General features: G+C 47.0%; 1 protein-coding gene across 1 annotated transcript; it reads right to left on the bottom strand.

The window, feature by feature from the left end:
- Positions 1-23,814: 23,814 nt before the first annotated feature.
- Positions 23,815-41,193, bottom strand: LOC124682052 (UPF0613 protein PB24D3.06c). The gene is made up of 9 exons (XM_047216809.1): positions 40,867-41,193; positions 37,217-37,293; positions 35,922-36,027; positions 27,204-27,296; positions 27,054-27,119; positions 26,697-26,842; positions 24,990-25,098; positions 24,163-24,227; positions 23,815-24,093 (listed from the first exon to the last, which is right to left on the bottom strand). The coding sequence occupies exons 1-9, from the start codon at positions 41,104-41,106 to the stop codon at positions 23,946-23,948; spliced, it is 1,050 nt and encodes a 349-aa protein (XP_047072765.1). The 5' UTR covers positions 41,107-41,193; the 3' UTR covers positions 23,815-23,945.
- Between the last annotated feature and the right edge of the window lie 22,450 nt (positions 41,194-63,643).

Here is a 63,643-nt window from a genome sequence, read left to right as displayed (position 1 = left end):
GATAATTATATAATTAATTAATGAATCTCGGGGATATGTTATACAACATGATCGATATAGGCCATGTATATTTTAATTGGTGTTAATCTACGGTTTGCTAGCTAGTTGTTATATATAGAGCATGTTTTTATTAGATCGGGTTATATCTAGTATAGTTTAGGGTTATGTGTTTTAATTAAGTAGGGTTGATTAGCTAGGGTTAGTTACACATATATGGTTTAGGGTTAATGCATGGCGCATTTAATTAATTTAATTAGAGGACCGCGAGGCACCCCTGAGCTGCTCGATGCACAATTAAGTGTCGTTGGCCTATACATAGGGTTTAATTAGGGTTTAGGGTTAGCTAGGGCAGAGGGTTAGGGTTAGGGTTAGGGTTTATGGTATAGGGTATAGGGTTTAGTGTTTAGGGTGTTTAGGGTTTAGGGTTTAGGGATTAGGGATTTAGGGTTTTAGGGTTGTTTAAGGTTTTAGGGATCATCGATCGAGTGCGCACACACATTATTAGATCGAGGCACCCGCGCCTTTACGCATAAAGTGCATGCGTATATATGTGTGTTTTTTGGGCCACCAACGATATATAGATGATCGAGAGAGAGATTGAAATCCCCAAGAATATGTTCAAATATACAATAAAATATATGCACGAATGCATTGTAGGCCATGCATGCACACTAATTATATATATATTATGAGGCAACTTAATCAAATGCATGTGTTTTCATTCGAGAGAACTTGTCAAAATTCAAGTTAATTAATTTATCACGATAATTATATAATTAATTAATGAATCTCGGGGATATGTTATACAACATGATCGATATAGGCCATGTATATTTTAATTGGTGTTAATCTACGGTTTGCTAGCTAGTTGCTACATATAGAGCATGTTTTTATTAGATCGGGTTATAGCTAGCTAGTATAGTTTAGGGTTATGTGTTTTAATTAAGTAGGGTTGATTAGCTAGCTAGGGTTAGTTACATATATATGGTTTAGGGTTAATGCATGGCACATTTAATTTAATTAGAGGACCGCGAGGCACCCTGGCTCTGCTCGATGCACAATTAAGTGTCGTTGGCCTATACATAGGGTTTAATTAGGGTTTTAGGGTTAGCTAGGGTTTAGGGTTAGGGTTAGGGTTAGGGTTAGGGTTTAGGGTCTAGGGTTTAGGGTCTAGGGTTTAGGGTTTAGGGTTAGCTAGGGTTTAGGGTTAGGGTTAGGGTTAGGGGTAGGGTTAGGGTTAGGGTTAGGGTTAGGGTTAGGGTTGGGGTTTTAGGGTTAGGGTTAGGGTTTAGGGTTTAGGGTTTAGCATTTAGGGTGTTTAGGGTTTAGGGATTAGGGATTAGGGACTATTAATTAGGGATTAGGGATTTAAGGTTTAATTTAGGGGTTGTTTAAGGTTAATTTAGGGATCATCGATCGAGTGCGCACACACATTATTAGAGGCACTCGCGCGCGCCTTTACGCATAAAGTGCATGCGTATATATGTGTGTTTTTTGGGCCACCAACGATATATAGATGATCGAGAGAGAGAGAGAGATTGAAATCCCCAAGAATATATATGTTCATATATACATTAAAATATATGCACGAATGCATTGTAGGCCATGCATGCACACTAATTATATATATATTATGAGGCAACTTAATCAAATGCATGTGTTTTCATTCGAGAGAACTTGTCAAAATTCAAGTTAATTAATTTATCACGATAATTATATAATTAATTAATGAATCTCAGGGATATGTTATACAACATGATCGATATAGGCCATGTATATTTTAATTGGTGTTAATCTACGGTTTGCTAGCTAGTTGCAATATATAGAGCATGTTTTTATTAGATCGGGTTATAGCTAGCTAGTATAGTTTAGGGTTATGTGTTTTAATTAAGTAGGGTTGATTAGCTAGGGTTAGTTACATATATATGGTTTAGGGTTAATGCATGGCACATTTAATTTAATTAGAGGACCGCGAGAGGCACCCCTGGCCTGCTCGATGCACAATTAAGTGTCGTTGGCCTATACATAGGGTTTAATTAGGGTTTAGGGTTAGCTAGGGTTTAGGGTTAGGGTTAGGGTTAGGGTCTAGGCCGGGTTTAGGGTTTAGTGTTTAGGGTGTTTAGGTTTAGGGATTAGGGATTATATATTTACGGTTTTAGGGTTGTTTAAGGTTTAGGGATCATCGATCGAGTGCGCACACACATTATTAGAGGCACCCGCGCCTTTACGCATAAATTGCATGCATATATATGTGTGTTTTTTGGCCACCAACGATATATAGATGATCGAGAGAGAGAGATTGAAATCCCCAAGAATATGTTCAAATATACATTAAAACATATGCACGAATGCATGGTAGGACATGCATGCACACTAATTATATATATATATATTATGAGGCAACTTAATCAAATGTGTTTTCATTCGAGAGAACTTGTCAAAATTAGAGTTAATTAATTTATCACGATAATTATATAATTAATTAATGAATCTCAGGGATATGTTATACAACATGATCGATATAGGCCATGTATATATTAATTGGTGTTAATCTAAGGTTTGCTAGCTAGTTGCTATATATAGAGCATGTTTTTATTAGATCGGGTTATAGCTAGTATACTTTAGGGTTATGTGTTTTCATTAAGTAGGGTTGATTAGCTATGGTTAGTTACATATATATGGTTTAGGGTTAATGCATGGCACATTTAATTTAATTAGAGGACCGCGAGGCACCCATGGCCTGCTTGATGCACAATTAAGTGTCGTTGGCCTATATATAGGGTTTAATTAGGGTTTAGGGTTAGGGTTAGGGTTTAGGGTATAGGGTTTAGTGTTTAGGGTGTTTAGGGTTTAGGGATTAGGGATTAGGGTTTCGGGGTTGTATAAGGTTTAGGGATCATCGATCGAGTGCGCACACACATTATTAGAGGCACCGCGCCTTTGCGCATAAAGTGCATGCGTATAGTTTAGGGTTATTTGTTTTAATTAAGTAGGGTTTGATCAGCTAGGGTTAGTTACATATATATGGTTTAGGGTTAATGCATGGCACATTACATATAGTTTAAATCTCAAGAATGTTTATACATGATAGGCCATACGTGCAAAGGAATTTTTTCCCTGTGAACTTGTCAAAATTCAAGTTTATCAGTGCCAATGGAAACTAGTCCAAAAAATTACATAGAGGACCAAAAGTACTAGACAATAACTAATAGAACCTGCAACTTTACAAAAAGGACCCCAAAACATATAGAAGAAAATCAATCGAGTCCTTCTCGACCGCACATCGGATCTCGCTCCGCATCCTTTCCGGCAACTCCGTCGCCGGGGACGCACCACTTGGGACGGTGTCGCCGGTAGTCGCCGGGACGAAGGAGAAGAAGGGCCTCGGCAACGGCATATTGGCTGCGAGAAGGGCCGGCGAAAGGCCAAGATGTGCACGGGCAAGACGGATGACGCCGTCGTATGCCCGAGCTTGTGAACTTTAGCGGCTTGACTTCCCCATTGGCCGGATCTGAAGCACGCGACCAAAGCAAGCCTCACCGTTAGCGCCATCACATTGATGGCACCGGATCGGGGTTTGGCCGGCAAGATCCGCCGGATTCACCACGGGCCGGATCCGAAGCCGATGACGAGATCCCCGACTCCATTGCGCCATTACTGCTCATGGGAAACAACTTGGATCTAAGCTTACAACAACACTAACTCCCTCGGATCCAAATTAGGCGACTCAACTTTGCTTATCTAAATATGGATGTATCCACACATGTTTTTACTCTAGATACATACACGTCTAAGGAAAGTTGAATCAATTAATTTAGTTCGGAGGGTGTACAATATACGAGAGAGAAGTCGGCCTCGTCTCCGCCGGCGAGGCCGCCGGAGAGAAGGGGAGAGGAGCCGGGGGAGTGGGAAAGACTCGAGGGAGAAAGAGAAGAGGAAGAAATGAGAGCTCCACGGGGAAGAACATTATTTTTGTCGTTACGCTCGTAGCTTGAAGCTGAAAATTTCGGCCGCGCGCCAAATCATCCCGCCGCATCCATTCGAAAATCCCGTGACCGGTTTTACCCTTTTAACCCCGGTCCGGAAGCTACAACCCACCGACCATGGAGGGCTCATTCGGTAACAATGAAATATCTTGCCTAGATCCCGAACCCTCCCCACGAGGCCCACACCCACCCACCAACCATTCGCCCCATTAGCTCAAAAATACTCTCACACGCCAAAGCTCGACTCTCTACGGTACTAGATCCGCTTCGCCGCCGGCATACTCCTCCACGGCGTAGCCTTGATCGTGTTGGCTGTCCACCCACCGATCCGCTCCCCGCCGCCCTCGTCACCGACGGATCCGCTTCACCGCCGACCTCGCCACCGACGGATGCTGCTTCACCGCCGACTTCGCCACCGACGGATGCTGCTTCACCGCCGACCTCGCCACCGACTACCTCGGCGCGGCGGCCTGTATCAACTTCACCGAATACCTTGCCGGCCAACCGGATCTGCTTCACTAACGCCCGCTTCTGCTGAAACAGGGTCGATTCATCGTCTCCCGCGTTCGCCGCCGCTGGAATGCAAGTTGCCGCCCCCGTCCACCCCGCCGCAGCTTGGTTAGTACGCTGGCCCGTTAGATCGCGGTGTTTCTTTAGCCATGTTTTGTGTAGTTATTTGCGGATCTCATATGCCGTTAACTTTCTTGATGTGTTGCTTCGCATGAAGTTTGTTTAAATATTGTACGAGTACAAAAGCATTATCCGGTCGCTACCATCCTGTTCATTCTCATCGACACATGTGTGCATCCACATATTTATAGCCTTATACCCATTCATTTGCTGCCAATCTGTTTTTGTGCTTGCATGCTATTGTCGCACTTGCTTTTATAGTCATGCTATGGGCATTTCCAATCTGCTTGTTCTTATACCACGTCATTAGCTCACCGCTAGTTGCTAGTTGTTTTCTCGTGTACCGCTATTCTCACACTTGCTTTTATAATCATGCTATGTGCATTTCCAATCTGCTTTCTATTATACCTCGTCTTTAGCTTATATAGTTATTGCTTGCGTGCATGTACTGGTCTTTGTATTATCATAGGCTGACTTGTCAATGTTAATTTTCCTAGGGATTGATCATGCGAACCACTTATTAGAACATCCAACATTAACGACGGGGACGTTAGGGAAGGTTGGAATCTGAGTTCTTGGTTGGTAATTTTGGCGGTTTACTTCCGTTATTATCTATAACCTATATGCATTGTTCCTTATGCAAGAGATTAACACTTGGAACCCTGCCATAGCAATGCCATTCATGCTTTACTATGTTTACGCCTATTTGATATGCTTGTCTTGGAGAAAGCTGCGAAGGTGATTTGAACTCGACATTTGGTCATTCTTAATGCCGAGTTTACTTTATGTGGAAAACCTTGGCATTACCCTACTCTAAATACGAATGTCCGAAATTCGTATCTCATGCAAAGCAACATCTAGTTGGTTTTAATCGATATCCGGTAAATATTGGCTTATTCATTTGGCAGCTCAAGTTTTTTGTTATTTGAAACCAGGTGACTTGGTCTTAAATGTGATATCTAAACACGGATTAAGGACAATGGAGCGGGAGGATTAGCATTTCACTTGATGGCTGAACCTAAAATGACGGGCATGTTGACCACGACTAGTGCACGCAAGAGAAGGACTGCAGCGAGCCAATATGTGCTTAGTACATGCATCTTATCTTATCTTGTGCTTATTTACGCTACATGTTCGTTATCGATCTCTACATTGCGTAATACATGTTTGAATAGTTAATTGTTGTAACTATGTTTGCAATGTTACCGAATGCGGTTTTAATGAAGCGAGTCATCATTAGAAGATAGTCGCCAAAATGCACTGTGCAACATTATGATGTAAGTTTGTGCTTAGTACAAGTTCCATACATTGTCTTATTTATGCAACTTGTTATTATCTTATATCTACATTGCATAATAAATGTTTGCATAGTTCATCGTTTAACTCTTTTTGCATTATTATCGGAATGCGGTTTTGATGAAGCAATCTTCATTAGAAGTGAGGCCCACAAAAACTTCGATATTTCTTCGATGCATCTTCTCATAGCCAGTCAACCTAGACCATTGCTTTCATCAAACGAGTAAATATCTCAAGGTCTGTACTTTATAAAAGACATGGTATTGCTTGCTTTAAGATCACGTAGGCGATATGTTGACAAAGAGTACACAAGATTCAATCAAGGCGATTGCCAAATGTCAACGTGTTATTGATGATGCTAATAGAAGTCCTCAATGATTCTATGTAATTTTTTTATTTGGGCACATGAATTGCCTTGTAATTTTCCTACTTTTTTTATTTGTGTATGTAATTGTGTGTATCATTGATATCGGATTTTAGGCTCATGAAATTTAATGGATGTTGACTAGTCAAACAAGTAGGGCACTACAACGGATTGGGCCGGCCCACTTACGGTAGTGTGGGACCCACTTTCATTTTGGGCCGGCCCACTTCTTTAGTAGGCCGGCCCGGTTACACGATAGTGGGATCCACATGCTTATTGGGCCGGCCCACTATCTTGTTGGGCCGGCCCATTTGGTATATGGTGGTCCCACATGGTAAATGGGCCGGCCCTTTAACGAGGAAGGTGGGACCCACATGTGCTTTTGGCCCGGCCCACTATCTTGTTGGGCCGGCCCACTTGCTATATGGTGGACCCCACATACTAAATGGGCCGGCCCTTTAACAGGAAGGTGGGACCCGCATGGGTTTTTGGCCCGGCCCAATATCTTGTTGGGCCGGCCCACTTGCTATATGGTGGACCCCACATACTAAATGGGCCGGCCTTTTAACAGGAAGGTGGGACCCACCTGTGCTTTTGGCCCGGCCCACTATCTTGTTGGGCCGGCCCACTTGCTATATGGTGGACCCCACACACCAAATGGGCCGGCCCTTTAACAGAGGAAATGACAAAAAACCACGACAATTGGGGCGGCGGTGTCACATGACCACGGACTGGAGGCTAAGCGACACATAACCACAACCTCAGGGGCCGGTGCTCGACACAAAGCACTGATTCCACATTTTGTTGGGTTTAATCGGGTTTATGATAGATGGGGCCTCGCTGTCGGGTGCCGGGTGGCGATGTCTTCACAAAAATAAATATATTTGTGTATCTACTTCTCTATTCTCATCCGTGTTGACCAGTGCCGGAGCCGTCGGAGCCTTTGTGCCGCCGCCACAAGCCACCGCTCGCTCCGGCCATGGAGCGGCGCTGGCGAGATCCGCCAGGGCGAGGCCGGCACGGGCGCGCTCCCTGCACCTCCACCCCACCACCGGCGTACTCCGGCGACGAAGGCCGCCGCCGCCCGGCGACGCACGCCACCGCCCTGCAGCGAGCGCTGCCTCCCCTTCCGTCCCCGCTCTGCTGCGTCGCACGCAGTGGCCGCCGCCGCCCCCGCTCTGCTCCGCCACACGCGGTCGTCGCCGCCGCCCGGTCCCTGTCCTCCCCAACCTCTCGTCCGGACCGACGGCGCGGGTGGTGCACGGGCCCGGCAGTGGTACGGCCCGGCTGGAGGTGGGGTCCCTTTCCTCGGCGGCGAGCAGGGGGTACGGAGCGGCGCACGTCTACGAGCAGGGGGCGGCGCGGCTGTCGTCCTGGGCCACGACCGTGGTCTCCGGCGAGGGGCAGAGCAACGGCCCCGTGGTCTCCGGCGAGGGGCAGGGCAGGGAGTCATCGACCCCATGGTCTCCGGCTAGGCGATGCGGCCAGGCGCTGCGGCGGGCACGCCCATGGCGTGACGGCGGCCAGCGGGGAAGAGGCTAGGTGCGGGTGCGGGAGGAACCTGCCGGTTCCTTTTCCTTTTAGATTTGCACTTTTTCTTTTTTAATTTTATTTATTTCACAACCTATCAGAAACGATGGGGAAAACATTGCCACCTGGCACCTGACAGCGGGCCCATCTATCGAAACTTGATTAAGCCCGAGCAAACCATGTAATCGGTGCTTTACGTCGAGCATCCGCCCCTGAGTTGGTGGTTATGTGTCGCTTAGCCTCCAGTCCGTGGTCATGTGACACCGCCGCCCTAATTGTCGTGGTTTTTTGTCATTTTCTCCCTTTAACAGGAAAGTGGGACCCACCTGTGTTTTTGGCCCGGCCCACTATCTTGTTGGGCCGGCCCACTTGCTATATGGTGGACCCCACATACTAAATGGGCCGACCCTTTAACTGGAAAGTGGGACCCACCTGTGTTTTTGGGCCGGCCCACTTGCTACACGGTGGACCCCACACACTAAATGGGCCGGCCCTTTAACCGGAAAGTGGGACCCACCTGTGTTTCGGCCCGGCCCACTTGCTTCTTGGGCCGGCCCGGTAGGCCGTAAGGTGGACCCCACATGTTAAATGGGCCGGCCCATTTAAGTTTTGACCGATCAACCTTAGAGGTTAGGCCCGGCCCACGTAACTAATGGGCCAGCCCGGCTATATAGTTGACCGGTCAAACTATGTCGGCCTGGCCCGGCCCGCTTAAGACGTGGCGGGCCTCGTGTGGGCCTACCATCTACCACGGGGTTTCGGCCGGTTAACGCCGTTAGCCGCGGTTAACGGCGTCCGCCACGTGTCGGTTGCATGACGTCGGCGAGTCAACGGGCTCCCGGAAACACTTGCGCAACGGTCCGATTTTCCGTGGCGGAAGGGCGCCCAAGCGCGACGGACCGAAAAAAACGTCGTTGGACTTTGCCTGACGCAGTTTCCACAACAGAACCCATATCGTCGGGTTAGGCCCATGGGCGACGAAAAATACCCCTTAGCGGACGATTTTGAGACGTTGTCTATCAGAACTTTTCTTGTAGTGTATCTTCAAAATCTTCAGCTGTACTAACATGAGTGAAAAAATATTCTATATTATCTCTTTCAATTATAGACCCTCGTCCCACCGGTATGTCTTTTAGAGTGTACTTAGGAGGAAACATGATGAAATAAACAAAAGGTAAATAAAGTAAATGCAAGTAACTCATTTTTTTGTGTTTTTAATATGGAGAACAAGACAGTGAATAAAGTAAAACTAGCAACTAATTTTTTTGTGTTTTTGATATAAGGAGCAAACAAAGCAGTAAATAAAATAAAGTAAAGCAAGACAAAAAAAAGTAAAGAGATTGGATGTGGGAGACTCCCCTTGCAGCGTGTCTTGATCTCCCCGGCAACGGCGCCAGAAAAAGAGCTTGATGCGTGCAGTTGACACACGTCCGTTGGGAACCCCAAGAGGAAGGTGTGATGCGTACGAGTAGCAAGTTTTCCCTCGAAAGAAACCAAGGTTTATCGAACCGGTAGGAGCCAAGAAGCACGTTGAAGGTTGATGGCGGCGGAGTGTAGTGCGGCGCAACACCAGGGATTCCGGCGCCAACGTGGAACCTGCACAACACAATCAATGTACTTTGCCCCAACGTAACAGTGAGGTTGTCAATCTCACCGGCTTGCTGTAAACAAAGGATTAAACATATTGTGTGGAAGATGATGATTGTTTGCGAAGAACAGTAAAAACAATTGCAGTAGATTGTATTTCAGATGTAAAGAATTAGACCGGGGTCCACAGTTCACTAGTGGTGTCTCTCCCATAAGATAAACAGATGTTGGGTGAACAAATTACAGTTGGGCAATTGACAAATAAAGAAGGCATAACAATGCACATACATATATCATGATGAGTACTATGAGATTTAATCGGGGCATTACGACAAAGTACATAGACCACTATCCGAGCATGCATCTATGCCTAAAAAGTCCACCTTCGAGGTTATCATCCGAACCCCTTCCATTATTAAGTTGCAAACAACGAGACAATTGCATTAAGTATGGTGCGTAATGTAATCAACACAAATATCCTTAGACAAAGCATCGATGTTTTATCCCTAGTGGCAACAGCACATCCACAACCTTAGAACTTTCCGTCACTTGTCCCGGATTTAATGGAGGCATGAACCCACTATCGAGCATAAATACTCCCTCTTGGAGTCACAAGTATCAACTTGGCCAAGCCTCTACTAGCAACGGAGAGCATGCAAGAACATAAACAACATATATGATAGATTGATAATCAACTTGACATAGTATTCAATATTCATCGGATCCCAACAAACACAACATGTAGGATTACAGATAGATGATCTTGATCATGATAGGTAGCTCACAAGATCTAACATGATAGCACAATGAGGAGAAGACAACCATCTAGCTACTGCTATGGACCCATAGTCCAGGGGTGGACTACTCACACATCAATCCGGAGGCGATCATGGCGATGAAGAGACCTCCGGGAGATGATTCCCCTCTCCGGCAGGGTGCCGGAGGCGATCTCCTGAATCCCCCGAGATGGGATTGGCGGCGGCGGCGTCTCTGGAAGGTTTTCCGTATCGTGGCTCTCGGTACTGGGGGGTTTCGCGACGAAGGCTTTAAGTAGGCGGAAGGGCAGAGTCGGGGGCGTCACGGGGGACCCACACAGTAGGGCCGCGCGGCCAGGGCCTGGGCCGCGCCGCCCTAGTGTGGCGTCGCCTCGTGGCCCCACTTCGTATCTCCTCCGGTCTTCTGGAAGCTTCGTGTAAAAATAGGCCCCTGGGCGTTGATTTCGTCCAATTCCGAGAATATTTCCTTACTAGGATTTCTGAAACCAAAAACAGCAGAAAACAGCAACTAGCTCTTCGGCATCTCATCAATTTGTTAGTGCCGGAAAATGCATAATAATGACATATAATGTGTATAAAACATGTGAGTATCATCATAAAAGTAGCATGGAACATAAGAAATTATAGATACGTTTGAGACGTATCAGTTGTCTTCCTATTTGCTAGGTTGCTCGGACATCGACGACGTCATTGCCATGGAGATGAGGGACTCCACTATATGTGAGATGAGCGACTCCACTATATGTGAGATGAGCGACTCCACTATATGTGAGATGAGTGAATCCACTATACATGAGCTTGAGTGCCTCCACCTTGAGGATATGAGTGATACACCGAGTGATACGAGATTGGTAGTTGATAGGTCATGTGAGGCCATTTCGAATTCTAACAACTTACCCTCTACCTCTAGTGTGTTTCCTTGTGTCTCATTAGGTCCCATGGATGACGAGACGCCGATCATGGAGAAGATGTACATGGTGCATGAAGATGATGATATCACACCATGCTTCATTGAAGATGAACATGGAGGCCACATGGAGCCTACCTCTTCCACAACACCCACTTCAAATGAGTCGGACTACAAAGGTACCTATATGGGTGTTGATGATGCCATGATCCCACTAGTGTACATGATGAATTATGAGTGTCTGCATGATGATGATGATGATACACTTGCTATGTCATATGCTTCGCTTATTTCCCCATGTGATGCCATGATATGAGAGTTTCACTTTCTCTCCTATTACTTGCAATATGTCGAACAATTGTTTTTTCCCATGTATTGCTTGCAATGAAAATGATGATGCTAATGCTTGTGTTGTGACAACCTTGATGAACAATTGTTCTTTCCCTAGGTTTGTCGACAACCATGATAAAATGTTGAACATGTTTTGTGCTAGATGCTTGCAATACTCTCATATTAGTGCAACCAAAATGTTGAATACTTGCTCTTTCCAATGCTTGGTTTGCAATGATGTTAATATGCTTGTAAATGAGATTGCCCCCATAGCTCTCTCAAATTTTGGAGACTTTTCCTATATCCATGATGAGCATGTTCATGTGTTTACCCCGCATATTCACCATATCTATTATGATGCTTTGTTTAACGCTAATGGTGATGTGCAAAAGAAACGGACTATCATGATGGATGATGTGTTCATATACCATGCACACACGTTCTTTGCTTTGCCTATTGTGTGTGTAGGTACAAGAATGCCAATGTCAACCTCGATTGAGCACGAGTTGACAAAGAGAGCTCTTGAGAGCATAATACAAGTGAGTACAAGATCGAACCCGGCTCTAATACCTTTTCCATGCTTTGCATTGAACATGCCGAACAATTTCTCTTTCTTGCGGTTCTTTTGCAAGCATGATGATATGATTCTTACCGTTGGTGTTGCCTCAAACAAGTTGACCAATTTCTCTTTCATTTGGTTTGTTGGCACGCACGGTTGCGCAAATGTTTTCTTGATGAACTTTTTGGATGATATGTTTTGTGTTGCAACAAACATGAGGACCAATTTCTCCTTTCAATGGTTTGTGTGCACACATGTTGATGCTATTTTGAACACTCTACCTCATGCGTTTTGGCCAAATTCTCCACTTGTTGCTTCAAGGATTTTGAAAAATTTCTCTTTCCGATGCCTTGAGTGCAACAATGAAAATGAATTTCTACATGAGATGGACACCATGGTCGTCTCACAATTTGGAGTTTTTGTGTTTCCGGAATTGGAAGATGTTCATTTGGAGTTCTTACACATTGACCTTGCACATGCATTATTCTTGATAAATTTGTGTTGTGCTAACGGTGTTGTGAACATGAATGGACATGTCGTTGATGATATGCTCCTCTATCACGCACACATATACTTTGCTTGGTCTTTGTTGTGTGAAGGTACACGTGACTTGTGGATGAGCGTCAATGAGTGGTTCCGCCCACATACTTCGACGACCCAAGATCTATCGATGAGAGCACACCGGCATCTTGCTAAGGTGACCTCCTTCTACTTGCGCTCTCTTGCTAAACCCATGGAACATTGGCTATGCTTTGATGTTGCTTGGCGTTTCTTGTGCTATTGATAGGGCCCTTGACAAGTGAAGCGACATTCAAGCGTTGGTGTCATCTACCTCCTCTATACATTCATGAAGATTTATCGTCGAGGACGACTCTTTTTCAAGTGGGGGGAGATGATGCAGCCCGATCTTCGGTCTTCACCGCATCATATGCTTCATCTTTATGCGTGGGGGGAACGACGGGCAAAGGTGAATCTTCTCCTTTATGCGTGTCTACAATCGCCTATGTGGAACGATATACTACTTCATACTGAGTCATATCTTGATGATAGGAACTCGACGACAAGTACGGAGGGAAGAGAGGATGCCATGGAGACCCGAGGACGCAAGGCCGATGTCACGGAAGCATGGAAGAGAAGGAGGAAGAAGCGTTGGACGCTCCAGGCCGGAACTTCCGGCCGCCACCGCTGCAACTTCCGTCTAGATACCATCCAAGAATGAAGCTGCTCACGCTGAAGGAATCCAGCCGGAACTTCCGCCCCTTAGGACCGGAACTTCCGCCCAGATATTCACGCTGAAGGAATCCAGCCGAAACTTCCGCCCCCAGGAGCCGGAACTTCCGCACAGTCGAACCTCAGCCAGATCTCAGCTCCTTTTAGCTTGTAACTTACCCCTTCGCCCCCTGCCTATAAATAGGCACCTCCCCCCACCTTCATGAGGAAGAGATGATGTTTAGATGAATTGGCTTATGCCTCTATTATCCCTCCTTATCCGAATCTTTTCCATTCTAGTAATTCTATCCATTGAGAATCTCTTGCTTTGCAACTCTATTCTTAATTGGTATTTTACTCTTTGGACTTCCATTTGGACTTGTCGATCTTTTGCAAGAAATTCTACCTTTGGTCTTTCTCTCGCACTTCTATCGAGTTGGTGGTTCGGGCCAACGAGGATAACCGATTGTGTGTGTGCGTGTGTTTGTATCGTGTTCTTCGCGTTCATCCACTTCCCCGTGAATCCCCCTCCGCATCACACTCACCCGGGTCTATTCGTGAGATCGGGCAACCCACACGGGCTCAGCCCGTATCACTTGTATCCCTTGTTTCTGGTATGCACGTATATGTTTGCGGCCTGAGTGTTTATCGCATGCTGAGGCGGGTCATTCACCCCTATGTGTGTTTTGACCCTTGGAAGCCATGCACGCAATAGCTAGGTTCGCTTCGGAGATTCGGCCGGACTTCGATACAGGTTCAACTTGGTTAGGTGGCTTCTTGGACATTGTTGTCGTGAAGGAGAGTGCGAGTCGTGATATCCACCTGTCGCAAGTGGGCACATTTGGGCACCCCTGCAGGGTTATAATATTATCGATAAGCCGCGTCCGCGGTTATGGACGACTTGGAGCTGTATGACTCGACCATAGACAACTTACACATGTTGTTTCAATACTAATAACTTGCGTAGTAAGATAGAACAACTTATAACTGGTTAAAACTTGTCAACAGTGTGAGTGCCTTTGCCAGTACTTCTTTGCGAAGGGGGATCGCATAGGCTGTGTTATGTTTGTAGATTATAGAACTGCTAGCTTATGCGCTCTCTCATCTTCTCGGATTAGACGACTGTTGTAGAGTGTCTCTGATGAGGTCTAAGACCCCGTTTGTGGCCCGATCTTGCGGTTGACCCGAAATCAAAGGGGAAACGGAGGGAGAGCGCGAAGAACACGAAGAACACGAGGAACTCACGCACACCAACCCGATACAATCGATACTTACCCCCGTGGCTCGATGGACCACGCCAATAGAATCAACCCGGGAGAGACGCGAGGTAGAATCCCGGAGCGGAGAGATCGGTGAGGGAGATGAATCAAGGAGTGGGAGAGAGAGTGGGTAACACTAGAATCTCACACTCACAAATCCATACATCCATCAAGGGTTGCCTTGGATACAAAGGGGATGAAACCCTAGGGAGACAAAGCTCAAAGTCATCTCTAAGCCTAAATCATGTCTAAAGAGGTAAGGGGGCGACCGGGGTGCTTATATAGGCATACAAGGTGACTTGGGTCGAAGAGGTACGAGTTGGTGGGTCAAACCCGTGAAATCCGGTCACAGGGCCGGTTGGACCGGGCCTGGGACCGGCCCATCCGGTCCACAACCGGATCCTGGACCGGACGGTGACCGGGCGGGGCTTCGGGAGCCCCGGGATTGCTTCCGGATGGCACCGGTCGACGTTCCGGTCGAAAACCGGCCGGGCCGGTCGAGAGCCCGGTCAGACCGGGCCTGTGACCGGGTGGTCCGGTCAGGAGCCCGGTCAGACCGGGCCTGTGACCGGCCGGCCTTCCTCCTCTCGCCTCTTCTTCCTCTTCCCTCCTTCTTCCTTCATCCTTCTTCTTCTCTCTTCCTTGCACCATGGGAGTTCCTTCTCTCCGGTTCCTCGATGACTCTTGTACCTAATGACATGTAACACACCGACATGAGGTAGCATTCCATCCAAGGTATTGACGAGGTCGAGTGTTGAGAGGAAAGAGTTCACCTTGACGTATATGGCGGGGGTTTATGTTGTTGGTCCACTTGGAGGACTCCTTGGCCATGGTGTACCATCGATGATAGGCGGGGTTGCGCTTGTTGGTCCACTTGGGGGACTCCTTGGCCATGGTGTGGTGTCGACGATAGGCGGGGCTACATCATCTCCCCCCATTGGGGAAGAGTCGTCCTCGACTCTTGTTCCTCCTCACCGACGGTGTAGTCCATGACGCTTGTCCCATGTTGTGGTAGAGGGATAAAGTCGCGGTCGAAGAAGAGCTTGGAAAAAAAACTTGCAAATGGAAAGCTTGTGCATGCCAAATTGGTGACCGGCGAACAAGAGGCTCTCAATCAAATACGAAGCATCAAGTCGTTTCTCCAAGAGGCATGTGGTAAAAATGGGAACCAAAAGAGTGTCGATGTATCCAAAATTTGGTGGGGCAAAAGTTTATGCAAGTAAAGGTTTGCTTTGTAAAGTGTCAAAAATGTGATGTGTAGCATTGTCCCACACAAATGGAACAATCAAAAGGCAAGTATCGGCGGCAAAATTTGGGGCAAAATTGTTATGTGCAATGGCAAAGCTATGGAGACCTCTAGCTTGGGAAAGTATGGTTGGCGTGAGCCGATTATGGGTATCCTCAAGTGTCAAAGAATCCATTGCAAATGCCAAAGATGAAATCAGAAATCCAAAGGAGAGCAACTTTTTGTGTGACATGTGGCACAAGATGCATAAGGTGTCTCTCACATGCATAACATGGTCCTTGATATTCTCGGAGTGTATGGTGATAACATCAAGACATACAACAACCATTGTGCCAACAAGATGTTTCAAGATATGTTGCATAAGAGGCAAAAGGGGTGACGAGGAGTTGGACCAAACCGGAAACTCGACAAGGCAAGTCGGAAACACATGAGGGCGAAGGCTTGTGGGAACATACTCTTTGGTGTGATTCCCGCGGGTTAGGTCCTTGTTGGGGTAGCTCTCAATTGCGCGTTTCGTGAGCTCATGCTCCGTGGCGGTGGAAGTTGTCGTGCGGGTACCTATACACACAATAGAGAGAACAAAAAGTGTGTGTGCATGGTAGAGGAACACATCATCCATCATGATGTTCCATGACTTGTGCACATCACCATTAGTGTCAATCAAGATAGTATGAAATGCATGGCGATGGTGCATATGGCAAGAAGGTGCATTCATGGCATGTGGTAACTCATGATCATCAAAAATGGAGAAGGCCATGGGGGCCATCTCGTGGACAATGAAATAAGCATTCTTGCATACCAAGCATAAGAAAGAGCAATTGTTCACAATCTTGGATGCAAGGATCATGGAATGGTGTAAGCATTTTGGGCAAAGCATGCGGAAGCTAATGTCATCCTTGTCATTATCATTGCAAGCAATACATGGTAAAGAGCAAGTGGTCGACATATTGCAAGCAATGGTGGAAAAATTGAAGCTCTCATAGCATGGCATGGTCATGGTATCACAAGCAATCAATTCCACATGATCAACAATGTTATCAAGCAAAGTATCACATGGGAAAATGAAAGTAGCATGTGACGTAGCAAATGTATCATCAAGATCATGCATGCACTCATAAGTCATCATGTCCACTAGTGGGATCATGGCATCATCAACACCTATGTTGTTACCTTTGGAGGCCGACTCATTTGAAGTAGGTGTTGTGGAAGTAGGAGGATACATGTGGTCGACATGTCCATCTTGGAGAAAGCATGGTGAGATATCATCATCTTCATGCACCATGTACATCGTCTCCATGAGCGGGAACTCGTCCTCCGTGGAACCTAGTGCAACATAAGAAGACACAAGCAAGGGAGAGGTTAATGTGTTAGCAAATGCGATGTCCTCCATGGACCTATCATCTACCTCTCTCAACTCACTTTGTGTGTCACTCATGTCCTCCAATTGGAAGCACTCAAACTCACATATGGGGTGGAAGTCACTCAACTCACTATCACTTTCACTCAAGTGGGCTAAGTGGCTCTCATGCTCACATGGGATTGGTACCAACTCATCAATGAAGCATAGGGGAGTAGGCTCTACTTCCTCATCTCCATGCGCCTCCTTGGTTGAAGGGAAATTCCCATGCTCAACCATCTCAACTCCATGCGCCTCCATAGGTGAAGGGAGAATCCCATGCTCACCATGCTCAACTCCATCGCCTCCCAAGTCGTCCTCCATCGTGGTCGCCGTAGTGTCGTGGAGAGCTAGGCTCGGATCCACATCATCCTTGAGTTGGCCTTGTTGATCTTCATCTTGAAGTGTGGGCGCTAAAGGCTTGTTGGTGGCTTGGGCTTGTAGCTTGTCGAAGTAGAGCGTCTTGGCACTTGGCGTTGTGCATTGCCATGCCACGTGACCCTTGGCCTTGCACACCTCACATAGGAGATTGGGACATTCCCGTGGAGGGTGGCCTTGTTGCTTGCACTTGTAGCATCGGAGTCCATAGGCATGTGACGAGGTAGGGGCCATTGTGGTGGTGGCACAAGAGGTGGAAGTCGCCTCATGAGGAAGGTATGCGCGATGTGCACTTGCCGTCCTTGTAGTGGTGGACACCGTATGATGGTGTTTGTCGTCTTCATATCGAGGATCTCGTCTTCGTGCCTCATCACCAAGGCTTGAGTGGTGTCGTCGAAGATCCGTGGAAGATGTTGGTCGATGGCGCTCATGGGGTGGCTTGTGTCGGTGATGCTCATGGGGTGACATATGTCGATGGGAGCCATGCGACGGTGGTGGTCGACGACGATCATGAGATGGTGTGAGTCGATGACGGTCCTTGCCATGCCGAGATGATGGCTCATGCGACTTGGCATGGTGCTTGTGGCGCCTTGTGGAGCTTGGAGAAGAGTGTCGATGACGATCATGTTGGGGACGCTCTTGATGCTCCACATGATGTACTTGAAGTCGACGATCTTGTGCATAAGCACTCTCATGGTGGCGCCTAGTGGAGCTCGGAGAAGTGTGTCGATGACGCTCATGATGGGGACGCTCTTGATGATCCATATGATGGTGCCATCGTGGAGGTCCTCTATCTTCATATGTAGCTCCGTGGGCCAAGTAGGAGGACGTGGGAGCATCGTCATTGCTCCTTGTGGAGACTAGGTGAGGCTCCGCCATGGTGTTGATGTCGTAGGCATGGCGTTGCTCCACCATGTCGTCGATGTCGTACTCGTGGTGTTGCTCCGCCATGTCATCGATGTCGTAGTCGTGGCGTTGCTCCACCATGTCGTCGATGGCGTAGTCGTGGCGTTGCTCCACCATGTCGTCCATGCTTGATGCGCCATTGTCGATGTAGAGCTCGTCGAAGTCGTCCGCAAGGTGGCGCTCCATCATGTCGTCCATGTCGATGATGCTTGGGGAGCTATGGTCGTTGTCGAGCTCCTCGATGTCGGAGATGTCGGAGATGCGTTCGGAGCCATAGTTGGAGTAGAGCTCCACATGTTCCTCCACATCCGCGGTGCTTGAAGAGGAGTCCTCCTCGAAGTGCTCCGTGTACTCCTCCGTATCTTCTTCGTCGCTATACATGTTAGCACGATGGTATCTATATGGTGTATGTTAGTGGAAGAACACTACCTCGCAACCTTACCGTGGTATGACAAGATTGGGGTGATCCAACAAGCCGAGGTCAAAATCAATTGTATCGGGCACTCACACAAAAGCACACGCAAAAGCTAGCAAATATTGTGTTAGGTGAGTATGGTGGAAAGCCAAAAGACGAAATCCGAAATCAAGTGTATTGTCAAGAGTGGTGGAAATCCAAAAATTCAAATGTCAAAGCGATGATCACTATAAACACGGAAAAGATGTGGAACACACACACGGGATAAGCGGGGTTAGTGCAACCAAAAGTGAGCGGAAAAGTGTATGTAAGGGTGCTCGGTGTCACACTAACACAAGGAGAGGCAAAGCTTTGGTTGCAAATGAAGAGACAACAAGATTCACACGTAGCCTCTCTTCTCTTTTCTCTCTTTTGCTTAAAAGCTTTTTCTCTTTTGTATGTGGTGGCACTTGCACTCTTTTGTATCTATGGTGGCACTTGCACTCTTTTGTATGTATGATGGCACTTGCACTCTTTTTGTGCTTTTCTTTCTTTTTCACGCTCTATGTTAGCGTTAGCTCGCTCTTGCTATTTTGCCACACGAGTACTTTCTTATAAGCTTGACTCCACACTACACACACACCTCACAATTGGGGCCACGTGCAATGTCTCGCAACACTCAATAAGCAATGCTCGATAGGATAGATCGCAAAAGAAGAGGGGTTACAAGGGGAATGCAAGTTATACCTAAGATGTTAGGCGGTGATGAACACACAACTTGCGATGATGGCGGTGATGTCAAGAGTACGGTTGCAAGTCCGGGGTGCCGAGGATGTCGTCGCTTGCTTCGGAGCGGTGATTTGTGGGGGTGACGGAGCTTGCCGGTGGTGGAGGGGTGGTGGTGGTCGGCGGAGGTGGTGGAAGTGGTGGCGCCCGGTCTGGGGCCCGGTTGACCGGCCCTGGCGCCGGCTGGCCCGGTCATACGGCCGGTTGACCGGGTTCTGGGCTGGCCCGGCCGGTCTGTGGCCCGGTCAACCGGTGCTCAACCGGACAGCTCGTTTTCTCTCTCCTGTTCTTGAGCAAAACCAAGCCAAATCGACCAAAACGAAGGGAAATGATGGAATTGGGGGCTAAAAGTTGGGGAGATAGTAGATCAAGCACTCCAACACCAAATCCATGGACCAAAACCACTCAAAACGCAACCAAATCGCAGATCGGTCAAGAGGCAAATTAGGGCTATTTTTGGGGATTTTTGGGGAAAATTTTTAGAGACGAAATTGGATGGGTGGGGGGTCAAATCCGCGGAAACCAAAGGCTGCTGATACCATATGATGAGGTCTAAGACCCCGTTTGTGGCCCGATCTTGCGGTTGACCGGAAATCCAAAGGGGAAACGGAGGGAGAGCGCGAAGAACACGAAGAACACGAAGAACACGAGGAACTCACGCACGCACACCAACCCGATACAATCGATACTTACCCCCGTGGCTCGATGGACCACGCCAATAGAATCAACCCGGGAGAGACACGAGGTAGAATCCCGGAGCGGAGAGATCGGTGAGGGAGATGAATCAAGGAGTGGGAGAGAGAGTGGGTAACACTAGAATCTCACACTCACAAATCCATACATCCATCAAGGGTTGCCTTGGATACAAAGGGGATGAAACCCTAGGGAGACAAAGCTCAAAGTCATCTCTAAGCCTAAATCATGTCTAAAGAGGTAAGGGGGCGACCGGGGTGCTTATATAGGCATACAAGGCGACTTGGGTCGAAGAGGTACGAGTTGGTGGGTCAAACCCGTGAAATCCGGTCACAGGGCCGGTTGGACCGGGCCTGGGACCGGCCCATCCGGTCCACAACCGGATCCTGGACCGGACGGTGACCGGGCGGGGCTTCGGGAGCCCGGGATTGCTTCCGGATGGCACCGGTCGACGTTCGGTCGAAAACCGGCCGGTCGAGCCGGTCGACCGGGCTGTGACCGGTGGTCCGGTCAGAGCCGTCGGCTCCGTGACCGGCCGGCCTTCCTCCTCTCGCCTCTTCTTCCTCTTCCCTCCTTCTTCCTTCATCCTTCTTCTTCTCTCTTCCTTGCACCATGGGAGTTCCTTCTCTCCGGTTCCTCGATGACTCTTGTACCTAATGACATGTAACACACCGACATGAGGTAGCATTCCATCCAAGGTATTGACGAGGTCGAGTGTTGAGAGGAAAGAGTTCACCTTGACGTATATGGCGGGGGTTTATGTTGTTGGTCCACTTGGAGGACTCCTTGGCCATGGTGTAGCGTCGATGATAGGCGGGGTTGCGCTTGTTGGTCCACTTGGGGGACTCCTTGGCCATGGTGTGGCGTCGACGATAGGCGGGGCTACATCAGTCTCTATAGGTTTTTAGTGTTTGTGCGCTGCCGCTTAATCCCACCATATTGCCTATGACGTTCCTCTTGCGTCCTCTAAGTCCCATGCGTGCCTCAAGTACAAAGGACGACTGGTTGACGAATGCTTATACGTCTTGAAGTCCTGCTAAGTACGAACCCGTACTTATTGCTGCTTCTTTGGGACATAACCGGGCAGGTATGAAGATCGGTACGATGAAGAACGACGCTAGCAAGGTTACCCTCCCGGTTTGGCCTGGGCAGGGTTATAGACGCCACTGGTTATCTTCAGGACTCTTAGTCCAATTTGTATCTTGTCCGTACTCGGACGTATTCGATTTCTATATGATTTGGATCTTTGTATTGTATATTTGTATTCTTGACTCGTTGGAGTCGTTGTTGTAATATATATGTATCTTGTGGACTCTACTGTAATCATGTTGTAATGTTACCGCTCGTGGTAATTCCTCTGGCATCACGTGTGTGCTTCGTCGCGCACGTCGTGTCGGAGGGTGTCTCTGAGTCGATATCGTGCGGATTTCGGCGGGTTCGCTGGGATCCTCATGGTACCGGTTCCGGGGCGTCACACCAGGCAAGTTCACTCTTGCTGATGCCATATTGATTATTTTCTATCCATTTACTCGCAAAGCAATATACTTATCACTCCTGCATTGAAAATGAAAAGTTACTTTTCCAATTATGAATATGACTATGTGGTGGGAAATGGAACCATGGTATGTGTTGATGGTGGAGGTTCCATTGCAAGGGTTCTACTCATCTAGGACTACTCACCAATGTCGTCTAGTGATTCTAGCATCGTACATTTCGCGTTAACCATGACATCTACAATGGCTCTGGGGAAGTCAGTTGTATCTTCTTCCTTTCGCATATCAACGGATGCCTATTTGCCGGCGCTGTGGTGTGCTGATGGACCCACAGTAAGGTTGAGAGGTCATAAAGCTCTCCGGTCCCAGGTGGACGTCATTGCGCAATAGGGTATATGATGGATTGTATCATGGCCTAGGTTCAAGCGCTCTAGATAAGTAAGTAATCGAGGGCCCTCTGAATACAAAAGGGTGGGTATGCGGGGTCGCGGAGAAGGCATCGATTGGCTTGGTTCTTATACTGGGCCTCACACCAAGGAAGTGTGGACGGGAAAGTACGTCCGGTTGGCAACAAGGATAAGTTCTCTTATGGGAAAAGTAACGCACATCTGCAGAGTGTATCAAATTGTGGCTTGTCACTCCCTGTTCCGGGAAGGGAACTACGAACATGGCAGGAAAGGAACTACGTGAAGTTCTGGTCAACCTGTGAAGACTGGCGGGCATAGTTTTCAGAATAAAATAAACCTTTTGATGAAATGTTTGCGAAACATGCATTGGCCTGATTTTCTGATCAACGGTCGTAGCCTAGTGCATCAAACACCTTTTCTCTTTTGAACTTGCTGAGTACCTCTGTCCTCACTTTCTTTCGACACCCTTGCTAGACTGTGATCATGAAGAGGAGGCCTGCACCGAAGCATATGAAGGCGAATACGAGGTGGTCTACGAGGAGCCAGACTTGCCCGGAGGAGTTGAATGTGTAGACTATGGGATAGTCTACGGCACAGATGAAGTGGAGGCGGAGGAGTAGTCTTACCCTAGACACCACGGAGCCGAGCAGCGTAGTGACTTACTTAAACAAGTTGTTGAAGTTGTAATGAGTAAGATCGTAGGGTGTTCTCATCGGACCTATGAGATGTTAAGAACCATGTTTGTAATTGTATGAAGTGTTATAACCTGCAATGTTTCTGTTGTACCACTCTGAGGGATGTGATATTTGTGAAGAAATTCATTCATGAATGTCATATCAACAACTTGTATACTACAACATGCAGTGCTATGCTGGGTTACCGCATTTTCCATTTTCCATGTCCTCTTCCTACATTAGAGCCAACAAACTAACAGAAGTGAGGTCATTGGGTCAGTGAAGATGAATACCAGTATGAATGTCTTCATGTAAGTCATGCATAAACTCATCTACAAAGAAGCAGAACTATAGAGCAATAACACATTAGGAAAAGACTACTCTTGAACAGAGCATGTCTGGCATCTGATTGTTTTTTCAAAACTTCTCATGAACTACGCCCCCCCCCCCCCCCTCCAACCCACCACACACACACACAAATAATCTAATCTACCTATAACAGGTACCGCAATCTTGCTGCCAAACCCTAGAATTATCCCCCTCGAACTTGAGAAAATCCATTTTCGGAGAGGATCCACGGCCACGGTTTACCAAAATCATCCCCACGCTCATATCAGGAATCTCAACACGTGCAGGTTTTGCATAGAACTGGGATTGGTAAGGACATGTTGCTATCATGAATCTAGACCCAGTGAGGCCCAATGCACTCACAAACCAATGGGCTCACAACCCAATATACTTGAGCACTTACAATTACGCAGCGCATACACCAGATATGACACACAACCCCGTCACGCTGTATTAACATATAAAATTGCACATGGTGACATTACATTTAATGCATTTATTCATGATGAACTGTGGCACCTATATTTATCTTCAAGATCATGGCGACTCAACAAACAACAACATTTGAGAAACACTAGCACTACGATTTGCAGCTTTCAGATAGTGTGCCTTATGTTCACACATGAACAGGATAGAGAATCAAGTTGTATAAGACAAGGGTTGAGGTGATAAAATTAAATTAATCAGAATATTATACACAGAACACTGGACCATGTGAATAAATCAGAAAAAACTGCAAAAAATATATTTTACGGGATAAAGATCGACTAGTTGCATATGACTTGCTATTTCTAGCTCCATGGATCGTCCCATCCTTTGGGCCCCTCCCTCTTAACAAAATCTAAAATGGCCCGAACTGCCTCTTGCACCCTGTTGGAGAGGGCATGGTCTCCCCATTCTATTTGAACTTTCTCTGCACCTCCGAGTGCCCAACATAGTCTGCAGTGAAACATGCAACTTGAGTATGATATCATACTGAATCCCCATTTGCTCAATTTGGGTTTCTACCTGTCTATGAGTGCCTCCTTATCGACATATTCTGGGACATACTCATCCCCCATTGAGAAAATAACCTGCAGACAAAACACTTGGAAGTTAGAAAATTCAGCAGCCACAGGAAGTCAGAAACTGAACTAAGTTCATAATGCCCACAAACGACACGAAGAAAAGTAAGTCATTGCTTGCACTTTGCAGTGCACACTAAAATTGACATCATGCAGTGAGCCCATGAATCAATTTATCAGATATATGTTATGCTGGCTCATAACTGTTTTCATCCAGATGCAGCTTAATTTCAATTATCTTAAATGTACCTTCATCTTAGGAATCTGTACATGTACCTCATACCAATATAAATGGAAGCATCCAACTTTGCCAGATAATCTAATGTTCAGTACTTGGTGAAATGTTTCTTTAGCAGATGACTAGTTGTTATTCGGAAGAGACTTCCTTCTTATCCATAACTCGTGAAGCGTTTCAAAGACAGCACTATGTCTATATTTGTGTTGTTTATCTATCAACAAGTCAGGTGATTTGAAGCCCCAGATAATGTCATCGTACATAACAAGTCAGTGACATACAGATTGTGTAATTTCATAGGGGTACCATCATGTTCTTTAATTTTTTTTTTTTTTTGCCAAAACGGTGAAAACTGTTTGATCAGCATCAAATTAAGGTCAAAGGACCATGAAAGAATGACAAGGTGTTCCCTGCCATCAGAAGGGAATGAAAATCCTGCACATCATACCTATCATTATTCCTGGGCAATGAAATCACTCAAGAAATGGATGTTATTAAGTGCTTTAACATGGCCAACTAGAAAAGAGGAATTATACCTGGCACTGAGTGATTGACATATGACCAAGTCTCTGCCTCAGCTGGTCTTCGCTAAGATCAGAACTGAACATGTCATCATCACCCATGTATGCGCAAAGGGAGTGGAACCTACACATTTTGTATCTATGCGTTAGAATGGAACTGAATGGAAAAAATCCTTATGAAGATCACATCAACTATCAAACAATACAAGCAGATATGCTGCCAGATACACCCAATAAGATAAAACATATCCAACAAAAGGATATATTGCATGAAAAAATTCTAGGAAACTATGTTTGGTACACTGTAATTTAGTCATTGGGTGTTTGTTCTCCAGGCTCGAGTTTCAATGTTGACAACCGTTTCATCTTTTATCCACATGTTGCTTAGCTTTCTAAGACCTTGATACATTTTTCATGTTGCATGGTCATGCAACCAACAAGAAGTACTCAACCTTGGACTGACACTCTTAATTCATCAACATGACACTCCGAGTGATGTCCAGCCTCTCCTTGCGCAGGACCAGGACACAGCGGACCCTGCTCTCATTCCGAGTGCCGTCCAGCCTCCGACTCTCCTTGAGCAGGACCAGGACAGTTTCGCCAGACTCTGCTTTTGGAGCCGGAAGGGATGTGGCATCCTCGAGCTGCAGCTTGAAAGGTGGGCCTGCTACCAGTTTCCCGCCCGCTTAGCTGGTCACGATCTCTACCCCTCTCAAGAGGGCAAGCACTTTGTTTCTTTTAGGAGACAGCAGTTTTTAGATCCTTCACATTGTAAACCAGGAAAAATAAATGGTGCAATGATGTCTTATTCCTGTGCTTCGTCAGGCATGGTGTCTACTCCCTGACTTCACCATGCTTATCTGCCACCATGTCTGTCATTTCAGGCGGGTGGTGCTTCAGTTTCTGCTGCAACTTCTATAGGTGCATGTGGTGGCTGTCTTCGTTGCACCTATTATTCCAAGAATGAAAATGTGGAGCCATATACTGTACTACTGTTCGAGGTGACCTTCCTCTCAAGCACCCTGGAGGTTCAAGTACCAGTTATTTTGGTGGCTCGTTTTCATCATTTTCAAGAAGCTCTGCAGCTCCTGCCACTGGGGAAATCCTTAAACTGCTGCATCATCTGGCTGATTCTCCAGCTTTTACACCCATTAGATTCTGCTTGTTCCACGCTGCTGCTCTGGCCATCTTCTGGGACCAAGCTTGCAGTGGTGAGGGAGAGAGGAGCTTGCAGACATCTTCAGGCCTAGCACTATGCCAGCAAGGCCTTTGCTTCAGTCACTCCTGCTTGACTAGGCCCCGGGTCGCAAGATCCAGTGATCCCTGCAGTGCTCCTCCGGGTACCGACGGCGATTGCAATGACCGCAGCAACATCCTCTCTAGTTGTCTTTCTTGTGCTGTGGTAGTTGGAGTAGGTAGGAAATAGACATTTCATTTTCTATTCCCTGTTACCAAGCCACAAGGCTGATGTTACCCTTTAGCGAGGTCAGCCCTAATGTAGATTAGCTGGCATAAGGCCCTCATGGCTGGGCTTATTTCCGCATAGGGCATGCCCTAAATATAACATGATCAGTCATAGACTCATAGTATACTCCACATTATACTCCTCGTCTAACTCTACGCAGTTTTTGAGCATGACAATTATAACTATCATCAAAACAGCAGTACTTGTGCGCAGTACTGTAACTATTTATGTGTGTAATTTGAGCGTGAAATCGGTACCTGTATGCAGTAATTGGAGCATCTGAATTTGCTTCTCTCGGCATTAAATCCATTCCACGGCCCTCACTGATCATTTTCGCTGCCAGGTCTATCATTTCTGCTGTTTCTGGAAGAGTTGCCCTATACTCCCTGTCACTTACTGGGGCCTAAGGAGCAGATTATCATAGAAGTTGTATCAAAAGAGCATTAAGCCGTTAAATTAATTTCAAAAAAACAGTTTCTTATCAATGCCGTTACAAAGTTGACCAGTTGATTCTGTCATTAGGGTGCAAATTGCATGTGATACATTACATTCAGAATAATAAAGTTGCCCTTACACGACACTTTAAGTACAAGAATATGGGCAGGAGGAAATACCTGCAAAATTACCCCGGAAACAGCTTTTGAACATGCAAAGTTTGTCCGCATGTAATGCACGATATCCTGACATCCATAGAAGTGTCTATATTATTTCACATCGGAGACCGTAGAATAGTGCAGTATGTTAGTGAAGTTGTCACAGCATACCTGGCAACCAGTGCTGTGACCGAGCAATATTACTCCTTCAGAATTTTCTTTATTTATCAAGTAGCTAATGAGCTGATCAAGTTCCAATGCGTCCTTGCAAAATACAAAATGCAATCAATATATACAATAAATCAAGAAACAAGAAACGGCGATAAGAAAAGGAAAAAATCATTCAAAAATTCATAAGTCACACAACAAAATTGGTGATATATATAAGGAATACTAGCAAAAGTGCCCGCGCGTTGCACCGGAAGAAACAAATACGACTCAGTTTAGGAGCCCTTATGAGAGTACCGGTGGGCCTTCGTACTCGAGGAATAGGACGCTGGTTAGTAGTGGCGGGTTGACGAAGACAGCAAGGTCGCAAGCTTGGCGGCGTTGGAAGATTGAAAGGGATCATGTGCGGAGAAAATAAGAGGTGGATTTGTACAAATATTGACTTCCGTAATAAAATGTATTCCTTATTCTAGTGCAAAAGGATAGTTTAGTAGTCTCTAGGAAATTTTCGATATGACGCAATAACTTTTAAATATGTATGGGTAATCTGTATGGTTCTCTGACTCAATCATTTTCAATAACCTTCAAGGAACAATTTGGAATGCTTTTCTCAGTTATATGAGACAGCGAGGAGTGTCAGCCAAAGGGTTTCATACATGTCCGAAATTGTAGAAATTGTCGGCAACTTACAACTACATAATAAACTGATAAACTGAAAAGACATGATTTAGCAGAAATTCACTCAGGAGGTCTAATAAAGAATTATATTCCCGTATATACTCATTGGCACTTGGATAATAGAGAACCAGCATTTGATCAATTAAAGAAAGAGAACAACCGTTTCTAAAGGAGAAGTAGAAACAGGACAATACAACTTACTACAAGCCCATCGATGCAGGCATAATGCATTGCCAGATTCGGATGCATATCGCCCTCACGGCCTCACCATCCATCAGACAAGCAGAAATAACTACGCTCGCATGCGGTCGGCGTGCTTGTCAATTGTTGCACCACGCCAGGGCCTGAAGTTGTGAATTCTAGACTGCAATACTGTTGGCATTGCTGCTGCAACACGGACAAGCTAAACCGGATGACAGCTGTTCTACACAACATAGGGTAGAGTCACAGAATCACTGCTCTTCCATTGCAAGAGATCTGGTAGTGACGACTAGTTTCTGAAGTCTTAACCAAGGGTGAGGTGAGCTCCAATTCACACTCCAAGATAATCCATCAGAAGTACTAATCAATACAGCGTGTGTCGCCGATGAGCCTGATTGCCAGAAGCTTCAGGTTAAAACCAAGGCGCAGCGTGTGCTGTTCGTGGAAGCGACCAAGGACGCGTCGACCTCCTGTTCTCCCTCCTGGTCTAGCCTGTCGGCACAACGTCACCGCCGTGAAGTTGATTGGGGTGAAAACAGTCAAAAGGAGTTGTTTGCCGTGGTTAACCCCAACCGGCTGGCTATGCTTATATATTATGATCAACTTGTACAACAAGGAATACAATGGTATAGAATACCGTACAGTATAGAAACCGTATCTACAACTCTAACACTCCCCTCAATCTAAACCGTCGTGAACAAGGTTAAGATTGGAACTAAAACGACGAAGCGCGAGCTGCGTAGCAGGCTTCGTAAACACATCAGCCAGCTGGTCGGCGGTGGAGATGAACCGAACATCAAGCGCACCAAGCGCAACTCTCTCACGCACGAAGTGAAAATCAACCTCGATATGCTTCGTGCGAGCATGGAAAACCGGATTGGCAGATAAGTACGTGGCACCAACATTATCACACCATAAGACAGGAGGTCGAGGCTGAAACACTCCAAGCTCCCGTAACACGAGTCGAATCCAAACAGCCTCGGCGGTGCCATTGGCCGAGCCTTATATTACGCCTCGGTGCTCGGAGCGAGACACGGTCGGGCGCTTGCGAGAACTCCATGACACAAGATTAGGACCAAGAAAGAGCGCAAAACCGCCGGTGGAGCGACGATCATCGGGACAGCCAGCCCAATCCGCATCGGTAAAAATATTGAGGTCCATAGAAGAGGAGCGACGAAACGCAAGCCGGTCGACACGGTGCCACGAACAAAGCGCGAGAATACGCTTGACCGCCTCATAGTGGGCGGTAGTCGGCTGCGGCAGTGCTCGACAAACCTTGTTGACGAGCAAATGATAAGTCGGGACGCGTCAATGTGAGGTACCGAAGTCCCCCAACCAAACTCCGGTACTTGAAAGCATCCTCTCGAACCAAGCGGTGTACCGAGATCTCGTGTCAACTTGTCGAAGTAGACATAGGTGTAGTGACCGGCCGACTTTGCTCCATGTTGGCCCGATGAAGAAGATCAAGGGCATAGCGGTGTTGAGACAGCACAAGCCCTGAAGAAGAGTAGGCAACCTCGATGCCAAGGAAATACTCCAAGCGCCCAAGATCCTTGATAGGAAAAGAATCCGACAAGGTGGCAACAAGCTTCTCCACTGCAACGGAAGAGGATCCGACCGGAACAATGTCATCGACATAGACAAGCATATAGACAATCACACCGAGCATGATCAAAAATGAACAAAGAGGTATCCATCGTGCTAGCAACAAAGCCAAGCCGATGGAGCTTATCACCGAGGCGCGCATACCGGGCACGGGCGACTGTTTCGGACCATAAAGAGCACGTTGCAACTTACGGACATCGCTGCGGATACTGCGGATCCTCAAAGCCGAGCAGGCTGCTGCATATAGACATCCTCGGTGAGAAAACCATGGAGAAAAGCGTTACTCACGTCAATCCGACGCAGGCACCAACCGCGAGAAACGAGCAAGAGATAGGACAAGGCGAACCGTGATCGGCTTGACCCTTTGGATCGAACGTATCATGATAATCAATACCATGCTTGTTGTGTAAAACCTCGAGCGACAAGTCGCGCCTTGTATTTGTCAACCGAACCATCGGGACGATACTTCGTTTTGAAAATCCACTTGCTTCCAACAATGTTAGTGCCGGGAGGACGAGGGACCAAGACCCACGTTCGATTCTTCGAAGTGCATCAAACTCGGCTTCCATAGCGCTACGCCAAGCGAGGTTCGATCAAAGCGGTGCGATGAGAGGCTGGTTCCACCAAAAGAGCACGACGACGATCGGAGTCATAGCGAACCGTGCCGATCCCGATAGATCTTGGGACGAAATATAGCATTATCGTTGCCGCGTGACGATGACCCGAGGCGGTTCGGCCGGCAGTGCCTTGCAGACGACGTCGGGGAGCCGAGAGGACTCGGTGATGCTTGTCGATGGATCGGCGAAGCCGAGGCGAGGAGCGAGTGAGGCCGGCGAAGCACGGGACAGCTCGTCCACGAGCGCCGGCGGGAGCGTGGTCGGCCCGGAGGGAGCCCGGTTAGCCCGGACGTCGGCGAGGAAGGCGTCGCGCGCACGGGCGGCGAGCGGAGAGCCGGGTCGCTAGGTGCAACGCTGCCCGAGCCACAGGGGGCCTCTGCATGGGAAGACGCAGGCCCCGAGGCATGCACGTCGATCCGCTGGTCCAACACCTGCACAGGAAAGCTTGCAACAGGAACAGGTGCATTAGCCGGTAACATAGTGATGTCATAATTACGCGTGTCGGTGCTCGAGTAGCTGGTTCGAGTGGAGGGAAAGACACGAGTAGCAATTTAGAGACATCAACGACAGGCACCGGAGTGGAGAAGGGAAACACCTTCTCATCAAACACGACATCACGAGAGATGTATATGCGACCAGTGGAGCGATCAAGGCACTTGTAGCCTTTATGCATAGGACTATAGCCAAGGAAAACACACATCTTGGAGCGAAACTCGAGTTTGCGCGAATTGTACTTACGCAAACTAGGCCAACACGCACGACCAAACGTGCGTAGGAACGAATACTCCGGAGGTGTGTTGAGCAAGCGGAAAAGCTGGAGTGGTGTTGTTGATGATGGGCGTGGGCATCCTGTTGATAAGATAACGAAGCGATAGAAAAGCCTCATCCCAATACCGAAGGGGCATTGAGGAATGAGCTAAGAGGGCTAAGCTCGTTTCGACAAGATGGCGATGCTTGCGTTCGGCAATGCCATTTTGTTGGGAGGTATGTGGGCAAGAAACACGGTGAGCAATACCCGTTCGAGCAAAGTAGGCATGGAGGCGATGATACTCACCACCCCAATCGGACCGGACGGTGCGAATTTTAGCATTCAACAAACGTTCTACATGAGACCGAAAAGTGTAGAAGATGCTTTCAACGTCGATTTATGTTTAATCAAGTAAATCCAAGAATAACGAGTCGTAGTCATCAATGAAGCTAACATAATACTTAAAACCTCCGGAAGAAGGCAAAGCGGGACCCCAAACATCGGTATGAATAAGCTCAAGGGAGACCGAGACACACGGGTCGAATAACTATATGGTAATTGATGACTTTTGGCACGTTGACATGCATCACACACTAGAGACTCAATGTTTGAAGAACACGATAGATTATTGGAACTAACAATAGTTTGCACTACTTTATTTGAGGGATGACCGAGACGTTGATGCCAATGCTCGGAAGACAGCCGCACACCGGACGATGCATGAGGCCCGGACGCCATGGCGCGGCTCGAAAGGTAGAGGGTAGAGACCGCCACGACTTCTACCGCGAAGAAGAACTCGCTTCGTGACCTTGTCCTTGACACAGAAAAAATATTTATGAAACTCAATGAATATATGATTGTCAGAAACAAGGCGGTAGACGGAAAGCAAATTCTTGCTAAGACCAGGAACAAGAAGGACATTCTTAAGCTCAATGGGAGATGATGAACCGGAGTAGCGAGAGCGACCAACATGCGTAATAGACAAACCTGCACCGTTGGCGACTTGCACTTGATCCTTGCCGGGGTAGCGATCCCGAACGTGCATCCGACTCATGTCGTTGGTGAGGTGGTCGGTGGCACTCGAGTCGAAGAACCGAGGCTGAGATTCTCGGAAGGAGGCGGCGTTCCCGGAGCGAGAGTCCTTTGCCGATAGGCCTGGTTGAAGCGATTTCGGCACCGGAGGGCACCGTGACCCCGATATCGCAGATTGGCGGCCGGGTGCCACGGCCGGCGGCCGAGCGGCCGCCGCCACCGCCACCACCTTGACCTCCTCCGCCGTCACCACCGCCCCCTTGGTTTGGGCGGTTGCCGCGCCGGCCTGCTGCCGCTGCTCGGCCACCGGGTGCGGTGGCCGCCACCAGGTGGTCCGGATGGGCGGCCACCGGAGCGACCGATGTTGTTGTCGACGAAGGGGCGCCCTCCTCCACGGTTGTCACCGCCCTGCCGCGCCACGGCATTGGCGGAGGTGGAGAAGTCGGGGGCTCGTGAGTTTTGCTCTAGGAGAGCCTCACGGGAGAGGAGCATGGAGTAGAAGTCTTCCACGCCGAGGTTGTCCGCGCGCCGGCGGCGAGCACCGTGAGAGAGTCTCTGCAGGGACTCGTATCGAGACCCAAGACCGACAACGATGTAGTCGATCAACTCGTCATCGAGAGATCGGAGAACCGACCATCGCCATAGCATCGGCAAAACCCTTCATCTTGTGGAAGTAGGCGGCGGCGGTGAGGTCGTTCTTCTTCGGCCGACGTAAGCTGCCGTCGCATCCGGCGTGCCCTCGCTCGGTTTTGGGCCGAGAACATGGACACGAGGCGGGACCACACGGACGCCGAGGTGGTGCGCCCGATGAGGTGGCCGAGGATCTCCTCGCGTCATGGAGCCGACGAGGATACCAAGGACGCGCCGATCCGTGTAGAACCGGTTGGCGTAGTCGGGATTGGGGACTGGTGACGGCGTTGGCGTCCGTGCCCCTCGGTGATCGTGGGCGGGGGCATCTTGCAAGAACCGTCGAGGAAGCCGTACCACCCCTGTCCAGCAATGTTGGGGACGACCTGCATCTTCCAGAGAAGAAAGTTAGTGCGATCAAGGCGCACGGTGATGGTGTTGGTGTTGTGGCCGGTGGGTGCGGTGATGATTGCGCCGGCGGGGATCGATGGAGTGGAGGAGGAAACCGGCCGCGCCGACAGTGGCGATCTGCATCGCGGAAGAGCTCATCGCGAGCGGCGGCGAGGCGGAGGACTCGCGCGAAGTAGCGGCGACAGGGAAAACCCTAGGGAGTCGACTCGCTCTGATACCAAGTCAAAAGGAGTTGTTTGCCGTGGTTAACCCCAACCGGCTGGCTATGCTTATATATTATGATCAACTTGTACAACAAGGAATACAATGGTATAGAATACCGTACAGTATAGAAACCGTATCTACAACTCTAACAAAAACAGACACCATGGTCGGAAGAGCCTGCGACCTGTAGGCCAACGTCGCAAACCTCGCCAGCACCTATGTGCTGCCTGGGGCAAACTTGGACACGTTCCCTCGCCGGCAGCTGGACTGAACTTCTATCATGCTCTTGGAAAGCTGCAGCCAAGCTGAGGTCAACCATAAACTGTTTGGTTAGTAGCAGCAGCAACACCTAGATTGTCATCCTCAATCAATTGATGGACTTGATTCGTCATGTGTAGTCATGATGGATGAATCGATAACCAAAGAGGGCGTAATGAGTGTCCTTTTCGAGGTCGCCCTCGAGTACACGCACGCATGTCAGCGCGGTCGTGAATAACTGAAGATGGATACACAAAGAGATGCACATGCACCAGGCCTAAAGCATGTTGTTTGTGGGCATGACCACGAGCTGCACCCCGGGGTCAACGACGCCTACCTACACACACGAACGGCTGCTGCGCACTTCTTTAATATCCATTGTGTTTCTAGGATGAGGTCGTTGAGTCGCAGCTTGGCATACCTCACACCGTCGATTCAGGATGCGCGCTTCGGCTGGACCGCTGGGTCGCCCGTGGACTCTTGCACGACCAGGATCGCCCCCCTACTCGGTAGGGAGCGCATCACCACAGCGGCTCATTGTGGCCGTCGCTGAAATCTCGCCAGGGGGAGGAGAAATCCAATAACCGCCATGGCTTCAAAATTTGCTTATTCGATCGATAATGGAGGATTATAGGGCAAGTATTTGTGTATTTTTCGTGGTGGCCAAGGAATCATGTTTCCTTGATCTCACCTTTGCCCTCGATGTCATGTTTATATAATGGAACCAGGGCGTGGGCGCTAGAAACATGCCCGTTGATCGGCTCTGGCTAAGAAAAGAATTCTTCTCACGTACGGGTGGAGGAGTGGCCACCGCTCCGAACTCAACTCTAGCGATCGACAGACAAAGAAGGACCGGGTGAAAGAAACATAGGATAGACAACCGAAACAAACGAACAAAACCAGGGAAACACTTCTCCCTTTATTATTAGGTATAGATATATTGCACAAAAAAAGGTAAAAGGTAAAATCAGAAGGTTTGATGAATGATGCAGTCCGTCACCAACATAACTGTCATATAAAGTTTTCCCTCAAAATAAAAATAAAAACTGTCATATAAAGTTTATTTAACATAAAGAATACTTCAGTCATCAATCAACTTCCAGGAATATGAAGTAAAAGGTAGAAACACGTACAAAGACATCTTCTACTGCAAACAAGACCATTGAACATTCTACCTAAGGTTCACACTTCCCATTTTTTACAAATTTCCTGCCTAGGGTTCTACTGAAATTCATATTCAACCCATATTCTAGAAATATTCCCTCCACACTTCAGGTGGGTTCCAGTTTAACATTCAGTTTGACCAATGAAACATGGGCTATATGCCACGAAAATCATACCAATGAATCGTATAAGAACATAAATTCCAATGGTATAATTTTCATTGCACATTAATCATATATTGGTCTAATCATCATCAATGGTTAAAGTTAAATCACAAAATACGAGGACACCACATAAATTGGGACAAAGGGAATAGCAGACAAGTCCTTGAGCATGCAACTGCATGTAATTGCATTATGTATATACTTTTACTATTTTAAGAAACAGCTCATAAGTAGGCCCGTGTTACCTAGCATTGCCAAAATATTTAAAATTGTGTGCACTAAATCCTGGCATTGGCTCAAAATACTTTACGCTTTTTCCAGTTATTTAGATGCATGCAAATTGTTTAAGTCAACCTTGTAATTCAATTCTTTTTTAGACAATGTTTGTAATCTTAAATTTTGCTATAACGAATTAACTTTAAAGCAAAAACATGTTGTGCATAACTTAAGAAGCAACTCCTTCACATGATTCAAAATGCAATTAATAATATCTGAATACTACACGAGTAACAAAAGGTTTTAGAACACGCAGCCTATTCTTCACAGCCACAGATACTCTTTTATCATGCAATCATAAGAACCTCTCAATGCTATTCGTCTATTAACTGATATGCTGCATACTCTTCTATTTGGTATAAGGATGAACAAGCTGGTGTTATTTAGATGCATGCATGCAAATTGTTTAAGTCAACCTTGTAATTCAATTCTTTTATAGACAATGTTTGTAGTCTTAAATTTTGCTATAACGAATTAACTTTAAAGCAAAAACATGTTGTGCATAACTTAAGAAGCAACTCCTTCACATGATTCAAAATGCAATTAATAATATCCGAATACTACACGAGCAACAAAAGGTTTTAGAACACGCAGCCTATTCTTCACAGCCACAGATACTCTTTTATCATGCAATCATAAGAACCTCTCAATGCTATTCGTCTATTAACTGATATGCTGCATACTCTTCTATTTGGTTTAAGGATGAACAAGCTAGTGTTATGATTAAATAACATACTTGCTCCAAGCTGGAAATTCCGTATCCAATATAGGATGAAGAAAGTAATGGTTGGACAAGTGACCATTTCTCAACCTCCAATGCAACTGACAGTGGTTCCAAGTAGCTGTTAAATTTTAGAAATGAATTAGCACTATAAAATCCAAATTCAATCTTAACCTAAATATTCAAGGTTAAATTTTCTAACACCTAAATAAAACAGATAAGTCAGACATGCCTAAGTTATCGAACACCTTTGTCGTGGTTTTGAGGCGGTCTCACTCCAAGAGATTTCTGTCCTTTGAGACAAACGTATATTTTAATAATTTTCTTTGGTTAGGCAAGGGATACCATATGCGATGCTTGGAATTTCTAGCACCCTGAGCAACACCTACTTTGCATCAAAAGTTTAGACAATGTAAACATCAAACAAAGAATTTTTAGTAGTTAGAAGGCAGCATTTAGATCAGGCCAGTTTTGAAAGGCCAACTATCAAATATACCATACATGCCATGATCCAATCATCCAAGAGATAAGTAAAGGATGCTAAGCTTATTGAATCCTCAAAATGACCAACAAAGACAGAATTCAACAGTAGTTTGCCCATTGCATTGAATAGTTCAGTTGAGACCTTGAGGTGCAGTTATCAGCGACGATAATTATTAATACGCTGAAACATACTTCTGAAATGACATGATTTTAAGCCAGCACTACACCAACACTAACAGAACCAATACAGCCTAGCATAACATGACTATGCTTGCCAGGCAGTGACAGACAGCAGTGGAATTACTAATTAAGAAAACAAAATCATATATTTATCGCTACCAAGACTAACAGAGGTGAACAGAGTAAAACACAAGGAAGAAAGCAAAATTAGAAGAACAGTGTTTCCAATTATAAGGATGTATCCTCACTTAACAATTGACATGGAGCCAATGACAACATGGTATTGCTGGCTGCTACCCTTGTAGCCAATGATTTTGTTAGAATGCCTCCACATTGTAATATACTCATAAGTCAACAACTGGGAACAATGCAGGAATTGGAATTTAGTTCGAAGCTCAAGAGCTCAAAGCATATTATTCATAATCTGTATATCTCTTAGTGACTTCATTATGTGGAAATTTTAGGTCCCTGCATTATTTCCAGATTTGGGAAAGTTCAAACGTGTTCCAAACTTCCAATCACCGATATGTTATCATTTTGGGGGTAAATGTTTCAGAGGGTGAATACTACGATAAATATTTAACAAAATTATAACTAATAAGAGCGGCTGAGTGTACGTGAGAATTTTAAAAAAAAAAGTAACTTACTCAGTTGCTAAGAGACCATCTGTCAAACCACCAATGAATATCACCTGATGGTTAAAATCACCCGTTCGGAATGCAACCTGCAAGAGGGGAGATAAACTTACTCATTGCACAAACGCTGCAGCATTAAGAAAAAACGTCACACAACCTATGGAGTCTTTTGTGCAATAATTCAAATCAGAATATGATGAGGGGTATCGAGAAACCTAAATAATTTATTGTTCAAAGAAAATTCAGGTATAATTGAAAATAAGATAGTGTAATATAAAAAAATAAAAGCTTCCGAGGGACTTCAAGTAGACATTGCCAGATATCAAAAAAGGTATTCACCATCTGCAGGATGTTTAAAACCAGTCTTTTATCCCCTACCAGATCTCCATTGTACAGGATTTATCTTCTTGAAGGTTGCGATCGCCAATATATGATGAGGACATCCCTACTGAACTACTATCTCGGACACTTCATGATGATCAAGATGTTGTTGTGAACCTCAAGTCCAATGAAGTTAGGATTGGACCCATTACAAGGGCTCGTGTGAAGCTACTAGACCAACATGTGAATTCACTCCTAAACGATGCAGCTGATGTACATGTTGAGAACTTTATAGTACCTAAGTCTTTGCATCTATGTATGATCAGGTACGAGGGAGATTCCAGCGTTGCACGGGAAGAAGAGGAGCTACACAAGGTGATGGACGTGAAGACATTCCACGGATGCGCGGAGGAGAGGGAGGCAAGCGCGTCAGAGGAGGAAGGTCCCAGCGGCACTGCCGCCACATCACTAGCGGTGCTGCCGCCACAGGCAGCGGAACTGTCGCCCGAAGTCAGCGGCACTGCCACCAACCCCAGCGACACTGCCGCCCATGAGCAGCGGTACTGCCGCCCAACACAGCAGCCCAACTCAGCAGTACGGCGCCGTATCCCTACGGCATTGTAGCCAGGCCTGCGAGCCAGTCCAACCGAAATCCATTCTGGGTCGGTTCGTATCCAACTATTTCGACCACTTGTCGTCCGGAACGCCTATATAAGTCCATGGGACGCCCCCAAATTAGGTTTAGACCATGTTTAAACAAAACCCTAGTTTCCAGACATATTGCTTTGCTATTCTCTGAAATTATACACTCTGCAATTTGTTTCGATATGGATTTTTATGCTACTGAAGTTTGTGTGATCTGTTGTTCCATTGGGGATTAGAAGATTGCAATTTTACCGCTTCGTGGTCGATAGATACGTGGGGCAAATGTGTGGAGTTGCGAATATCTTGCAGGGTTGTTGCATTGGCTGCAGGGATCAATCGAGAGAGACCGACAGCATCAAACAAGTTATCTTCCACCATATTCATCAACATCACCATCAAGTTCATCATCTACCACCTCGCTTACTAAGAAGATCGGGCCACCCCTTATCAATATAGCAGTCCGAATATAGAGAAAGCTAAATGTATTATGTGGCTGATCACCTCATTGCGGCCCTCGCGACAATTACTAAAATAATGAACACAAAGCATTGTACTGAAATAATAAACTAGTCATCACATATTTTTAAGAGAAAAGAGAATAGATAAGCACAAGAAAAGCAACATAGGCTTCCAGGTTCTACATTGTATACCGAGTAGGCTTTCTACCACCGCAGATAACAAAGAGACTAAGAGACAATCAAGAAAAGGCACAGCCGTGCAACATCAGCAAAAGAAATTAGTACAGAAAAAACAACATAATTGCCAGTTGGGGGCGCTAAAAGCAACCCTCTAACGCAAAATCACCAGTCTTTGTGGTCGTGAAACAGCCTTCCTTTTTCTACTAGACTCGAAGAACCACACGCATCAGTGAGACGTTGAACCCCACGAGCAAAAGCAAGATACTCCAAGTCCAAAGGGGAGATCCCGCATCTCGAACTGGCGAAGATCCCGAGTTATACAGACAAGGGATGACATTCTAGAAGTTTCCGAGGGATTTCAAGTAGACATTGCCAGATATCAAAAAAGGTATTCACCATTGTTTACAACCAGTCTTTTATCCCCTACCAGATCTCCATTGTACAGGATTTATCTTCTTGAAGGTTGCGATCGCCAATATATGATGAGGACATCCCTACTGAACTACTATCTCGGACACTTCATGATGATCAAGATGTTGCTGTGAACCTCAAGTCCAATGAAATTAGGATTGGACCCATTACAAGGGCTCGTGTGAAGCTACTAGAACAACATGTGAATTCACTCCTAAACGATACCGCTGATGTACATGTTGAGAACTTTATACTACCTAAGTCTTTGCATCTATGTATGATCAGGTACGAGGGAGATTCCAGCGTTGCACGGGAAGAAGAGGAGCTACACAAGGTGATGGACGTGAAGACATTCCACGGATGCGCGGAGGAGGAGAGGGAGGCAAGCGCGTCAGAGGAGGAAGGTCCCAGCGGCACTGCCGCCCTGAAGCCAGCGGCACTGCCGCCGCCAACCCCAGAGACACTGCTGCCCATGAGCAGCGGTACTACCGCCGTACCCCTACGGCATTGCAGCCCAGCCTGCGAGCCAGTCCGACCGAAACCCATTCTGGGTCGGTTCGTATCCAACTATTTCGACCCCTTGTTGTCCGGAACGTCTACATAAAAGTCCATGGGACGCCCCCAAATTAGGTTTAGACCATGTTTAAACAAAACCCTAGTTTCCAGACATATTGCAATTCTCTGAAATTATACACTCTGCAATTCGTTTCGATATGGATTTTTATGCTACTGAAGTTTGTGTGATTTGTTGTTTCATTAGCGATTAGAAGATTGCAATTTAACCGCTTCGTGGTCGATAGCTACTTGCGCAAATGTGTGGAGTTGCGAATATCTTGCAGGGTTGTTGCATTGGCTGCAGGGATCAATCGAGAGAGACCGACAGCATCAAACAAGTTATCTTCCACCATATTCATCGACATCACCATCGAGTTCATCATCTACCACCTCGCTTACTGAGAAGATCGGGCCACCCCTTATCAATATAGCAGTCCGAATATAGAGAAAGCTAAATGTATTATGTGGCTGATCACCTCATTGCGGCCCTTGCGTCAATTACTAAAATAATGAACACAAAGCATTGTACTGGAATAATAACCTAGTCATCACATATTTTTAAGATAAAAGGAAGAATAGATAAGCACAAGAAAAGCAGCATAGGCTTCCAGGTTCTACATTGTATACCGAGTAGGCTTTCTACCACGGCAAATAACAAAGAGACTAAGAGACAATCAAGAAAAGGCACACCCGTGCAACATCAGCAAAAGAAATTAGTTCAGAAAAAACAACATAATGACCAGTTGGGGGCGCCAAAAGCAACCCTCTAAAGCAAAATCACCAGTCTTTGTGGTCGTGAAACAACCTTCCTTTTTCTACTAGACTCGAAGAACCACACGCATCAGTGAGACGTTGAGCCCCACGAGCAAAAGCAAGATACTCCAAGTCCAAAGGGGAGATCGCGCATCTCGAACTGGGGAAGATCCCGAGTTATACAGAGAAGGGATGACATTCTAGAAGCTTCCAGAATATCTGATCCACATAATTCCCACGCTCCCCCCCCCCCCCCTCTCTGTTGTAGGAACGGTCCATAGATCGCCGCCGAAAGCGACGACGAGAGGCTTCACAGATGAGAGAGCGATAGGCCCGTACCTGAGCGGACTTGGGCCCATACTTGAACAGAGAGCCCTGGAGCTGCTTCTTGCGCGCGCCTGCGCCTGCGGTGGCTACAGAGGCAACAACGCCACCCTTGCCGCCCACGGCGGCGGGAGCGTCGGGGGGGGAGGCGGGGGCAGAAGCGACGCCACCGGCGGGAGGCATGGCTGAGGAGGAGGTGGGATTGCCGGATACGGCGCGAGTGATGCCGGAGAACCAGGAGGAGGTGGAAGTCATAGCGGCCGACGGCGAGGTCTCGGCAAGGACATCCCGGGATCAGGAGGAGCGGGATAGAGTCATCGTGTGGAACGGGATCCTCTGACTTAGTGCCTAAAACTGCAGAGGGACATAGATGGACATAGATGCTATAGTGCGTCCGCTTCGCATCTAACGGCAGTACAGGAAAGGCTCTAAAACACATAAATCTGACACAGCCCAAAGCCCACTTCGTAAAATGTCAACAGAGAAACCGTCGTGGAGCTGTTCAGAATAATGCACTAGAGAGCAAAAAAACAAAAAAAAAAAGGAGCGAGCGAGCGATGGAGGAAAGGAAACACGCGAGGAGAGATTAAGGGCATCTTCACCGGCTCGACGCAAACGGATGCTTTTGTTGGTGACCGCGCGGTCAGAAAATATGTATGTATCTTAGTGTTCGACACATTCGTTTAGACGGAACGCGGCCTATATTTGGGTCGCGTTTGCGCCGACGTCCACACGCTTCTCTCACGGACCAGCCTGGCAGCGCCACAGACACTTCTTCTTCATCGCGACTTAACTTGCGGGCGGCGGGTTGCACCGCATTGAAGGCGTAGTGGCACCCGAGCCGTTTTAAGTTCTGCTTGGTGGTGCCCATCTTCTCGACCGCACCATTGCAAGAGTCCGTTGTATCCACCCGACTAACGCCATGGGGAAGTCTTGGCCGTTCAGCAAGATGAACAACGACCACGAGGCAAGCGGCTCGCAGTCCGGCAAGAAGCCGCGGGTAGGGCAGTACGTTCGCATCGAGCTCGCGCGCCGCCTCTGAGAGGAAAACTGACCAGTGACATGGTCGGATGCGTGCCTACCTGGGAGCTGAGCGGGGTACCTCGGCGACGTTGTGATGTAGCCCCGCTCACCGACGACACTCCATCAAGACCAACTAGTCCCCCAAGTGGACCGATGACACGAGCCCGAGCCAAGGCTCTACATGATGAGGTGAACTCGCTCCTCACCACCCTTGATCTTGGTACCCCTTTGGATGGATTGCTACCTCATGCCGACGTGCTATGTGTCATTAGGTACAAGGCGCATCAAGACCCCGGAGAGGAGGAGGCGCCAAGGTCAAGGGAAGGAGAGAAGCAATTGGACATGGAGATGATCATGAAGCCGAAGCCGACGTCGCTCGAAGCGCTCCGAGGAAGAGACGGACGCTGGCCGGTCCGAGACCCGGTCGGACCGGACCCTCGGCCGGGCGCCCGGTCACGAGCCCGGTCAACCGGCCGCAAACCGGACCAGCTCCCTCGTACCGGACGACGACCGGACGCAAGACCGGAAACTTCGCAGCTTCCGGTTTCGACCGGTCGACCGGACCCAGGACCGGACGGCCCGGTCCACAGGCCCGGTCAGGCCGGACCCATGACCGGACAGCCCGGTCACGAGCCCGGTCGGACCGGATCCCAAACCGGACCTGACGAGAGTACCCCACCAAACTGCCTTAACTTATCCTTTTGCGTACATGTTCGCCCTTGCCGGCCATGTGTACCTATATAAGTAGCTGGAACCCCTCCTTAGCTCTTTAGACTTGTTTTGAACTCAAACCTACCTTTGAGCTTAGTCTCCCTTGGGTATCATCCCTCCGTAATCAAGGCACCTTGGTTGTTGACTTAGATCTTGTTGAAGGAGATTCTAGTACTTGTTACTCTCTCTCCTTCCCCAAGCTCTTCCTCTCCAATCCCAATCTCTCTCCGGGAATTCTACCGCGTGTCTCTTCCACGGAGATTCTATTGGCGTGGTCCATCGAGCCACGGAGGTAAGCATCGGGTGTATCGGGTTGGTGTGCGTGCGTGAGTCTCGGAGTTCCTCGTGCCCGTCGTGTTCTTCGTGTTCCTCGCGTTTTCCCCTCTCCCCTTTGGTTTCGAGGTCAATCCGCAAGATCGGGCCACACACGGGGTCTTAGACCTCATCATATGGTATCAGCAGCCTTTGGTTTCCGCGGATTTGACCCTCCACCCACCCGATTTCATTCCTAGAAAATTTTCCAAAAAATCCCCAAAAATAGCCCTAAATTGCCTCTTGACCGATCTCGTGATTTGGTTGCGTTTTGAGTGGTTTTGGTCCGTGGATTTGGTGTTGTTGTGCTTGATCTACTATTTCCCCAACTTTGAGCCTCCAATTCCATCGTTTCCCTTCGATTTGGTCGATTTGGTTTTGGTTTGGGGAAGAACAGGAGAGAGAAAGCTTCAAATCGTGAAACCCGGTTTCCAGCCCGGTCAACCGGACCACAGACCGGACGGCCCGGCACAGAACCCGGTCCGACCGGCCGGCAAACCGGACACGCCGGTCCAGGCTCCGGTCCAACCGGGCCCCGGACCGGGCGCATCTTCGCGCCCCTTCGACCTCGACATCCGGCGATCTCCACCACCACCACCACCACCACCACCACCACCATCGCAGGTATAACTTGCAGCCTTTCACCTTGTAACCCCTCTTCCTTTTGCGATCTATCCCATCGAGCATTGCTTGTCTAGTGTTGCGAGACATTGCACGTGGCCCCGCATTGTGAGGTGTGTGTGTAGCGTTGAGTAAGGCACCCAAGCAAACACTCGTGTGGCAAGATAGCGAAAGCGAGGCTAACGCTAACATAGTGCGTGAAAAAGCCCCAAAAACACAAAAAGAGTGCGAGTAGCACCATACATCCATACATCCATACATTCATACGCCCATACATACAAAGTGTCCAAGTGCCACCAAAGATACAAACGAGTGCAAAGTGCCAACATATACAAAAGAGAAAAAGCTTTTAAGCAAAGAGAGATACGAGAAGAGAGGCCGCGTGCGAATCTAGTTGTCTCTTCCTTTGCAACCAAAGCTTTGCCTCTCCTTGTGTTAGTGTGACACCGAGCATCCGTACATACACTTTTCCGCTCACTTTTGGTTGCACTAACCCCGCTTATCTCGTGTGTGTGTTCCACAACTTTTCCGTGTTTATAGTGATCTTCACATTGACATTTGGATTTTTGGACCTTACCCACTTTTAACAACATACTCGATCTTGGATTTGTCTTTTGGCTTTCCACAACACTCGCCTAACACCATATTTGCTAGCTTTTGCGTGTGGTTTTGCGTGTGTCCCCGATACACTTGATCTTGCTTTCGGCTTGGTGGATTGCCTCAATACTATCTTACCTTGGTAAGAGTGCGAGGTAGTCTCCTTCCACTAACATACACAACCTAGTGCTTGTCTTTGCATCATGGATAGGAGCGGAGATGATGCAAGGGAGGGAGAAGTCCTCCGCAACACCGAGAGGTTGGCTACTCAACACAACCTATGGACACAACGCCAAGAGTTCAAGGAGCAACTCACACTCTTCGAGACGCGCATCGATGAGCAATATGATGAAGTGGCACACAACTTCTCCGTTGTGAACCAAGACTTGGCTCTCCTTCGCGAAGCTACGGACAACTTGAATGGTCAAATTGATGAGGACATCCCTACCTCACTACTACCTCCGTCATTAACAAATGAAGATGAACCTGCTGTGAAGCTCAAGTCCAATGAAGTTCGGATTGGACCAATTACAAGAGCTCGTGCGAAGCTACTTAAACAACAGGTGAACTTGTTTCTAAACGATACTTTGATTGATGAGAACTTTATACTGCCTAAGTCCTATTACTTATGTATCATCAGGTATCAAGAGGAGACAAGCATCGCACGAGGAGAGGAGCAACTGGACATGAAGACGGACGTCAAGAGAGCCGTGAAGCTGGACATGGAGCTGGACATGAAGATATCTCATGGACGCGCGAGGGAGGAGTGGGAGGAATGCGCGAGAGGAGAAGAAGAAGTCCAGGCCGGTCCGGAACCCGGTCCGACCGGCCCCCGGACCGGCCAGCCCGGTCCTCGGCCCGGCCGACCGGTCGTAAACCGGCCACCAACCGGAGGGAGCGTATCGTACGGACGGAAACCGGAAATCTCGCAGTTTCCGGTTTCCGACCGGTTGACCGGACCACCGACCGGACCGCCCGGTCCACAGCCCGGTTGACCGGACCACGGACCGGACCGCCCGGTCCACAGCCCGGTTGATCGGATCCCGGACCGGACTAGTCCGAGTCCGTCTCGACCGGATCTATTCCGGGTCGGTTTTACTTGTTTTTTTCGACCGTAACTCGTCCCGACGCCTATATAAGTGCCTTGGACGACCCCCTAGCCGCTTCGGACCACGTTTAAGATAAACCCTAGTTCATAGTTGTTTGCTAAGCAAAACTATTGTTCCCCAACTCTCCAATTCGTTGTGATCCGGAGTTTTATGCTATCGAAAGTTTGTGTGATATCGCTGTTCCATTGGGGATTAGAAGATTGCAATCTACCGCTTCGTGGTCGGCGGCTACGTGCGCAAGTGTGTGGAGTTGCGAATATCTTGTAGGGTTGAGAGCTGTTGCGTTGGCATCAGGAATCAATCGAGAGACTTCGTCGGCGTCATACAAGTTATCCTCCTCATCATCATCGATTTCATCCGCTGCTACCATCACGTGTTCATCACCACCCGTCGCTCATCGAGAAGATCGGGCAACCCCTTATCATCTTGGTATCAGATTTCCAGTTTTCCTCGGTAAGCCATCCACAATCCACCCCATAGTTGAGTTGTGAGTGTTTTCCTATCCGGAAAAAGCCATAAAAAGTTAGGGTTAGGGTTTGCCATAGCCTTAGATTGCACTAATTTCGAGTTTTAGTTGCCGTTCGTAGTTGTTTTTGCGTATCTTTATCTTTCATCTAGTAGAATTGTTAGGGTTTGTGTTTTCTCTATCATCTAGTCTATCATAGTGTGTCAGTTTTGTTACTCCGAGTCCACATAGCATACAGTGTGCTTGTTCCCAACCATAGACACAGCCTATCGATATAAAGTGACTAGGAACTTCCCCAGATGATACGGGGACTTGGCCCGATCTTTCACGGTGCACCTCCTTGATCCATAGGATCCGATAAGTCTCCCAACCACGTGTGCAATACACACAGCCTGAAGATGGGGAACGCCAATCCAGCGAGCAACTCGACGAAGAATGCCGAACCTCTTGCAGAATAGACACGCCAAGCTCGATAACCCTCGACAGTTCGAGGACCTTCTCGCACGCATGATCACCCTTGACAGACTCAAGAACTCTCACACCTTTATTGATAGATAACTGGACGAACGTCCGAGACGCCGTCACACACGCCGATCCCATAGGAACGGTGATAACTGGAACTCAAGGTTCTACATATTCTGGATTCAATCTAATCTCCCCTAACCCTAGCCGCCCCACCTCCTTATATGAGGGGGAGGGTGGCCGGCCGGCCAACCCCTATTGGGTTGGGGCGCCCACTCATGGGCCTAACCCTAATTCGACTTGGACAGGCCCAAGTCAAATAGACTCTATTAAAACCCTAATTTGGCCCACCACATGACCTGGCTACATTATTATTTCCTAATAACAAGATTATGATAACATACTGGTACAACCTTAGACTCAATCATCATATCAATGGCTGTCCTAGTGTACCAGGCCTAGATATCCTCATCATCCTCCCCTTCTTCAAGAAGCGTTGTCCCCAACGCGTGTGGGTCTGCTAGAAAAATGGTGACGTCAGATAAGTAACATCGCCGGTCTTCATCCTCAAGCCTCGCCGCTCTTCCACACCTCATCCTCCCTCTCGACTAGCTTGTCTTGACCTTGGCGCCCCTTTGGTCTTCGACGCCATCAACCTGATTGAAGACACAAGCATCCTCCCAAACGCAACTGAAGCGCGCCATACATATCACCCAAAACAAACAGAACAAACTCCTGTCCGCCATGGATCCAAATAAGCTGAACACACCCGAGTACGCACTCTCTTGGATCACCAATGTCTTCCTTCTTTGAAGAATTTTTTTCATACACTCCACGATGAACAAGCACCAGCAGCAACAACAGCAGCAGGAAACAGCCAAAAACAGACTCACGGCAGAAAATTCCTGTCGCGGCAGAGAAACTGGCAGAAATCCTGCCGTGGCAGAGAAAACTGTCAAAATTTTGGGAAGGCCGGTAGTGCCGGGGTGTTGAGGCCGGCAGTGCCGGTGTGGCCGGCAGTGCCGGGGTGTCAAGGCCGGCAGTGCCGGTCTCCTGACGGATCTGACCTTCTTCCTCGCGATTTTTCCTGCCGCGGCAGAGAATTCCGGCGAACTCCTGTCGTGGCAGAGATTCTGCAGCACTGCTCCTTCCTCTTCCTTGCTGCCGCCTCCTCCTCCGCATGTACGAAGGCTTCCTCGATCTTCACCAAAAGTATGGCGGCGACGTACCCAATGGTATCCACTCCAAATCGAGAAAAACAATGGCGAACAACAAACAAACCGCACCGTGATCAACCTAGCGCTCTGATACCAAGATGATAAGGGGTTGCCCGATCTTCTCAGTAAGCGACGGGTGGTGATGAACACGTGATGGTAGCAGCGGATGAAATCGATGATGATGAGGAGGATAACTTGTATGACGCCGACGAAGTCTCTCGATTGATTCCTGATGCCAACGCAACAGCTCTCAACCCTGCAAGATATTCGCAACTCCACACACTTGCGCACGTAGCCGCCGACCACGAAGCGGTAGATTGCAATCTTCTAATCCCCAATGGAACAGCAGATCACACAAACTTTCAGTAGCATAAAACTCCAGATCGCAACGAATTGGAGAGTTGGGGAACAATAGTTTTGCTTAGCAAACAACTATGAACTAGGGTTTATCTTAAACATGGTTTGAAGCAGCTAGGGGGTCGTCCAAGGCACTTATATAGGCGTCCGGGACGAGTTCTGGTCGAAAAAAACAAGTAAAACCGACCCAGAATAGATCTGGTCGAGACAGACTCGGACTAGTCCGGTCTGGGATCCGGTCAACCGGGCTGTGGACCGGGCGGTCCGGTCTGTGGTCCGGTCAACCGGGCTGTGGACCGGGCGGTCCGGTCGGTGGTCCGGTCAACCGGTCGGAAACCGGAAAACTGCGAGATTTCCGGTTTCTGTCCGGTACGATACGCTCCCTCCGGTTGGTGGCCGGTTTACGACCGGTCGACCGGGCCAGGGACCGGGCTGGCCGGTCTGGGGGCCGGTCGGACCGGGTTCTGGACCGGCCTGGACTTCTTCTTCTCCTCTCGCGCATTCCTCCCGCTCCTCCCTCGCGCGTCCATGAGATATCTTCATGTCCAGCTCCATGTCCAGCTTCACGGCCCTCTTCACGTCCGTCTTCATGTCCAGCTGCTCCTCTCCTCGTGCGATGCTTGTCTCCTCTTGATACCCGATGATACATAAGTAATAGGACTTAGGCAGTATAAAGTTCTCATCAATCAAAGTATCGTTTAGAAACAAGTTCACCTGTTGTTTAAGTAGCTTCGCACGAGCTCTTGTAATTGGTCCAATCCGAACTTCATTGGACTTGAGCTTCACAGCAGGTTCATCTTCATTTGTTAATGACGGAGGTAGTAGTGAGGTAGGGATGTCCTCATCACGCCTTCATAGCACGCCAGGTGATAATAGGCAGCTCACCATCTTCTTCTCGAGCACTCACAAGTCCATCCCACCAACGCAATGCATAGCCATCAAATTCAGAGGAAGCAAGATTGATCTTCCTATCTTCAGTATAGTCAGGATGTAAACGCCATAATCTCTCAATCTTCAGCTCCCATGTAAGATATTCTTCAACATCAGTACCTCCTTCAAATCCGGGAATTGAGAACTTGGGTTTACCCAAACCATCGTCTTGTTGTTGTAGAACACGTTGGGCTCCGACGGGGACAAAACCACGACCACGGAACGCATCTCCAACGCCACGTCCAAGACCACGACCAAGACCACGCCCTTGAGCATTAGCAGCTTCGGCATTGTCACCTTGCACACTGCCATCTTCATCACGTAGTGGTTGTTGTTGCACCATTGTGCGTATGTCACCAACGGCGGTTGTCAAAGCTTGTATAGATGCTTGAAGAGTCGTCACCGATGTTTGAACGGTATTAACCGTTGTAGTAGCCTCATCGACCTTCAAGTGAACACCCTGAATATCCTTGTCCAACACATCACTAGCAACTCGTATTTCACGTTGCATATGATCACGAAGTGCCTCAAATTCACGCCAAGTAACTGGTGTAGCGGCGTCCTTTTTCTGCATCACATCAACATTCTCCGTAGAAGAAATGATTAGTAGGTTAGTGCACTAAACAAAAATCTTTGGTGGTACTCTCACAACTCACTCAAAACTGATAAGAAAGGTAAATCTTACCGCTCCAAAGTGAATTAGTATTGCTTACCAACTTGGATTGACGGACTAGTGCACGGATGTAGCGAAGCGAATATCAAGGGTATAAGAACAAATCACACGACAAAGCGAGGATATATGTCGGGCTGTAGGTGGGCTACCTATTTGCACCAATAACAAGCTCTAGCGCTGACCGTAGACAACCAATGATACTCACACAAGGCGATATAATGGGGCAATGCAACTATATGTAGGAAAGGTTGCAATGCACTAGAGAGACGCTAGCAAAGCTCAACGAAACAGGCACAAGATTGCTCAACTACGGGTGCAGTTGAAAGTAAACTTAGGCCTTCACTTGATTCAACTAGCACTTCACTTTTCTTTTTGGATTTTTCTTTTTGTAACACACGCAGCTATGTAGCTCTTTTTGCTTCTTTTCAATTTTCTTTTTTTTTTGATTTTCTGACACAACTCCTTGATAACACGGCCAACAGAAATTGCAAAGCACCAAAAACCTAACGAGCAGCCTGTCGAGCGGTAAAACTAGTGTCTTCTGGGGAAGTTCCTAGTCACTTTATATCGAAAGGCTGTGTCTATGGTTGGGAACAAGCACACTGTAAGCTATATGGACTCGGAGTAACAAAAACTGACACCACTTGATATGAAAACACAAGATGATAGTATAGACTCAAACCCTAAAAATACTAGAGGGAAGACAAAGATACGCAAAAACAACTACGAAAAGCAACTAAAACTTGAAATTAGTGCAATCTAAGGCTATGGCAAACCCTAACCCAAACTTTTTATGCCTTTTTCTGGATAGGAAAACACTCACAACTCAACTATGGGGTGGATTGTGGATGGCTTTCCGAGGAAAACTGGAAATCTGATACCAAGATGATAAGGGGTGGCCCGATCTTCTCAGTAAGCGACGGTGGTGATGAACACACGATGGTAGCAGCGGATGGAATCGATGATGATGAGGAGGATAACTTGTATGACGCCGACGAAGTCTCTCGATTGATTCCTGATGCCAACGCAACAGCCTCTCAACCCCGCAAGATATTCACAACTCCACACACTTGCGCACGTAGCCGCCGACCATGAAGCGGTAGATTGCAATCTTCTAATCCCCAATGGAACAACGAGATCACACAAACTTTCAGTATCATAAAACTCCAGATCGCAACGAATTGGAGAGTTGGGGAACAATAGTTTTGCTTAGCAAACAACTATGAACTAGGGTTTATCTTAAACTCGGTCTAAAACAGCTAGGGGGTCGTCCAAGGCACTTATATAGGCGTCCGGGACGAGTTCTGGTCGAAAAATACAAGTAAAACCGACCCAGAATAGTTCTGGTCGAGACAGACTCGGACAGATCCGGTCTGGAATCCGGTCAACCGGGCCAGTGACCGGGCAAGCCGGCGTGGGATCCGGTCAACCGGTCGCCAACCGGGAAGTTCGCAAAATTCCGGTGTTTGCCCTGTACGATAAATCCCCGTCCGGTTGGCGGCCGGCCAACCGGGCCAGGGACCGGGCTGGCCGGTCTGGAGGCCGGTCTAACCGGGTGCTGGACCGGCCTGGACGTCGACTTCTCCTCTCGCGCATGCCTCCCGCTCCTCCCTCGCGCGTCCATGAGATATCTTCATGTCCAGCTCCATATCCAGCTTTACGTCCATCTTGACGTCCGTCTTCATGTCCAGCTGCTCCTCTCCTCGTGCGATGCTCGTCTCCTCTTGATACCCGATGATACATAAGTAATAGGACTTAGGCAGTATAAAGTTCTCATCAATCAAAGTATCGTTTAGAAACAAGTTCACCTGTTGTTTAAGTAGCTTCGCACGAGCTCTTGTAATTGGTCCAATCCGAACTTCATCGGACTTGAGCTTCACAGCAGGTTCATCTTCATTTATCAATGACGGAGGTAGTGGTGTAGTAGGGATGTTCTCATCAAAGCCTCGATGATTTACTTTGCTTCAGAGTTCTTGTATCACTTTTATGCCTCCGTTAATTTTATTTTTGTCGCAAGTATGATTATGACGGTTATTGCTCTCTTGATTGTCGCTTCCCAGTCTATTGCTAGTCTTCACTTGTACTGAGCGAGAATGCTGCTCGTGCTTCCAAACCCCTGAAAACCAAGTTATTCCAAAGTGTCCACCATAAATACCTATGCATGGCATTTCAAACCATTCCAACTAAATTTTCATGTGCTACCTTTAAAACCTTCAAAGTACTTCTCAATTTGTGTCAATGTTTTATAGCTCATGAGGAAGTATGTGGTGTTTTATCTTTCAACCTTGTTATTTACACCTGACAGACTTTCACCAATGGACTAGTGGCACATCCGCTTATCCAATAATTTTGCAAAAAGAGCTGGCAACGGGGTGCCCAGCCCCAATTAATTAACTTTCATCAATAATTCTCTTCACATGTTTTGCCCTGATTCATCAGTAAACAACTTAATTTGTAAATAGACAATCCTCCATGGTATGAGAATGCTGGAAGGCACCCGAGGATTCGGTTAGCCATGGCTTGTGTAAGCAAAGGTTGGGGGGAGTGATACGGGGCGACCTTCGGTCTTCACCGCATCATGTGCTTCATCGCCAAGACAGCACGCTAAGGTGAATCTTCTCCTTTACGCGTGCCTCGAATCGCCTATTTGGGACGATATACTACTTCATACCCCGTCATATCTTGATGATAGGAACCCGACGACAAGTACGGGGAGAAGAGAGGATGCCATGGAGACCCGAGGATGCAAGGCCGATGTCACGGAAGCATGGAAGAGAAGGAGAAAGAGGAGCTGGACGCTCCAGGCCGGAACTTCCGCCCGACACAGCCGGAACTTCCGCCCAGATTCCATCCTAGACCGAAGATGCTCATGCCGAAGAGCTGCGGTCGGAACTTCCGCCCTCGATGGCCGGAACTTCCGCCCGACCGAACTTCCTCCCCCGGAGCCGGAACTTCCGCCCTGTCGAACCTCAGCCAGATCTTAGCCCCCTTTGGCTTGTAACTTACCCCTTCGGCCCCCTACCTATAAATAGGAACCTACCCCCACCTTCATGAAGGAGAGATGATGTTTAGATGAATTGGCTTATGCCTCTATTATCACTTTGTGGATTTGGGAAACCCCGACCTTAGATTAACCATCTATTGTATCCCTCCGTGTTGAATCCGTTTGATCTCTTTGGTGACTTCTACCGATTGTTGGTCTTTTGCTTGCACTTCTACCGTTTGGTCTTTTGCTTGCACTTCTATCAACCTTCCGGTCTTTTCACCCTTCTAGATCTCTCGGGTTCGATTCGTCGATCTCTTTGCGGGACTTCTACCGGAAGGTCTTTTCTCGCAACCTCTATCGAGTTGGTGGTTCGGGCCAACGAGGATAACCGATTGTGTTGTGTGTGTGTGTGTGTGTGTGTGTGTGTGTGTGTTTGTATCGTGTTCTTCGCGTTCATCCACTTCCCCGCGAATACCCCTCCGCGATCACACTCACCCAGGTCGATTCGTGAGATCGGGCAACCCACACGGGCTCAGCCCGTATCATATGGTATCAGAGCAAAGGTTGCCACGAATTTGACCCTCCAATTTCACCAATTTCGCCCAAAAAAATTTCCAAAAATGTTGCCCCAAAAAATAGCTCGAATTTGGATCTCAGGATTTGTTGCGTTTTTTGTGGTTTTGGTCCATAGATCCGTTGTCTTTGGTGTTGATCGATCATCCCTCCAAATTTCACCGTCAAATTCCACCGTTTACCCCTCGAATCCGACGATTTTCCATCCATTTTCCGCTCCTTGTTCGTGTTGTTCGTGCAGTTCGTCCCGCAGATCTCAGATCCAAAAACTGTGCCATTTCCGGAACTTCCGCCTGCTAGCCCCGGAACTTCCGCTCACCGCCAAAATCCCCAAATCGGCTCGCCCAACCGCCTGCATCGCTCGCGCATCTCACCAGCCAGGCCGCTCCACCCCAACGCTCGCCCCAGCTCCACGCTGCGCCCCCATCGACCTGCAGCAGCGCTGCCGCATACCGCCACCGCCCGCCCCAGCATCTCCTTCTGCATGCGCAAGGGCCGGCCGCTACCACAGCTTTTTCCGGTGCCGCTCCAGCCCACTGGCCCACACGGCCGCCGCAGCCCATCGCCCGCACCGGCCCCAGCCACGCCAACGAGCACGCTCGCCTCGATCAGTAGCGCGCGGCAGCGACCACCACAGCTCGCCCCGGCCAATTCCCGCGCGAGCCAGCAACAGCACACGCCCCAGCTCCACCACCGCTCGCCTTGGCCCTGGCCCATCACGCATCCATCCGCGCGCACGACCGCTAGCCCCAGTTCCACCTGGCCGACAGCAGCAGCTCAATCCCGCGCGCCAATTTCTCTTTCGCCAGCTCAATTTCGCGCACGCCTGAGCAAATCACCACGCAAAATCAACTCCAGGCCGCGCCAGCTTGGTTCGATTCCACGAAAAAATTTCTGACCGGAACTTCCGGCCCATACGAGCGGAACATCCGGCTGACCGGTACTTCCGCCCAACATCCGCCCAAGTTCCGAAATTGCCTGTTTTTGCTCACAGTAGCCCCTGGACAGGTTTCGCGCTATTTCCGGAACTTAACCGGAAGTTCCGGCCTGTGCTATTCCTGTGTATACAGTTTCGTCCAATTCTGATTCATGTTTTTGCCCCAAATTTTGACAACTTTCCGGAGCCCGTTTGACTCCAAATTTTAACAACAATCTCCATATACTCCACATAGTCCACCTCTAATTTTTGACGATTTTTGGAACCCAACTTTTGACCGCTCGTTTTGACCCAACTTTTCGGGCATTGACTTAATTTGCCCGGTTTTCGATTTGGCGTGCATTGGTTGTCTGTTCCGCTTCCGCGCCTACATCAACACCGCGACGACACCTTTGGCACCCCGAATTCCGGCGCAACTTCGACACCATCATCGACACCACCTCGATCATCGCAAGTTCGTGTGCTTGACACCGCCTAACATCAATAGGTATAACTTGCTCCACCCCTTGTAGCCCCGTTTCTTTCTTTGTGTACCTATCCCATTGAGAGTGGCTTTCCGAGTGTTGCGAAGTATTGCACAAGTGTCACGACCGTGAGAGGGTGTGTGTGTGCGTTGTGTTGAGCAAAGCTCCGAAGCAAGCTCGGTGAGAAAGATACACAAAAGAAGAAAAAGTGTGACATATATATAGAGAAAAAGAAAGCTTCTAAGCATAGAAAAAAAGTGAAAAAAAAAGAGAAAAAGAAAAAGAAATAGAAAAAGAGTGTGTGTCCACCGATACAAAGGAGTGCAAAGCTTGTAAGCACTAAGAGAGAAAAGAGAAGAGTGGCATTTGTGCAAATCTTGTTGCTTCTCGAATATGCAACCAAGCTACGGTCTCTCTTGTGTTGGCGTGACACCGAGCTTATAGTCTTCGTTAGGACCATCTTGTTACTTGCTCACTTCCTTGGTCGCGCTAACCCCATTGTTCTTCCTTGTGTGTGTTTCCGTGTTTCCTTGACATAGATCACCGCCTTTGACATTTGACTTTGGATCTTACCCACAGTTGACAATAGACATTTTCTTTGGTTCTTTTCGTTTGCTATCCACATCCACACATACCACCATATAGAGTTCTTAGCCTTTTGCGTGTGCTTTGAGTGTGTGTGTGAGTACATATCGGTTATGATGTAGCCCCGCCTAACGACGACACTACACCATGGCGAACCCCCGCTATATATGTCAAGGTGAACTCAATCCTCTCTACCCTCGATCTCGATACAACCTTGGATGGAGTGCTATCTCATTCCGATAGGTCATGTGTCATTAGGTACAAACATCGACAAGGGTTCACAATGGAGGAGTTCATCATGCTCAAGGAAGGGAAGAGGAACCACTCACTTTGCACAAGGGAGAAGAAGAAAGAAGAAGGAAAGAAGAGAAGAGAAGAAGAAGAGAGAGAGGGGGCTGGAGCCTCCACCAAGGGGAGGCCGGAACCTCCACCCATGGAGGGGGCCGGAGCCTCCAGGCCTACCTGGCCGGTACCACTCCCAGGAGCAGGCCACGCGGGAAAGGGCTAGGCCCGGTACTACCGGCCACCCCTGGTCGGTACTACCGGCCGGCCACAGCTCCCCCAGCCAAGGCCACGTCGACCGCGCGGGAAAGGAGGCCTCCGGTACCTCTGGCCGGAGCCTCCACTCAGGCCTGGCCGGTACCTCCGGCCAAGGTACCGCCCGAGGTACCGCTGGGTGTCCGGGCACCCTGGATACTTTGGCTCTCCAATAGCCTATGTTCCGGTACCTTGACCAGTACCTCCGCCCGAGGTACCGCTCAGCCGAAAACAACCCGACCTGAACCGTTTGGAGTGCATCTCAGCCGTCCAATCTTCATCTATGGTTAAATTAACTTTGTATCTATTTACCCTTTTGCCCTTGGACGAATCTGAACCTATATGTATCTCTTTCCCCTCCCCAAATTAGGGTTAGACAAGATTTGGCTTAAGAATAGAATTGAGCTTTGTCTCCCTAGAACTATGTTCTTTGTATCAAGGCCCTCCTTTGAGATTTGAGTTGTGTTGTGTGAGATTCTAGTGTTGCCCACTCTCTCTCACACAACTTGATTCAACTCCCAAACCGGTCTCTCCCTCCGGAATTCTACCGCGTGTCTCTTCCGGGTTGATTCTATCGGCGTGGTTCATCGAGCCACGGGAGTGTAAGTCGATTGTATCGGGTTGGTGTGCATGTGTGTTCTTCGTGTTCATCGCGTTCTTCGTCCCTCCCTCTTTTCCCCTCTTTGATTTCGGGTCAATTCGCGAGATCGGGCCACAATCTAGGTCTTAGACCACATCAGGTTATTCTCTAACTTGAACCATTTTCTCGATTTTGTTGCTAGCTTTGACCTTTTGGTAGTTCTCTTTCCACCATACATACACCCTTCCTAGTGAGAGCCACCCAAAATGACACCACAAGAACAAGCCAAGGTGAGAGCCTACTTTGCCAACTTAGATGATCAAATAGCCAAGATGACCACCCAAGATAAAGCCGAGTGCAAATCCTACTTCAAACACCTTGAGCGCAAGAGTGACACACCACATGAGTTGAGTGAGGACGCTTTGATTTCTAACACATTAACCTCTACTCCTCTTGTGTTATCTTCCTCTTTGCTAGGTTGCTCGGACATCGACGACGTCATTGCCATGGAGATGAGGGACTCCACTATATGTGAGATGAGCGACTCCACTATATGTGAGATGAGCGACTCCACTATATGTGAGATGAGTGATTCCACTATACATGAGCTTGAGTGCCTCCACCTTGAGGATATGAGTGATACACCGAATGAGATGAGAGTGGTAGTGATAGGTCATGTGAGGCCATTTCGAATTCTAACAACTTACCATCTACCTCCAGTGTGTTCTCTTATGTCTCACTAGGTCCCATGGATGACGAGACGCCGATCATGGAAAAGATGTACATGGTGCATGAAGATGATGATATCACACCATGCTTGCTTGAAGATGAACATGGAGGCCACATGGAGCCTACCTCTTCCACAACACCCACTTCAAATGAGTCGGACTACAAAGGTACCTATATGGGTGTTGATGATGCCATGATCCCACTAGTGGACATGATGCTTGATGAGTGCTTGCATGAATTGGATGATCCTATTGCTATGGCATATGCTTCTTTCACATTCCCTTGTGATACTTGTGATACCACTATTGTTCATGTGGAATTAGTTGCTTATGACAATATAGTCATGCCATGCTATGAGAGTTTCACTTTCTCTCCTATTGCTTGCAATATGTCGAACAATTGCTCTTTCCCATGTATTGCTTGCAATGAAAATGATGATGCTAATTCTTGTGTTGTGACAACCTTGATGAACAATTGCTCTTTCCCTAGGTTTGTCGACAACCATGATAAAATGTTGAACATGTTTTGTGAAAAATGCTTGCAATACTCTCCGATTAGTGCAACCAAAATGTTGAACACTTGCTCTTTCCAATGCTTGGTTTGCCATAATGTTAATATGCTTGTAAATGAGATTGCCCCCATAGCTCTCTCAAACTTTGGAGACTTTGCCTATATCCATGATGAGCATGTTCATGTGTTTACTCCGCATATTCACCACATATACTATGATAAATTGCTTAATGCTAATGGTGATGTGCAAAAGAAATGGACCATCATGATGGATGATGTGTTCATATACCATGCACACACGTTCTTTGCTTTGCCTATTGTGTGTGTAGGTACAAGAATGCCAATGTCAACCTCGATTGAGCACGAGTTGATAAAGAGATCTCTTGAGAGCATAATACAAGTGAGTACAAGATCGAACCCGGCTCTAATACCTTTCACATGCTTTGCATTGAACATGCCGAACAATTTCTCTTTCTTGTGGTTCTTTTGCAAGCATGATGATGTGATTCTTACCGTTGGTGTTGCCTCCAACAAGTTGACCAATTGCTCTTTCATTTGGTTTGTTGGCACACACGGTTGTGCAAATGTTTTCTTGGTGAACTTTTTGGATGATGTGTTTTGTGTTGCAACAAACATGAGGACCAATTTCTCTTTTCAATGGTTTGTGTGCACACATGTTGATGCTATTTTGAACACTCTACCTCATGCGTTTTGGCCAAATTCTCCACTTGTTGCTTCAAGGATGCTGAACAATTTCTCTTTCTGATGCCTTGAGTGCAACAATGAAAATGAATTTCTAAATGAGATGGACACCATGGTCGTCTCACCATTTGGAGTTTTTGTGTTTCCGGATTGAGAAGATGTTTATATGGAGTTCTTACAAAATAAAATAAAATAAAAACAGAGAGAGAGGTAGAGTGTACTCCCCAGGTGAACTTATGAGTAGAGCTATGCGTCCCCAGCAATGGCGCCAGAAAATAGTCTTGATAACCCACAAGTATAGGGGATCGCAACAGTCTTCGAGGGAAGTAAAACCCAAATTTATTGATTCGACACAAGGGGAGGTAAAGAATACTTATAAGCCTTAACAACCGAGTTGTCAATTCAGTCGCACTGGAAAAGCACTAGTAACAGGGGTGATGTGAAAGCAACGAGTAATATGAGAGCAATAGTAACAATAACACATCAGCAGATAATGATAACACGGAGGCAATGGCACCGTAAATAGTTGATACTACTTCCAATGTCATATAGGAACGAGTATATGATGATGAAAGATGGACCGGGGTTCCCGGCTATCTTCACTAGTGGTAACTCTCCAATAACAAGTGACAAGTGTTGGGTGAACAAATTACAGTTGGGCAATTGATAGGATTGAAATAGCATTAAGACAGAACATCAAGATTATTAATCATGTAGGCATGTTTTCCATATATAGTCATACGTGCTCGCAATGAGAAACTTGCATAACATCTTTTGTCCTACCAGCCGGTGGCAGCCGGGCCTCAAAGGAATCTACTAGCTATTAAGGTACTCCTTTTAATAGAGCACCGGAGCAAAGCATTAACACTTGGTGAAAACATGTGATCCTCATATCTCAGGGTGGGCATTCGGTTTTAACCGAAATTTTGGTTCAGTTTTTGCGGTTTTTGAACAAATTCGGTTTTCAAAAATGGTAACCAAAATTGGCATGAAAATTTAGGAAACCGAAGATTCGGTTAACCGACAAATTCGGTTCGGTTTTCGATTAAAACCGAATGAACCTACTCACTTGAACAAATAGTAGGCATCACCGAAGAAAGCAAATAGTGATTGGCATATCAACACAAAAAGCATCAACTGCGCAAGAAATCGACAAATGAGCACCAATCGTGGAGGGATGCTATTTGGTAGGCTGCGGCACTCGTGGTACAGGTGCATCACTCGTGAGCGATTAAAAGGGGTAGCTAAGACTTCGAGCGACGTGTTCTATTATGCAGACTTCACGCTATATTCAGAAAAAGCTAGTACATCAAAGACCAAAGTCATACATTGAATGAACAATTTTTGGAACATCAAACGCAATTGGGCTTCTATGTAATGATCGATTTATGCACAAATTGATGGTAGGTTACTCAATTCGGTCTATTCGGTCTTGTTCGGTTGGTGGGGCTAAAAACCAAATTCTACCAAATTTAATTCGGTTAGTATAAATGGAAACCGAAATAATAGCGGTTAATGAAAAAAACCGAGATTTCGGTTAGTTCGGTTTCGGCTTTGGTTCGGTTTTCGGTTTCACGGTTTTTATGCCCACCCTGACTCATATCCTTACACTTTATGATGATTTCATGCATTTTCCGGAACTAACCTATTAACAAGATGCCACGGTGCCGGTTCCTCGTTTTCTGTCGTTTTTGGTTCCATAAAGGCTGTTCGGGCAATATTCTCGGAATTGAACGAAATCAACGCCAAACATCTTATTTTTCCCGGAAGACCCTAGAACACCGAAGGAGAGTCGGAGGCGAGCCATGGGGGCCCCACACGCCAGGGCGGCACGACCAAGGGGTGGGGCGCGCCCCCCTACTGTGTGGCCCCCCCAGAAACCCTTTTGCGCCGCCTCTTCGCCTATTTAAGCCGTCTCGACCTAAATCTTCGATACCAATTGACGAAACTCCAAAAAGACTCCAGGGGCGCCGCCACCATCGCGAAACTCCGTTTCGGGGGACAGAAGTCTCTGTTCCGGCACCCTGCCGGGACGGGGAAGTGCCCCCGGAAGCCATCTCCATCAACGCCACCGCCTCCATCATGCTCCGTGAGTAGTTCCCCCATGGACTACGGGTTCTAGCTGTAGCTAGTTGGTATTCTCTCCCCATGTACTTCAATACAATGATCTCATGAGCTGCCTTACATGATTGAGATTCATCTGATGTAATCGGTGTTGTGTTTGTTGGGATCCGATGGATTGTTACATTATGATTAGTCTATCTATAAAGTTTGTGAAGTTATTGTTGCTGCAATCTTGTTGTGTTTAATGCTTGTCACTAGGACCCGAGTGGCATGATCTTAGATTTAAGCTCTATACTTATTGCTTAGATTGTATCTACAAGTTGTATGCACATGTCTATGTCCGGAACCAAAGGCCCCAAAGTGACAGAAATTGGGACAACTGGAGGGAAGGCTTAGATATGAGGATCACATGTTTTCACCAAGTGTTAATGCTTTGCTCCGGTACTCTATTAAAAGGAGTACCTTAATAGCCGATAGATTCCCTTGAGGCCCGGCTGCCACCGGCTGGTAGGACAAAAGATGTTGTACAAGTTTCTCATTGCGAGCACGTATGACTATATATGGAAAACATGCCTACATGATTAATAATCTTGATGTTCTGTCTTAATGCTATTTCAATCCTATCAATTGTCCAACAGTAATTTGTTCACCCAACACTTGTTATTGGAGAGTTACCACTAGTGTAGATAGCTGGGAACCCCGGTCCATCTTTCATCATCATATACTCGTTCTACATGTCATTGGAAGTAGTATCAACTATTTTCTCGGTGCCATTGCCTCTCGTGTTACTTTTACTCGCTGTCGTGTTACTGTTACTATTGCTCTCATATTACTGCTGCTTTCACATCACCCCTGTTACTAGTGCTTTTCCAGGTGCAGCTGAATTGACAACTCAGTTGTTAAGGCTTATAAGTATTCTTTACCTCCCCTTGTGTCGAATCAATAAATTTGGGTTTTACTTCCCTCGAAGACCGTTGCGATCCCCTATACTTGTGGGTTATCAAGACTATTTTCACGGCGCCGTTGCCGGGGAGGCATAGCTCTACTCATAAGTTCACCTGGGGAGTACACTCTACCTCTCTCTCTGTTTTATTTTATTTTGTTTTGCTTAGTTTACTTCTATCTAATTTATTTGTGCTTAGTTTATTTCTGCCTAGTATTATTTTGCTTAGTTTATTTTATCTTGTTTTATTTTCCCAATATACCCGAAAATCCATAAAAATTTGAAAAACCGAAAAATTTAAAACTGTTGCTATGGGAGAACCTACAACCTATTTGGAGCTTATTGAATTATATAATAATTATAGAGAATCAAGAACGGGTAAAGTTATGAGTGTTGTGACAGAAAAACTGAAAAAAATTGCTAAAATCTTGCTTAAACGCCATGATATAAACTGTTGCTCTAAACAGGATACTAAACATCTTAAATTTCAATGTGGCTTTAGTGAGGAAGTGTTAATTAAGAACTATAATTGGAATAGCTATATTCATTTTGGGTTCGAAGAAGTAGAACAATTTGTTTTGTTTATGGGAGCCGCTGAGATAGAATCATTCATGTCTAAAAATTATGAAACTTGTGTTGTTTGTAAGGACCTTAAAGATTATGTCTCTTCTATTCTTAATTTTTGCATAGAAAGCTACAGTGATAATCCTTATATCATTGATTATAAAGAGAGACTCATTAATGCACAAGAATGCACTCACAATTTGCAGGAACCGAGTGGAAGAAGAAATTGATGAACACGAAAGCTCACTGGATGAAAAAGAGGAGGAAATTGATGAACCTGAAAGCTCATTGGATGAAAAAGAAGAGGAGAGTGATGAACAAAAGGAGGAAGAATGGATTAGCTACCCATGCCAACCTTCTAATGAGAAAACAGATTTCTTGCTGTCACGAATCTGGGTATGATTCTCTGTAGGTAACTCAGAAAAATCTGCCAATTTACGCGAGTGATCCTCAGATATGTACGCAACTTTCATTAGTTTTGAGTTTTCTGATTTGAGCAACGGAAGTACCTCTTAAAAATTCGTGTTTACTGGCTGTTCTGTTTTGACAGATTCTGTCTCTGTTTTTGCATTGTCTCTTGTGGACTTTAAGCAAGGCTTTCTAGACGTGGAGAGCTGTAGCTAATGTTTTATTGAGTACTTGCAATGTGTCACTACAGGGCTAAAGTGGATTAAAGTTTTTTGAGTACTAACCCCTCTAATGAAGTTTATGAGAAGTTTGGTGTGAAGGAAGTTTTCAAGGGTCAAGAGAGGAGGATGATATATGATCAAGAAGAGTGAAAAGTCTAAGCTTGGGGATGCCCCCGTGGTTCATCCCTGCATATTTCAAGAAGACTCAAGCGTCTAAGCTTGGGGATGCCCAAGGCATCCCCTTCTTCATCAACTTATCAGGTTTCTTCTATTGAAACTATATTTTTATTCGGTCACATCTTATGTTCTTTACTTGGAGGGTCTGTGTGTTTTTATTTTTGTTTATGTTTGAATAAATTCGGATCCTAGCAATCCTTGTGTGGGAGAGAGACACGCTCCGCTTTTTCATATGAACACTCTTGTTCTTCGCTCTTACTTTTAATGTTCAATGACAAAAGTTGGAAGCTATTGCACTCATTGTTGTTTGGTTGGAAACAGAAAATGCCTCATATTGTCTTGGATATTTTGATACTTGGCAATTGTTTTGAGCTCTCAAGTAGATCATGAGTAATCTCTTGCACCATGTAGTTTAAACCTATTAGTGGAGAAATACCGTAGAGCTTGTTGAAACTGGTTTGCATGATTGGTCTCTCTAAGGTCTAGATATTTTCTGGTAAAAGTGTTTGAGCAACAAGGAAGACAGTGTAGAGTCTTATAATGCTTGCAATATGTTCTTATGTAAGTTTTGCTGTACCGGTTTATACTTGTGTTTGCTTCAAACAACCTTGCTAGCCAAAGCCTTGTACTGAGAGGGAATGCTTCTCGTGCATCCAAAACCTTGAGCCAAAACCTATGCCATGTGTGTCCACCATACCTACCTACTATGTGGTATTTTCTGCCATTCCAAGTAAATACTTCATGTGCTACCTTTAAACAATTCAAAAGTTATTATCTCTTATTTGTGTCAATGTTTTATAGCTCATGAGGAAGTATGTGGTGTTTTATCTTTCAATCTTGTTGGGGCTTTCACCAATGGACTAGTGGCTTCATCCGCTTATCCAATAATTTTGCAAAAAGAGCTGGCAGCGGGGTTCCCAGCCTCAATTAATTAACTTTCATTAAGAATTCTCTTCACATGTTTTGCCCTGATTCATCAGTAAGCAACTTAATTTTGCAAATAGACACTCCTTCATGGTATGTGAATGTTGGAAGGCACCCGAGGATTCGGTTAGCCATGGCTTGTGTAAGCAAAAGGTTGGGAGGAGTGTCATCCATAAATAAAAACTAAAGTACATGTTGGAGATATGCCCAAGAGGCAATAATAAAAGAGGTTATTATATATCTTTATGTTTATGATAAATGTTTATATACCATGCTATAATTGTATTAACCGAAACATTGATACATGTGTGATATGTAAACAACAAAGAGTCCCTAGTATGCCTCTTAACTAGCTTGTTGATTAATGGATGATTAGTTTCATAATCATGAACATTGGATGTTATTAATAA

The sequence above is a fragment of the Lolium rigidum genome, unplaced genomic scaffold, assembly GCF_022539505.1.
Source record: "Lolium rigidum isolate FL_2022 unplaced genomic scaffold, APGP_CSIRO_Lrig_0.1 contig_66795_1, whole genome shotgun sequence".
Classification (NCBI taxonomy): Eukaryota; Viridiplantae; Streptophyta; class Magnoliopsida; order Poales; family Poaceae; genus Lolium; species Lolium rigidum.
This window is presented reverse-complemented; position numbering and strand designations above follow the sequence as displayed.

Coding starts and splice junctions, on each gene's coding strand:
- LOC124682052 (XM_047216809.1), bottom strand. CDS start 41,106: ATGACTTCCACCTCCTCCTGGTTCTCCGGCATCACTCGCGCCGTATCC. Junction 26,843..27,053: donor TTTCCGGGGTAATTTTGCAG/GTATTTCCTCCT, acceptor TCTGCTCCTTAG/GCCCCAGTAAGTGACAGGGA. Junction 24,094..24,162: donor AAGGAGGCACTCATAGACAG/GTAGAAACCCAA, acceptor GTTTCACTGCAG/ACTATGTTGGGCACTCGGAG.